Genomic DNA, 71,037 nt, shown 5'->3' with positions numbered 1-71,037 from the left:
ACCGGTTCCAAATAGTGATATGCAGCTTTTGGTTTGAAAGTACCCGACAGAACCGGTTCCTGTCAGTACCCGGAATACCCGGTTCCAAATTGTACCCGAACCCGGTTCGAAAATATCCGTAACCGGTTACATCGGTTTCGTTTTTTTATACTTCTACCCGGGTTCAACTCGGACCCGGTTCCTTAGTGTACCCGGTTCCGCTAAGTAATGTCAGTACCCGGGTACGGGTAGTACCCGGTTCCGGGTATTCAGAATACCCGATTATGCCCATCTCTAGGTTGGGTATCTTTGCAAAAAATAAAGGTAAATAATTACACATGTTTGGTACTTGACGCAAGCTTTTCACGGCTTGTGACATACTGACATCTACACGACAAGCTAGTATCGGGTCTTTACACCTTTTGACTTCGACTACTATTCTACAGATGGGGTCCTAGAACGTTGGAAGTCTATCCGATTTTGGAAACGCAAAAATAGGTCTTCTCTACCCTACAGTAAACAAAAATCGAGTCAGGTAAGCCAGTTGTTGGTTAACCATGGGTGAGGTTAACAAATATATATTGTGTTATATCTATAGCATGAACACAAATTCCAAATCTTTAACGATGCAAACTGAAATTACATTAACAACTAATTCAACGACATAAAGAGAAAAAAACGGTTGGTAACCGTTACTTATTTCCAGAGCTTGCGAAGTGACATGTTTTTCTCGGTTTCCTTTTTCATGACTTTGGCCACAGCCATCTCGAAATCCTCTTGTGTCACGTGCACTCTCCTTTCTCTCAATGCAAACATCCCCGCCTCTGTGCAAACCGCCTATAAAAAGCAAGTCAAATATTTTATGAGGTCGATTGACTCGATTCAGGTTATGTTTAACGGTCAAATAAATTGGCTTAGCATGAAACAAATCAAATGAGTCGTATTCCTAATGCATAAGGGGTCCTAAAAAGTACACAGATGGTCCCTGGTTTACCAAAATTTAGGACTTGATCCCTAGCTTTCTAAAAGTACACGGATGGTCCTTGTGGTTTGCACTTTACAACACATTTAGTCCCCAGCTTTTTCCAAAAGTACATGGATGGTCCATGTGCTTTGCACTTTGTAACACATTTAGTCCCTAACTTGGACCCGCTAAAACGTTTAGATCTGTTGGTTGGGGGCTAAATACGTTACAAAGTGCAAACCATAGGGACCATCCGTATACTTTTGGAAAGCGAGGAACCAAATCCAAAATCTTGGTAAACCACAGGGACCATCCGTGTACTTTACTCCAAATGTTATTTAGTAAATTGAATTATTAAACCATTTTGTAATCATATTATCCAGCTTCTATGAAGCACGGGGACGGCTATGAGCCTCTAGTACCCGTCCCGGGGACAGTTTAGGGACGTTTCCAAAATGTATCTTGAAATCGGGGGACGGAAACCAAACGTATCCATTGTTGCCGGATTATCTCGCCGGAGAAACCGCAGCTCTGGTCATTCTGCGACTAAAGAATCTTGCCGGAAGGCCCGGAACAGTAGCTCTATATTGGTAAAGCAGCCACAAATGTTGGAAGTTGAGAAAGAAAGGGTCGGCGCTCTCATTTTTGTAGGGTTTTTAATAAATTTGTCTTTTTGTCACTTTACACCCTCTGGTTTTCTTTTGTTACACTCTTAGCACTAACTTTTAAGGAAGAGTTTAGTAAAAAGTTTGCTTTTTTTCCATTTAACCCCTCTATCTTGACTAGTTTACATTTGGTCCTTAAACTTTTAAGTTTATAAAAACAGTACAAAGTTTAAGATCGTACCACATTATATGGAATTTGTTTAATATATTTTGGACTTTGTTTAATATATTTTTATTTTTTTATATTTTTTTTGCCGTACCCGTATCTTGGATTTTTCAGTTTTGCCGTTCCCCGTAGCCGTATCGTCCTCGTACCCCAGTCCCGTACCCGTTCCCGTGCTACATAGCCCAGCTTGATTACAGAAACAAGGAGTTATTATCGAGAATGGAGTCGGTAACTAACCTTAAGTTCTGCACCCGAAGCACCGTTCATCTTCTCAGCAATTTTTTTCAGATCAATGCCACGCATTAAGTTCATCTTTCTTGAATGAATTTTCAAGATATCGAACCTCGACTGTTAAGTAGATTAAAAAAACAAAAAGCGAACAATTTATTTAGATAAAATTTTACTACCGACATCAAATAAGATTATTACTAGTGCTTACATCTTCATTTGGATTCGGAAACTCGATTTTCCTGTCAATTCTTCCTGGCCTGAGAAGGGCCTGATCGAGTATATCAATACGATTTGTAGCCATCAAAACCTGGAAACATTAAAGAGAGATGAGTAAAGATAATACCTTTTTAAGGGTTAAACGCTTAGCAAAATATGCAGATTGGGTAACAGGTCAAATCGATAATATTTTGGTAATGCTTTAAACGGACATTTTTTGTCCAAAGTTCAAATAGTTTAGAGCATAGAGCTAGCCTATGCAATTATTTCGGTGATATTTTGGTTAATCGGTTCCCATGTAAAATATCGGTGTCAAATATCGGTACCAATATTATTGGCGATATTGACCGATGTATCACCAATATTTGACCGATTTCCCCGATATCAGTACCTTTGTTCTTAGTTCCACCACTCGTCTTTCGTCTTATTGCTGCTATTAGTGTTTCAAGTCTTAATTGTTAATTGTCAGTGTTTTGCAAGTTGCAAAAGGTTAATTTGTTAATGGTAAGAAAATATACTGAATTGTTATAAATTGCTATATATATAAACTCTACATGATAGTAAAATTACTGAGATCCCACAGCAATATCCGATTTTTTTACCGCGTTAACTGCTTAGGAGCTAGCTAGTGTGTTAAAGGAGATTTTATTCAATTGACCCGTTTCCTTTTATATAACTTCTTTTAAATTTACCCCATGTTATAAAACATAACCCAAATACCTTGATCTTGTTTGATGCTTCGAATCCATCGAGTTGATTAAGAAGCTCCAGCATTGTTCTTTGGACTTCACTATCACCATTCCCACTTCCAGATTCCATTCGAGCAGATCCAATACTGTCAATTTCATCCATAAAGATGATCGACGGGGCATGTTCTCTGCACAAATTAACAGAAAACAAAATTGGTAAAAAATACATTACAATGTTACGTGAACAAATGATCTTCAAAAGAATATATCCACCCCAGTTACCACGAATCAATACGTTTTGATTTCAGTTACAGACTACATTATAAAAAATATATTGTTAAGTTCAATACTTTGTCAATATTTTTTCTGTAAATTATAAACTTTTGATGTTTGTAGTTCACTACAAGTAGAAGCAAAGTTAAATGAGTAAAAAGTTGCCCAGTACAACTTTTAATGCTTGATTGCATCTAAATCATTTTAACAAAAGATAAATTATTATCAGAATAATATTTTTGTCATAATACTTGGCAAACTAATTAAATATAATAAAAAGTAAATGCCATTTTCGTCCCTGAGGTTTGACCACTTTTGCGACTCTCATCCAAAGGTTTGTTTTCCCACATCTGGATCCAAAAGGTTTGAAATCTTGCCATTTTCATCCGACCCGTTAACTCAATCCATTTTTCTGTATTTTATGAGGGGCATTTCCGTCTTTTTAGATATTTTTTACTAAAATAAAAAACACTGTAAGAAATAAAGATCCACCTCGATTGACTTTCTCCCCACCCAAACCCTTCAATCATCGCAAAAAAAATGTCTAAAAAGACGAAAATACCCATGACTTAACGTTAAAAAATGGAAAGAGTTAACGAGTCGGATGAAAATGACAAGATTTCAAACCTTTTGGATCCAGATGCGGAAAAACAAACCTTTGGACAAAAGTCACAAAACTGGCCAAACCTCAGAGACGGAAAAGGCATTTTACCCTAATAAATTAGAAACTTTATACAAAAAGCGTTTCAGGTCAATTCAACCCTACCCTGTAGAATTACCAAATTGTAACACCATTTACCGCTTACCCAACCTGCCCATTTTGCCATCATAGAATTATGTAAAAGCATAAAATTGGAAGTACGAACCTGGCCATAACAAAAAGTTCTCTAACCATTCTGGAACCTTCTCCAATATATTTCTGTACTAATTCAGAACCAGAAACCCTAATGAAAGTACAGTCCGTATGATGAGCCACTGCTCTCGCCAACAGCGTCTTCCCAGTACCTGGTGGCCCGTATAACAGAACACCCTTTGGTTGAGCAATACCAAGACTCTCAAATAACTCTGGATGCTTGATTGGAAGTTCAATAACCTAAAACATTGTTTTAGAATGAATTATGATTTATAATAACACCAAAATGATACTTTTTAAGTTTAAATGGAAAAAGGGAACGAATGGGAACCAACCTCCTTAATCTCTTTGATTTGCTGGTCAAGCCCACCGATCATGTCATATGTAGAATCGGGAACCTTTTCGACTTTCATAAGGTTGACCAGAGGATCTACTTTGCTTGGTAAAACTAAATGAAGAACGTAGCTATCGTTTTTAAGAGCAACTCTGGTTGATGGTGTAATCTTAGTGATGTCGATGCTTTTATCAATATCAACCACATATTTACCCTCCGGGTGCACCTGGTTCAATTTTTTCAAATACGATTATCATCAGTCCGCAAAGTAACATTTGCATGACTATACATGTAATCATCATGAAAAGATATATATATATATATATATATATATATATATATATATATAGCCCCACTAACCTTGACTAGAACTTTTGATTTTCCCATTACTTTGACAACTTCACCAACATAGGATCCTGGCTCTTGAAGCAGCTGCAACTCTTCCTTAAGCATCCTTACTGTATGTTTGTCATTAAAATGTAACATTACTGACCAGTGCAATATCGAAATATAAGAAGTGTAACGTGTCATACAAAGACATACTAAGCCTTAAGTAATATAACTTCTAACAAATTTGCCGAACTGGCCGAAATACATCTTTATGCCCTTCAACCAAAACTGGTAATGGGTTTTAGTTTTCATTATACTACAGCTACATAGAGCAGTTCTAACATTAGATATTGTACACACACGTTTCAGATTTTGGGGATACACACATAGTCACATACAACTAAGTAACTGACTGGTTGACTAGAATATAAACAATGATAATCACCGTAACCTGAAATTAACAGAAAGTCTGAAACTATAGGTGAAATGCAAATTCCAATATTTTAATCAGTTGCTCTATTTTCATATTGAGAGCATTAATATAATCTAATAATATTACCATGAGTATTAATTACTTAACCCATGATGGTTTTTGGTTTCTTAATATAATGGGAAAAGTAGATACAACACTGGTAATGACGTGCAAGGTGCAAAAGCTTCCTATTAATAAGAAAGAAGATGTAACAAATTGGTAAATGACTGTAAGAGTGAACAGCATATAAAGAAGTATAAACAAGCCAAAACAAAAATTAAAAAAAAAAAAAAAACTGAAAGAATCCAGTGGTACAAGTCATAACAATATATCGACCTATACACAACTATACAAGATACGGGGTACAGAAAAAGGAGGGGAGAGATAATATAATGATAGTATGATACATACAAGTTGATAAAAATGGGGAAAAACATGGATCCATAGTACATCACATGTAGCAAGAAACAGAACCAATCTACGCAAATATGACAAGGCTAGATAATGCCTATGTTGTCAAAGACGCAAGGAGCAGGCGAGGCGCATCAGCCTCGCCCGGAGCCTAGGCGCAAGGCGCAAAAAAAGCGTGGGCTTTTTTAAGAAAAGCACACATAGAGAAAAAAAAATATAAAAAACATGTTATGCTTTGAAAATAAATAAGATTCCACATATAAAATTAAAAAAACTATTATATATGCCATTTAAGATGCAGCTCCGAAAACCCGGGTCCGCGTGAGGCGGTTTTTGCACGCACTCGGTTTCATTTTTTTGAGTTTTCCTGCTTATCCACTGCACCTCAGCACCGGTTTTGCGCCTAGGCGCGTGCCTTTTTGCGCCTCAGCAGCATTTTTTTCAAAAAAAACCCATTTTTGCGCCTAGGCTACCACCAGGCGCTATAGGTGCGCCTCGCTGCGCCCGGGCACCTAGGCGCGCGCTTTTTGCGCTTTTGACAACATAGGATAATGCCATTGTTTTAACTTTTAACAAGTTTCCAAGTGTGAACAGCAAGGAATTCGTAACGAAACTGGATTAGTGTTGAATTCAAAAGAAAACTTTTGCATAGTGAGCGCTAAAAGTGAATGAAGCACCGGAAAAAACATAAACCTAGTCAATACTCTAGATGTTCAGAGATCCATGGGAAGGTAACCATGACCATAAGTTTACAGAACATTGTGCTTAAGATAAATACCAAGACATCTTGACTGCAGGAAACTATAAACTGACCTACTCTAAAATAACAATCTCAAATTGTAAGGTTATTAAGTGATATATAGCTTATAATTGCACCAAACGCCTAAAAGATGAGAAACTAGTACTTCTCGTAAAAGATTCCAAGGTTGAGATTAGCGGAGACATTAGAGACTATGCGAAAATCTTTTTTTACAGTGCCAATAGATGTTAGTATGTGTATAACTATAACACCTGAGGTCAAAGGAGTACCGCGAAAGACGATATTGTGACTAGCAAGTTGCAACCCTAATAGCATATCTATGTCGGTTTGTCTAACCCATAACCCTTGCCCCTAAGACCGGACGGTATCGGGCTCGTCCCTAGGCCCATCCCCTTGCCGCCGCCCCATCCTTGCCACCCCCTTGCTCCGTCTCCGTCCAGGTGGCGTCCTCTTCGTCCGCCCACAGCCGCCCAAGCCGGGCCTCACTCCCTCACACGCGCACGCACACACACACACGCGCGCACACACACACATACATACATACATACACACACATATATAAAGGGGTTCATCCCTCGCCCCATAGGTCCATCCCCTGTAGGCCCATCCTCACACCCGCTTATGTGGCGGTCTACGTGGCGGCCCATCCTTGGAGGACTACCCTCGTCCATACCTTCCCGTCTAACTTAACCATAACACAACTTCATGAGTTATTCAGTGACATTAATCAAATCTACAATAGCAAATCCATTAACCACAAATCACATAAACAACAACGCATCAGCATCAAAATCACAGATAAACAGCTAAAAATCAAGTGTAAAATCAATCAGGTGTTTATATTTCTCATATATAACAATACTTCACAACATAAACACAATAATATCAAAACAAAACAACCGTACACATTCTAGGGTTTCACAAATCTTCAATTTAGGGATTTTAAATAACTACCTCGCGAATTAAGCTCGTTACGCTGCGCCTCAAGGCGATTGAGATTATGAGTCTTCTGACGAACCAGAAGCTGAGAATCATGAATATGTTGCAGATAATACTGCTTCAGACCTTCACCTTGTTTCGCAGACGAAATAATCGAAGAACATGTCTCGTTTTTCTCTCCTGAATCCGCCGGTTTCATCGATATGTCCGCTGTCGCCATTAGTTTTGATAAGATGTGTAATTTGAAGTTGCAGGTTTTTTTATTTGATGAAGATGAAGAAGAAGAAGATTGTTGATCAAGAAAAGGATTTTTTTTTTTATTTTTTATTTTTATTTTTTGCTTTTTATAGGGTTCGTGTTGTATCATGATTAAAGATGAATACAATTTATTTAACTACTGTATATCTCATGTTTATGCTTCGTTTACGGTGTAATGCATATATGTGTGGCGCTCGGGGGCAAAAGTGAAATGGTATTAATTTTACGTTATTTTACTAAATTTGTGAAAATAACGTTAAAAGCGGCGGATGGTTAATCAAGCATCATGTGGTGACGTTGATAGCTGAAAGACACGGGGTACATGTACCAATCAGTCTCTGTCCCGATTGTTTGAGTGTTATGTGTCTTAGGTTCAAGGCTTAATACAAAATTACAATTGAGCTGGGGGTCTCACTGGAAGCAGCCTCTCTATTCCTACCGGGTAGAGGTAAGACGTCCACATCTACTCTCCTTAGACTCTACCTTAACTTTGCTATTGATGGGATTTACTAAGTATGATGATGATGTCTCATGTTTATACCACAGTTGTATGTTTTATGTACTGAGAATAAGAAATGATGAAGCCTAGAATGATTTGAGCCATGTCGTTATAACTAAAACATCTTTTTAAACTGAAAGTTATTATTATTATTATTGTTATTATTATTATTATTTTGACATAGTTTTATGTGAACTATGAATAAGACTAGAATGGGAAAGACTATAAGTGTAAACATAAATGGGTAATCAAGCTTTTTGAATCGTTTCCAATTGTTACATCTTAAACCCACACCACACACACCCCTTATCATTTATGGCTTGGTATCTATTTTAAATGGTTGATTGCATAACATAAGATTAGTTTTGTCAAATAAAAACATGCTTATAACGTGTTTGCATATTGCTATCATTGTGTAATAGTGTCCAAATACATTAATGTTCATCTTTACTATGGTTAGAAATCCGACTTTTGTACAAAGGTAAATGCACTTCTCGTTTGTTTACTTATGGATATTAATGAAGTAGGAGACTTTTTAATCTATTTTTTCTTGCATATGAAACCTTGAATCCACACTATTTCGGTTGGCTTACAGTTTAAGAAAATTTTTTATTGCTAGTTAAAATTTAAAAAATACCTTAGATAACCCTTAACAAACTTACAAATTTTTAACTCAATTCTACAAATGCAACTCTAGGTTTTATGCCCTGGTAATCTACAAAACGTAGCTATGAATTTGTGTACCATTTCATTGTTGGATATTTTAGTGTAATTGAGATTGTTGGTGACTAAAATAAATTGTAGTAAACATCAAGCAAGTTAGGAGGTGTAGGATGGATGCTTGTTTGAGTTATTATAACTCTAAGTGTTCGGGGGAAGCCCCTAACCAATGGAGGTTCCAACGGGGTAGCCAAGCTTTTCGAATCGTTTCAATTGTTACATTACAATTGAGATGGGACATTTTTATATCGATTAACGTGCTTCATTAAAAATGCATTAGAAATTTAATTTTTCAATAATTGCCTTTAATTTCGAGATGGAAAATTAGGACATTTTGGAAGCAAAATTTATTTAAAAATAGTACAATAGTTTCCTTCATCCCCAATTTCGAAATCAATTTGGTTTGAGGCTCTCTAGTTTGAAAATACACACCGAAAACATATACTAGGTTTTTTTTTTTTTTTTTTTAATAAACCATCCAGATAATTTGATCTGAAAGTGAATACATGCATCTCAGATCATCCGTTGCAATTTAAATTTCCCCAACATCATGCCTTTCTTAATAGTGAGGTGCACATTATATTATACTATAACTTAAAGTAGAAAGTCAGTGGACTTTCCACCATCTTCCCCTAAGAGCATCCAGAATAAGGATGTTTTTGGTGGATGTTTTTATTTGTCACATGTCACTTGCCCCACCAATAAATTTGTTTCCCTCTCTTGCCCTACACATAATACATAAAAACATCAATTTCTTTTTCATCTATTCTCTCTCCTAATCATACTCACATGTATGTTTTTTCATGTTTTTGTGGAAGAACAAAATACCTACCTCCCTCCTCCACCTCAACACTCTCTCTCATCCATGTCACCAAAAACATCTAAAAACATCCTTATTGTGGATGCTCTAAGGTTTCTTGCATTTCCGGTTTAGGCCCTGCTCCGTTGGTGTCCTTTTCCTACTTTTGCCACGTCTTCCTCCCTTTATCAAATACACGTCTTTTGCTTCCCTTTACAAATGCTTAACTGGAGAGAAACATTTGACATTTTGATATCATCTAACGAGAGAGAACAAAAGAGAGAAAAATATGTAAAGAGAAAGGTCGGCGATCCATGTCGTTTCTGGTGTTTCTTGGCCTCGGCGATGTCCCTTCGGTTTCAACGCCGGCGATGTTGTTTTCGTGTTTCTCAACGCTATCGGGCTGTAGATCCATGTCGTTTCCGGTGTTCATCTCTTTGTTTGGTTTTTATTTTTGTTTTACCATTTGGTGTTTGGTCATCTGAAATTTGAAATTGATGTCCTTTGTTTTTCTCGGTAGGTCGATGATGATTCGTCTGAGATCTAAGTCCGGTGTTTATGCTATTTGTTTGCTTGATGATGGTGGTTCCGTGCTCTAAACAAACGGACATTTCTTTCTATTGTTTATGTTACAGAGTTAAATTTATACTCGATGATAGTGACCATAGGTTCATATGAGAGGTTTTTGTCGATCTTTTATCTGAGGGTTACATTTGTAAACCGTAATTTTTTTATGTCAGGGAAGAAAGTTGATTAGAAACTCAATGATGATGACTTTAGCCACGACACTCTAGCCAGATTTGTTATTAATCTGATAAAAATGGTTGTGATGAAGTCATAAAAATGTATCTAATCCGTTCTTATGGCGTGGCAACCGGGATGTTAAACATTTACGATTTGCAATGTTTGCCAACTCTAAGCCTTAAAAGTAAAAAAAAAAGATTTCTTAATCAAGTCAAATGTAAAGAGGTTATGGTTCCTTTGGTCTGTGATTTACGGGAATACAGTGTTATTTGTTTTGATCTGTGATATGTGTTTTGATGAATTTGCAAGATTTTAAGTTTGTTTTTGAAAAAAAAAGAAAAGAAAAGAGAGTAGTGTTGCGTAAAACCAAGCAAGATTTGTCTATGGTTTTGAAGAGTTAAAAATATTGGAAACTTTTAAAAGTTTGATCGATGAAACTTTTTGGCTAAATAAGATGAAGTGTTATTGCTTCATTAATACGTGTATTGAAGGGTCATGAACTAAGATCAATACAAGAATAATAAACATCTACACTATGAGAAATCATCAAGAGATGTGGGGATTTTATGTTGGACAACCCGAGTTAGTCCACAATCACACTTTATCAAGCTTGAAGCTTGAACACCACTTGTGGGTCAAAAACCCTAAACAAAACATAAAGCATTTGAGGATTAACCTCTGATTTTGTATGTCTCAGCCCCGTTTTTAAGTTTAACTAACCATGGAAGAGGTTGTAAGCATAAGGACGTGGGTTTGAGTGAGTTAAACTCAAGTTTGCACAAGCATAAACAATGTTTAGTAAAGATAAATGAAAACAGTGAACCTTGGAGCCTATTTGCCGGAGTTCTTGGGACTTATTCTTTGTGAAATACCCATGGAATCGAAGCTAAGGTCAAGCCAAGCATTCTGGAAAAAGAATGAGCTAAAACGGATGAGAAATGAAGAAGTTATGCTCACTTTAGTGGAGCTTGATGTTTCTGCTCGAACCTGCACTTTCAGCTACGAACTTGGGTGTTTTAGAGAGTGTTGAGAGTGTTTCTAAAGTGTAAAAGACTTGGGAGGCCTTGGGTATTTATAAGGAGGTGATTAGGGTTGGTTTTGGGGGGATAATTAATGCTAAAACTCGGTTTAAACTCAAGAAAACACTCAAATCCCGCTCAAAATCGCGAAGGAAATGAGCAGACTGATCTGGGAGTTTTCAAGCGGCCAACGTAGCCCCAAGCATAAGCTTACGCGGCCGGTATGAGGGTGTGGCCTGAAGTTTGATAAAATTGCAACTAGTCCCTTCTAGTTTGTCATTTTAGCGTTTTTAGGTGATTTAATGGCCATTTTCGCCATTTAAGCATAGTTTAAAGCCAAATAAAGTATGAGGAACATAATCAAAGTATAATTAAGTGTATGAAGGTCGTATTTAAGTTTCGTTTACGATCAAAACACGTTTCATGCATAAGTTTCACATAATTGCAAGTGTAGCACATAGTTTCCAAGAATTACGAATAAGCATCAATTGTTTCACAAAATTGAAAGTATGAGTATGTATAAAGTATGTACAACATGAATTTAAAAAAATACAAGTTTTATTTATGATCCAAGTCTCGGATTTTACAACGGTTACAAAGAAAGGACGATTACAAGAACACAAGATTTCCAAAAATAGATTTACAAGCGATGGTTTCTAAATATAGGAAGTATGAAAACGCATGGGGTTACATGCTTTAACATAAAGTGAAAAAAAGGACCAATTACTTGCCTTATATATTTGACTTTGTAGTTTGACCATTATTGACTTTTCTAATAGTATACATAGCTATCTGAAGTAAATATAACTAAAGAACATATTATCCGGTTCTAATTAATTACCTTCATAAATTTCCTAATTCATTTTCATGAATCCCAGAAAGAACCACATAATTGTTAAAGCAACGATTAAAATATATCCTCAAGCTTTTTTAAAAAATGAAAACTTTATTATAATATTTTGAACAAAATTATTTTTTGCCTTTTTATATATCCTTTGTTGGATCCTTCATTGCTAACTTCTCGCATTTCTTCATATTTAAGAGATTCACTTTCTTACTCCTTTCTCAATATTCTGGTTCTTACAGAATAGCTTTCAACATCATTTTCCCCTTGATATTCAATATGTCACCGACGATATCTTTCGAGATTTTTTTTTCGATTTATAGAATTGAGGAGAATAAAGGCCTTCCTTTAATGCACATGAAAGGTTGGATGGTTTTAGAACTTCAACCAATGGTATCTACGCATCCTCTGTGATCACTCCTACCATATATGTTATTTTTCAATAGGCTCATATAACGTCGGTCTCCCCAAAATCTACCATAGGAGTTTTCTAAAAGCCAATACTCATTGTTTTGTATGTCCACCTAAGCACTAGTGTAGTCTATACCATCATATATTAATCTCCTCATTAATTTCTTCAAATAAAATATGCCCTAAAAATAAAAATAAAAAGATTATATTGTCATTAAATATAAAAATAAATTACTTAATAAAGAATATATTGACACTTACCCGGGTGTATTCGTCAAAGGTTTTATCCGCGTCAATTGAAACTACTGCAGTTTGGTTCACAAGCATTGTATTGTATGAAGAGCTAGCTCACTAGTAAGAATTTGAATGAAGCCGCGAAATTTAATATCCACAAGCTTTTGCTTGTTTAATGGCTTGCAAAACCCAAATCTTCATGTATATGGGTAATCTTCAAACAATAAGACTACTTAAATTTCTCATATTTTCAAAAGCTAATTCGGTCATCCTTTCATGCATTTGAAACTAGTCAACAACTTGCTATTCTGAAAGTTTAGTTAGTTTTCCGGATATGAGTTTGTATGCTCCTTCGAGGGAAGCTATCGCCCCAAAGACAATACATGTAGGACTTCTTACTTGATTTTGAACAACAAGTTGTGGACTGGTTTTGCCTTTGGGGCATTGCATATGTAAATCATTCCAAGATTAGTTTGATGTATATTCAACATGATATGCATGATGCGCACAATTGACATACAGTTGCATAATTTACAATTTGTTCTATCTTGTGGTGAATAAGCACTTTTCCATGTGATTTTTCTAACAAGTTAATTATTGACTGCGAACTATATGGTTAGCCCACATGCATATATACATATTTGATCACAACATAGCCCGTCCTGGTTGAATCAAATTTCATGAGTGAGTTGTTTGAGAATCCTCTATGCACTTATGCGTTACCTTGTTTTTCCCGTTGTGTTTGAGCTCTTTTAGAGAATAACAATTATTTAGTATGTGTTAGAAAGACTTATTGGTTATCCTTTCACATCTTGATAGGTAAGTGTTGTCAAATGTATTGAACTAATGATATATTACCCGTGCGCTGTAGCGGGGGTGTTAAAATTTATAAGGCTCAGTTTCAATGACTTGTACACTAGTATGAGTTTGAAAGACTTGGTTAGCCCATGTGATTTCCACCACAAAGTCATTGCTCACCCCTAGGGTCGCCAAGACGTGCAAGACCTCGACCAACTATATTCGATTATGGCCGACTTCCGAGTTGACCAACTAGCTTCGATTCTGACCGAGGTTGACCGCCTTTAACAGATTCCCGAGTAATATGAACAAATTAAAAAATCCGTCTTGACACCCTACCAAGTAGTGATTACTCGTCGAGTATCCATTGACAAATTTCGGGTTCTTATTTGATTAGCCTTATTACTCAAATTTGTTAACATTAGCATATGTCGTTATATCACAGGTGCTTACAAGTAATTTTTGAGGTATATTTGAAGGTCCTTGGCCAAATAAGGTAGTCTACTATTTATACAACTATTTGGATGAATTTTCTAATCATCACTGTCTAGAGTTTTATATAGTTTTCTATACATGAACCATTTAGATTATTTTAGAGCCTTTGATGGTTGTTGAAGAAGCACAAGATTCTCGAGATGGATTTCAAATGTCTTCAATAAGAGATTAAAAGCCATACCTCGTCTTTGTCGTCTTGATCCAGATCTGTAAAATCGTGAAGAACTCATTAGAAAGGGTAAGAGACTGAGGTCTCTGGACCACCTTTTGACACAATATAGGATTAACCATTGATAAATGTGAGTATTCATGTATAAATAGCAAGCTATATGTGTGTGAATTAGATTACGAAAGAAAAGATCACTACCTTGAAGGTGAAGTATTATTTATATAGGGAAACCCTAGGGTTGGGTTTTGATGGGCCTTATGTGTTAGACCCAAACCCACTAGGCCAAGCCTAATTTAGGGCATTCACAATGGATTTCTTATATTTATGTGAGTGACTTAGTTATATATTATAAGGAATGGTTGTGAGTGAAGAAAAGAGAAAATATTACTGTTCATATGTAAATATACGGGAACATTGTTCACCGCTTATATATTTTTTAATATTTTTGAAAGTGGTTATGTGTGGAAGAAAAAGAATAGGTAATGATAAATGTATAAAGAAATATTATTTAATTGAAAATGAGAGAAAACAGTTATTATTAATGTAATTATATGAATAGAGATAAAAAATTCAATGTAAATGCTCTTAGAACCATATTCAAGATTTCTCAATACTTTTTGTTGGAGTCCACACAAAGCGTATGATGAAAAATGGATAAGGAAGATTCTAGAATAATATGAATCTTTAGAGATTTTAGCTTTTATACATGAACTATTTCATTATTCAAAGGTGATTTACAAATTAATCATTGAAATTTGATTTTGATAGGTATGTTTACCTTACAAAAAATAAATGTTGCTTGAATAATCGTTATGGATGGTCTAATATGTTTCAAATATAGTTCATTTGGAATAACTAGAATTGATTGCTCATGAAATTATTGATCGATATATAAATTAGTAGTAGACTCTACTAATATGATTAAGTTTCGGTTGACTTTCTAGATATTTAACTAACTTTATTATAACAAGTTGCAAATTAGGAGAATAACTTTTTCAAAAAGCTTATCGAGTACGCTCTTAGTTTCAAAACAATTCATACATAGAGTAGTATTAAATGATACAATGGCTAATATAAAATTGCTATCAGTATAGTCATCCCTCAATAACATATTATAATAGACATATTTAAAAAAACTTTTGTAACATAACATATACCAATTCAAATCCAACGGACGGGCAGCGTGTCGACTACACAACCAACTCCTGTATTATATGTACTCGTTTCACCTCTTCACAATTTCAAGTTCGCCAAAATATCAAATCAAATTAGATTTTAGCAGTATAGAATGGAGTCGGGAAAGACAACCAAGGGCTCCAGAGGAAGGAAAGGAGGCGACAAGAGGAAGAAGTCAGTGACCAAGTCTGCCAAATCCGGCCTCCAGTTTCCTGTCGGCAGGATCGCTAGATTTTTGAAGAAAGGCCGTTATGCTAAGCGTATTGGCGCCAGTGCCCCTGTCTACCTAGCTGCCGTCCTTGAATACCTAGCAGCCGAGGTATACGTATTTCTTTCCCATTTGTTCAATTTTTGATGCATAGAAGAAGACATATCACAGAAGATGGAATAATTATATTCCAATCAACACGCTAACTTCTCATTACGTGTAATGACTTTTAATTACCAATTACAATTTTCTCTATTTTAATTTACTTCCCGATTGCGCCATTGCGGTATGTGCATATAATGTATACATGTGTGGGCGCTCGGGGGACAAAAGTGAAAGTACACCAATTTAACGTTATTTTACTAATTTCGTGAAAATAAAGTTAAAAGCGGGGGATGGTTACTCATGGATCATGTGGTGGCGTTGATAGCCGAAACATAAGGGGGTACATGCACTAATCGGCAGTTGTCTCAATTGCGGAGTGTTATGTGCCTTATGTCCAAGGCTTGATGCAAAAACTACTATCGAGCCGGGGGTCTCACTGGAAGCAGCCTCTCTATTCCTACGGGGTAGAGATAAGGCTATCTACATCTTACCTTCTTCAGACCCTACCTTAGCTTTGCTATTGGTGAAATTTACTGAGTATGATGATGATGATCATGGTAATCTAAATTTTGTTTTCCAAAATTAATTTTTTAGGTTTTGGAACTAGCCGGAAATGCTGCTCGAGACCACTTGAAGAGGAGGATTAACCCTAGAAATGTTCAAGTGGCCGTGAGGAACGATCGAGAACTAGGGGAATTGTTTGCTGGTGTGACAATTCCGAGTGGAGGTGTTATGCCGAACATCCACTCAGCCATGGTGCGGTTATGGCCAAGAAAACTACAAAAGTCTCCCAAGTCTCCTAAGAAGGCCTAGTTTCATATTGATTTTTACTTCTCTCGAGTCTTGTTTGAATGTAGATAATCTGCCAAATAACGAGATCATACATGTATAGGATATATGGTCGTGTGTGGTGTGTTGTATGACTTGTATCTATCTAATCATGAATTAGTTTTATTCTTAAAACATAAAATAGCAAGGCTGGAGTTTGTTTACGGATAAAGTTGGTTACACTATTCATTAGAACATTCTAATTGTCTCAAGATGATGGATCCAATTAAAAGAATGTGTGTGGGTGACTTAAGTTTTGCAACTGCCTCTATTGTGCGAGTACATAGAGGGTTTATCATTCAAAGATAATAATAATAATAATAATAATAATAATAATAATAATAATAATAATAATAATAATAATAATAATAATAATAATAACAATAATAATAATGATAATAATATTTTAACAATAATAATAACAATAATAATAATTTTAACATGATTTTGAAACGGATTTTCCGGGTTAGAGGGTTGATAATCATCATACAGTGGTGTGTTCGAAGGCTCATCACCGTATCCTCCGTATCCACCGTAATTCGGTTACGATTGTTGTGACGAATTTGCTACAGAAATTTCCTACACAATTTTTTTCGTCACAGATTACTACACTTTTATGACGAATTTCCTACAAAAAAAAATTTCAAGATTTTGTTACAAATTTTCGATGCATCCATGACGAAAAATAAGAAAACTCTAATTAATTGACAGTTGCGTAATAAATCTATCGGAAATAACCTACAAAACAAAAAAATAAGGGAAAATGATATCGTTTCTTACAAATTTATGACGAAAAATAAGAAAACCCTAATTAATTGACAATTGCGTCATAAATCTGTAGGAAATAATCCACAAAAGGTTAATTATTATTTTTTACAGAATAAATATTTATATAAGCCAAAAAAATAAGGGAAAATAATATCGTTTCCTACACATTTATGACGAAATAGTTATAACTTAAGCCATCCGTAGGAATTCCGTCACAACTTGTGACAAGTTTCTGACAAAAAATAAAAAAATCCTAATTAATTGACAGTTACGTCACAGATCTGTCACAAATAATCTAAAAAAGGTTAAATAATAATAAAACTAGTATATAATAATTATATAATAAACATATTTCTATACATTTATGACAAAATGCTTATTTTTAAATATAATTGTCACAAAGGCGTAGGAAACAATCCATGTACGAATACAATTTCCTACGCATTTATGACAAAATGCTTAAATCCATTGCACGTTGTGACACATTTGTTACGACATTTAAGGATTTGTCACAAATGTGTAAGAAACAACCAATATAATTATTTTTATTTTAAATATTAAATGTACGTAACTATGTGGACAAATGGATATGAGTATAATCTGAGTATGTATATATGTATTTGTGTATGTGGGTATGTATGTATGTATGTATGTGTACGTATATGCATGTTTGTATCTATATGTGTATGTGGGTATGTATGTGTACGTATATGCATGTTTGTATCTATATGTGTATGTGGATGTGATTATATTTGTTATTAAGTGTGCATTTGTATACATACATGTATGTATGTATATATGTATGTATGTATGTATGTGTGTGTGTGTGTGTATGTATGTATGTATGTATGTATGTATGTATGTATGTATGTATGTATGTATGTATGTATGTATGTATAAGTTGTTTCTATAGCAGAAGAGGTGAACCAAATGTATGCAGTCTACAAGAAGAAGACTGTTTGTTGTTTAACTTCTACAGACTTCTAAATAAACTGGTGGTGGTGTATAGAGGGTGGTGGTGGGTGGTGGTGGTGGTGGACAGTGATGGTGGTAGACGGTGGTGGTGGGTGGTGGACGGTGGTGGCGGAGATGGACGATAGTGGGTGGTGGACGGTGGTGGGTGTTGGAGGACAGTGGTGGGTGGTGGGCGTTGATGGGTGGTGGACGATGGTGATGGTGGGTGGTGGACGGTGGTGGTGATGAACGGTGGTAGTGGACAGTGGTGGGTGTTGGAGGACAGTGGTGGGTGGTGGACGTTGATGGGTGGTGGCTGGTGGTGGTGGTGATGATGGACGGTGGTGGGTGGATGGTGGACGGTGGTGGTGGTGGGTGGTGGGTGGTGGACAGTGGTAGTGGTGATGGACGGTGGTGGGTGGTGGATGGTGGATGGTGGATAATGATATACGTATGGATGTGTGTGGGTGTATTGTGCGTATATGTTTGTGTGTATGTATATGAGTATGTATCACAGTGTATATAAACCACTAAATATATATGTACTTATACAAATTGCCACTAAAGTTGTATAACTTTGTAAAACAAAAGCATATCATGTACAATAAAGTTGTACCAAAGATTGATTGAAAAAAACGATGTTAGACTTTAGAAAGACGAAATGTAAAAATTTTTCGTCAGAAATTTGTAGGAAGCTGGTAGCTATTTCCTACGCATTTATGACAAAATTTATATTCTGTCGGAAATCCGTCACAAGTTGTGACACATCTCTGACGATTTTATAGTATTTGTCACAAATATGTAGAAAACAACCCATATAATAATTCTTATTTTATTAAACATATGTACCTACCTATGTGTGGGGATGAGCGTTTGGTACTTGGTACCGGCACCACGAATTTTTCGTAACAATTTTTTAGTGGGTACCGAACCGGTACCCACTTTTTGGCGTTTTCAGTACCGATACTTTCGGTTCGGTATCGATTTGGTACGGTACACGGCACGGTATACCGAATATTACATTAAAATACCAGTATCCTCCTGGTAAAAATCGCCAAAAACCGGCATATGTTAATTAGTAACACCAAAATATCATATGACAATACCGGTACCAAAAATCGCCAAAAACTGTGCCGAACTAACGCCGTATTTTTATCTATGTTTCAATGTATTAAAAGTTATATATCGTTAAAAAAGGCTAAGTTATATGAATACTTATATATCTTAAAAGAAGGCATTATTAGTACTATAGAATACCACTAATTTTTTCGTAAAATTTTTTCGTCAGAAATCTGTAGGAAGCTGGTAGCTATTTCCTACGCATTTATGACAAAATTTATATTCTGTCGGAAATCCATCACAAGTTGTGACACATTTCTGACGATTTATAGTATTTGTCACAAATATGTAGAAAATAACCCATATAATAATTCTTATTTTATTAAACGTATTTACCTACCTATGTGTGGGGATGAGCGTTTGGTACTTGGTTCAACCCGATGTGTGGGGAACCCGAACGTGACCCGAATATTCGCAGGCTAACCCGAACCCAACCCGTTCAACCCGTTTTTTTTTTATTTTTCAGCAAATTATATATTAAAACTAACATCTACAAGAAAAAAAACACAAATTAAATAATAAAATTACATTAAAATCATAAAATCTTATGTTAATTTCTAGTTTTAAGTTATAAGTATAACATAAAATACACACCAAATTTAATTTATAACATAAAATATATTGTTAAAAAAATATTATAGAAATGGGTTAAACGGGTCAACCCGCTAACCCGACCTGGCTGACCCGAACCTGACCCGTTTAGCTAAACGGGTTGGCGGGTTCAACCTGAAACTGACCCGAACCCGTTTAGGCTAAACCCAAACCCGCAAATTTCGTGTTAGGTTCGTGTCGTGTTTTCGGATCGTGTCGGAAATTCACACCCCTAACTTAGTCATAACCTAGTCAGGAATATCACTTAAAATTTTTTTAATTTACCATTTTACTATACCAATTAAAAACTTTTCAAAACTCAATTATCAATTCCCACCTCTTCCTCTTCTCTACATTACACGATCAGTTCCCACCTTTTCATCTTCTCTACATTACACTAACCCACATAAACCCTACACCTCTCATCCTTTCAGCAAGTTCGAACTTTTGTTCACTGGTCGAAGCACGCCGCTCGTTTGCTCACCGCTAGTCGCATCGGCGGTCTCGTATCCAAGAATCTGCAGGGGCTCGTTCTAATATTGCATTTGAAGCACAAGGTTTGTATTTTTGATTTGATTTTATTTATTGAACTTTTGTTGTTTAGTTCTATGTTTGAACCCTAATTTGATATTTTGAAATGTGAAGCATTAGTTACTAGTTTATGCATTGATACAACAGTGTTTGTTACAATTTCTAAGTGTTGTGAAGCACTGTTTTTTATACATAGAGTGTTATCTGTAATGGGATTGGGATCGTTAATGATCAAAGTGTTGTGGGTAGTTATTGTGGTCTTCAGGGTTTGTTTTGGTTCGGGTCGGAACGGGTTCGGGTCAGAACGGGTATCCAGCCATTTTTTAAACATATTAATACTCATACAGAACAACAATGCACCAATGTATCCAGCCTTTTTTAATTAGTAATTATTCTTTTCGAATTAAGCATCAAGTAAACAAGTATAGGGCTAAATAATAACCAATTTCATAACTGCTACAATTGTCTGTTTGTCAAATATGTAAAAGACACATGTAGTCCTCATAGTGATATCATCAATAGAAAAATGTGTTACAATTTCTAAATTCAAAAGGTCTTCATTGTTATAGAAGTCATCTAAAAGTAGAAAAAAATGTGGGTAAGCCTCCAGTCATTTTAAAATGATAATATTGTAATGACATATATTATTAACAAAGGGATTGGAAAATAACTTGCATCTAGCGTTCACATGCTTATTGACTTATCAGAAATCCTATGGAAATTTCGTCTGTAGAAGAAGTTAAATATGTAAATTAAAAACTCATTGGGTTAGTAGCTAAGCAAGTCTTGAGTTTTACAATTTTTCTCGGTTTTGTTTGTCGTTTGCTTACTACTTAATATGGTTTTACGAACCCCGCACCCGCAACACGGGAGTTAAACACCAGTACTGTATACAATTTAGGTATCTTCCTATAAACATTATATTAATTGGACAAGCATTAGATCTTATTTACATTAATGCCAAATGACCTTTTGTTCACAGTCACCAGGAGACCACTTGTATTACTCAATCAAAGCCCATAAGCAGGAGACCACTTGTATTAATAAGTATTAATAAGAGTATGAACGACTTTCTTCAAATCAAAGCTCACCTATTTGTTTCTATTATTTTGAAATATTGCAAATTTCCACCAAATCGATACCATTTAGTTTTTTTTTCTTATAGCATTAGTTTTTGTGTTTTATTGTTTATGCCTTTTATTGAGGATGGCATAAAGATCCAGTTATATACCTGTGGTTGCCAAGTGGGGCTAGCTCACTTGGTAGAGGCTCTTGCCTCTTAGTGGGAGGTCTTGGGTTCAATCCCAAGCAAGGGTGAGTTATTTGTAAATATAGTAGTTTGGGAGAGTAACGTTAGCCATTCAAAAAAAAAAAAAAAATATATACCTGTGGTCACTTTAATGACAAAGATCTAGTTATATACATGTGGTCACTTTAATGTGTTTTTTTACCATTTAATTCACAACTTCTAAATACAGAAATATAAAAATGATACCCCCAATTCAGCAATTAAAAAGAAATATTCAATTTCTGTGGAATATGCAAACCCATATTAAGTTACACTTGTGTGGAATGCTTGTAAGTTTGCATTTTAAACATCTTTTCTTATTTTTGTAGACCCGTTGGAGGTGGGATCCAGCAAGCGAGCAACTCATACATGAAGGGTTTATTAACGTGCTAAAGACACGTTATAGTGACATAATGAGGCATTTGAGAATAACCTCCACAAGGATGGCATCAGTCGTTCGACCAGATATGGATCCAAAAAATTATATACAATTTGACATAATTCGTGATTATCCGCCTCATTCAATGTCTCTTGAAGTATGGCGTGAATTGTGTAGGGTAAGCGAGTTAGTACCCTTTTTTTTTCTTATCATTATTTCCTTTAACATATGATACACACATATACATACACACTCTTTATAGCGTTGGAACACAACTGGTTGGATTAACAAGTCCATTAGTGGGTCAAGAAACCGCAAAAGCGGTGATACGAGTGGGAGTGGGAAGTCATCGCGACACACGGGTGGATCAATGGGATATGCTGAGCGTCGTGCCCGAATGGTAAGCTAATCATACTTGTAATCTTAAGTAATTGGTTTTACTTCAACATTTAACATTAACTGCACTCTATTTTATGTAGAAAAGGAAAATGAACGAGGAACCCAATTTTAAACAAATATTTCTGGAAACCCACCTCACTAAAGAATGCAAACAAAAATTATGGGACGGGGAGATTGACATATATAACTTGAAGGAATTGAAGTTTTGTACGAAACGAGCCGAAAAAGTATATGTAAGTTATCTTTATTATTTGAGTATTATTTTGCTGTTATAGTTAACTCTTATTATTTTGGGAGTTTTACATATATTCCCTTATGTAATAAATGATCTTAGTAGGGGAAAATATGTAGATGATCGTATTATTTTTATATAATTTCCGTATCGATTGCAGTTACAATCACGTTGTTTTGATAAATTGTAGGGGGATTATTTGAGTGCGATGGAAAATGTTTACGGGCCGAACTTCAGTGAGTATCCAGATGACCCTGCGGTGTGGGCACGTGTGATTGGAGAAGGTCGCACGCGTCGTGTATATGGGATAGGATCTTCGGATCTAAATTACTTGGTGACCGGGACATCTTCTTCTGCCGGGTCTGCACCATCGCAAGCAGAGTACCAACGGTCTCAAGAAGAGGTATCTTTATTACCATTTGGCATTACTAAATGTTAAAAATAATGGTTCTTGTCACTAAGCCGACCCAACCATTTGATAGTTCAACTTTCACATACCTAAGCAGACGACCCATTGGGATGGTTGTGTTTTGCAAGATCTAACAGTTTGGTTCGCGGTTTTACCAAACCGTGAATACCCTAGTATGTATGTATATAGAATGTATGCATGCATTATTATCTTTGGAAATTAAACTAATAAACACCTTATCTTTTGCCTCAAAACATTTCTTTATATAATATATTTACTAACTATAACTATATATATTTTAACAACTTTTTAGGCTCAAGTTATGCGAACCCGAATGGTTGATTTTGAAGCTAGGGTTGAAGAAGAAAGGAATCTAATTGTATCTCGTCTTGAAGAAGAAAGGAATCTACTTGCAACTCGTCTTGATGACGAAAGGAAAGCAAGGGAAGAACTTCAAAAACAACTTCAAGAGTTTATGAAGAATTGGCGTCCTCCCTCTAATTAGTTGTAGTTTTTTTATATCTTTTTGGAATTACGCTGAATTGTATTAGCTTACGGTTTAAACATATTGGAACTTGCGTTGTAACGCATGATTTTTGAATTTATGTCATTGTAACTTCGGTGAATTTTGTAAAACAGGTTTTGGTATTGCAGATTATTTCTGAAATTTTTTGCTAGAAATATGCAGAAATATTATTTATTTTTTTGCAGTTTTTGTAATTTAATAAATTTAGTGGTTGGAAATGTGTCACAACATAAATAGCTTTTGTCGGAAAACGGTCAAAAATAATAGACCTTTTTTCTTTATTTTGTCATAAATTTGTCACAAAACATACTCAGTTTCCTCGGAAATTTGTAACAACACTTCCAATTTATTTGTAGAAAACGGGTCACAAAAAATACTCAGTTTCCTCGGAAATTTGTAACAACACTTCTAATTTATTTGTAGGAAGTGGGTCACAAAAAAACTCAGTTTCCTCGGAAATTTGTAACAACACTTCTAATTTATTTGTAGGAAGTGGGTCACAAAAAATACTCAGTTTCCTAGGAAATTTGTAACAACACTTCTAATTTATTTGTAGGAAGTGGGTCACAAAAAATACTCAGTTTCCTAAGAAATTTGTAACAACACTTCTAATCTTTTTGTAGGAAGTGGGTCATAAAAAATACTCAGTTTCCTAGGAAATTTGTAACAACACTTCTAATCTTTTTGTAGGAAGTGGGCCACAAATAATGTTGTATTAAAATTTATTAATTTTTTTGTTTTTTTATTTTGGTCGGAAATGTGTAGCAAAAAAAATAAATGCTGAAAGATAATAATTAAATATATTGTAGGAGATTCGTAGCAATTTGCGATGTACTAGTTTCGTAGAAAATGTGTAGGAATTTGCGTAGGAAATGCGTTGAAAACAGGTTTCCTACGAGCTGTTTTCCTACATCAAGTGTTTGTCACAAATGCGTAGAAAAGCCAGTTTTATGACGCATTTCCTAGGAAAACTGGTGTAAGAAATTTCAGATTTTCTAGTAGTGCTTTTCACCTCTTCAAAATTTCAAGTTCGCCAAAATATCAAATCAAATTAGATTTTAGCAGTATAGAATGGAGTCGGGAAAGACAACCAAGGGCTCCAGAGGAAGGAAAGGAGGCGACAAGAGGAAGAAGTCAGTGACCAAGTCTGCCAAATCCGGCCTCCAGTTTCCTGTCGGCAGGATCGCTAGATTTTTGAAGAAAGGCCGTTATGCTAAGCGTATTGGCGCCAGTGCCCCTGTCTACCTAGCTGCCGTCCTTGAATACCTAGCAGCCGAGGTATACGTATTTCTTTCCCATTTGTTCAATTTTTGATGCATAGAAGAAGACATATCATAGAAGATAGAATAATTCTATTCCAATCAACACGCTAACTTCTCATTACGTGTAATGACTTTTAATTACCAATTACAATTTTCTCTATTTTAATTTACGTCCCGATTGCGGTATGTGCATATAATGTATATATGTGTGGGCGCTCGGGGGACAAAAGTGAAAGTACACTAAATTAACGTTATTTTACTAATTTCGTGAAAATAAAGTTAAAAGCGGGGGATGGTTACTCATGGATCATGTGGTGGCATTGATAGCCGAAACATAAGGGGGTACATGCACTAATCGGCAGTTGTCTCAATTGCGGAGTGTTATGTGCCTTATGTCCAAGGCTTGATGCAAAAACTACTATCGAGCCCGGGGTCTCACTGAAAGCAGCCTCTCTATTCCTACGGGGTAGAGATAAGGCTATCTACATCTTACCTTCCTCAGACCCTACCTTAGCTTTGCTATTGGTGAAATTTACTGAGTATGATGATGATGATCATGGTAATCTAAATTTTGTTTTCCAAAATTAATTTTTCAGGTTTTGGAACTAGCCGGAAATGCTGCTCGAGACCACTTGAAGAGGAGGATTAACCCTAGAAATGTTCAAGTGGCCGTGAGGAACGATCGAGAACTAGGGGAATTGTTTGCTGGTGTGACAATTCCGAGTGGAGGTGTTATGCCGAACATCCACTCAGCCATGGTGCGGTTATGGCCAAGAAAACTACAAAAGTCTCCCAAGTCTCCTAAGAAGGCCTAGTTTCATATTGATTTTTACTTCTCTCGAGTCTTGTTTGAATGTAGATAATCTGCCAAATAACGAGATCATACAAGTATAGGATATATGGTCGTGTGTGGTGTGTTGTATGACTTGTATCTATCTAATCATGAATTAGTTTTATTCTTAAAACATAAAATAGCAAGGCTGGAGTTTGTTTACGGATAAAGTTGGTTACACTATTCACTAGAACATTCTAATTGTCTCAAGATGATGGATCCAATTAAAAGAATGTGTGTGGGTGACTTAAGTTTTGCAACTGCCTCTATTGTGCGAGTACATAGAGGGTTTATCATTCAAAGATAATAATAATAATAATAATAATAATAATAATAATAATAATAATAATAATAATAATAATAATAATAATAATAATAATAATAAAGATAATAATATTTTAACAATAATAATAACAATAATAATAATTTTAACATGATTTTGAAAAGGATTTTCCGGGTTAGAGGGTTGATAATCATCATACAGTGGTGTGTTCGAAGGCTCATCACCGTATCCTCCGTATCCACCGTAATTCGGATACGATTGTTGTGCCGGGTAATATGGTTCATCAACAAGCTCATCTCCGTATCCACCGTACCCACCGTAATCCGTGTTGTGCCGGGTAATATGGTTCATTAACAGGCTCATCTCCGTATCCATCCAGATTACCTTGTTGAACGTACGAAGATTTACACCCGTATCCGTAATCAGAATACACTTGATGCGCTGGGTAATATGGTTCATCAACAGGTGGAGTCGGAGCCTCGTTCAAGTCTGACAACCGAGCCTCGTTCAAGTCTGAGTTGATCAACAGGGACGCCAGACACAATCTCCTCCTCCTCCTCATCATTCACTCCCCACGAGTCGTTGGAATACCGCTTACCGAAATAATTGTTGCGCCAAAATGATGATATTTTTGCTCCACAATTGATCAAGAAATTATAACATGAACAAGAAGAATTGTTTTGTTTTGAATTCATAGGCAAGACAAATGATGTCTAAATAGGAATTTGAATTCACATTTATCAGCCACGTATAGATTTATATGCGAAGTATACCTTTATTCACGTGCCTAGACAACATTGTATCAATGTCAAATCTGTCAGACATACGTTGCGTATAGCTCTATACACATCATATAGATGCCTCGTATACTTGCTACGTATAGCTCTATATGCAGCATATGTGACGTGATGTCGTGGTCACGCAAATTTAATCCCAATAACAACTATGTAAATAGTGGCAAGTGGGTATCGAACACAGGGAGTTTGTGGAAAATGTGCTATTTGCGATGCTTCTCTAAGTTAACTAAATTAAACTAATTGCAAGAAAAATAAAATTCACGAGTTGTTTTGATTTGATTGGTTTTAAAAACTAAGATTACTTAACTAATTTGCAAAATGAAGATTTGAGGTTGTAAACAATTTGGAAATAAACGACTATCTTGTGTATCCGGTTTGCTTCAACTTTTGTGTTAATCATTTAACTAGAAAGAACTACATAGACATAGTTCATGCATAAACAATTGCAGTGATGAAAGGGGACGAAGTACTCAGATTCCGAGAACGTGAGGTTATCACCCGATGATCAATCAACCCTTACCCAAACCTAACTATACCCATGATATCCCGATTGCCAACGGCACCAAGAACGTATGGTTTCTAATTAGTTTAAAATAAGAATCAACCTGTTACTAACAATCGATTACACACCATAACAATCAATTCAAATGAAAAGGGATTGATATTCTAGAAATGCAAATAAGAACACAAAAGTCTAAACAAACCTTCACCACAAGATAGTCATCAAAGTACCTAGCCACTCATGGCTTTAACACACATCATGACAAAATAGAAAGAAAACAATGTTCACAAGTTCCACCAACTAAAACAAGACAAGAATTTAGTAAAAGATTGTTCCAAGATGAATCTAGTGAAAAGATTATGCAAAAGATGTGTTTCCTAGCTTCCCAAGTGCCTTCAAATAGTCCCCCACTCGTTTTTCTCAAGTAGTAAACGACCAAGGATGATTAGGAACCATAACTCTCCATAAAAATGCCATTTAATATGTAGGTTACAAAATAAGTGTAGTCGGCGCCGTAAGCTACGGCGCCTGCCGTAGCTTACGGTGATCAAAGCTCTCCGGGACTCAACTCAACGCCGTACGCTACGGCTCACTGCCGTAGCTTACGGCGACCAGTATACTTTTACGGTGGCCGTCTCCTGTCTTACGGCGCTCATTTCTTGCATGTTATAGGTGCCGTAAGCTACGGCCTGGTGGCGTAGCTTACGGCTCTGAGTGATCTTTTGCTCCTAATTCCTTCATTCCCCTTGGTTCCCACACATCTCGATCACGCCAGCCTCTAGCATCCTTCAAGCTTCCTTAAACCTTCATTTTGTACACTTTAGCACCTGCACCAATAGCATCTTGTGATTACCTAATTCACGCAAATAACCTGATAAAATGTAGAATGTGCGTTATGTTTAAGCCTTTTAAGGGTTGTCCTACGGACCACCCGTCACATCCCCACACTTACCCGTTGCTTGTCTGTTCGTTCGTCTTGAATATCAACATCTCCGAACCTTCCCACTCTTCGGACAACGTAAGGACCCATCCACTTGCTTTTTAGTTTCCCCGCAAACAATTTCAACCTTGAATTATACAACCACACCTTCTGACCCACTTCAAAGTTCTTTTTCTTGATCTTCGCATCATGAACTTTTTTAAGTTTGTCTTTGTATGCGGCTGCACACTCATAGGCTTGGTCCCTTATTTCCTCTATTTCATTCAATTGAAGCTTTCTCGCCCGACCCGCTTCATCGTAGTTTGCGTTTACCGTTTTAATTGCCCAATACGCCCGGTGTGCCAACTCCATAGGCAAGTGACATCCTTTCCCATAAACCATCCGATACGGAGTGGTATCAAGTGGAGTTTTGTAAGCCGTTCGGTAGGCCCACAATGCATCGTCAAGCTTGCTTGACCAATCCTTCCGATCCGTTCTCACCGTCTTCATTAAAATCTCTTTAATTTGCCGGTTGGAAACTTCGACTTGACCACTCGTTTGCGGGTGGTATGGTGTAGCAACGCGGTGGTTCACATTGTATCTCTTGAGCAACTTTCCAAAATTGAAATTCTTGAAATGCGATCCGCCATCACTTATTATCACCCTAGGCACACCAAAATGAGCAAAAATATTAGATTGCACAAACTTACATACAACGGAGTGATCATTGGTCCTCGTGGCAATAGCTTCAATCCATTTCGACACGTAATCGACCGCCACCAAAATGTATAAAAACCCATTTGAGTTTGGGAAAGGACCCATAAAGTCAATTCCCCAAACATCAAATACTTCTACTACCAAAATCGGGTTTAACGGCATTTCATCACGTTTCGAAATACTTCCCATTCTTTGACAATTGATGCAATTCCGGGCATACTCACAAGAATCCTTGAAAATCGTGGGCCAATAAAACCCACTAGCTAATACCCGGTAACCCGTCTTGTTCCCACTAAAATGCCCACCACACGCCGATGAATGAGCATGAATCAAGATCTCTAGAACTTCCGTTTCGGGAACACATCTTCGTATCACTTGATCGGCCCCGATTTTGAACAAGTCGGGTTCGTCCCATATGTATTGCTTCACTTGACTAAGAAATTGTTGTCGTCTCTTCCTAGTCCAATGATTTGGCATTGCATCCTTTTACTAGCTTTTTATCAAATCGTGGATCTTGTGGTTTGAAAATTTCCAACTTGAATATTTATTAAGGGCGTTCCCGGATCTTGTAACTTAGGAGGAAGGTCTCCTTTCAATACCGCACTTACCCGCTCCGTCAAATCTACCAATTTAGGCACTTTTTGTTGCCTCTTTTGAGTACACAATTCCTTTAGAAATTTGGCGTAAGCGGGTACCTGTTTAATAGCTTCAAGTAAAGGAAGATTAATTTTAACCTGTTTGAAGACCTCCCACATTTCCTCTTTTTGAGGACCCCGTTTTGAAATAAAATTTTTTCTACCCGGGTCTAATAAAGCCGAAGGAAACGGTACTTCACTAGACCCCTCACCCTCATTTACTTTTTCTTTTTCTTTAATAATTTCGGGTTTTTCAAAATTGGGTTTTTTAGAAGAAACAATGGGTGGTTCGTTTTCTTCCTCACTTTCTTGACCCGTTATATCCTCAACCACCCCTTCAACCAAATCCGGTGAAGGATTGGTTTTATACTCTTTCCCACTTCTCAAAACACTCACATGATGAATATTAACATTGTTACCTCTTGACGTACCGTGGGATGGATTTACCTTAGTGTCGCTTGGTAATTGACCTTTACCCTTCTTCAATTCGGACACTTCGGTTGCAAGTTGACCCATTTGAGTGGTCAAAGTTTGGATTGCTTTGTCTCGCGCCTCATCCTTTTGTATGCGTGCGTCATCCATTTGGTTCCTCTTTTGCATCTCCGCTTGCATACTCTTCAACATTTCCATCATTTCATTTCCACCCGAAGACCCCCCTTGTTCTTGACCCGCTTGGTATTGCCTTTGGTATCCTTGGTTGTTCCCACCTCTATATCCACCTTGATTATTGTAAGGTTGGCGCGAACCATAATTCCCTTGGCTACCTTGAAAGTTCGGGTTTGATTGATTCGAAGGGTTCCCATAACGAAAATTCGGATGGTTTCTCAACCCGGGGTGATAAGTGTTAGAATTCATATTGTAATTTCTACCACCCCCTCCTTGACCTTGAATGGCATGAACTTCTTCAAATTGCCCTTCCACCATTCCTTGGCAATTTTCCGCCGCATGACCTATTTCGTTACACAATGCACAAACATCATAAATTTTATTAGAAGTTTGTATGTTACCATCATCAACCGCATGCACTTGTGTTCGGGTAACGGCCGGTCGTGCTCTCCTTGAAGCTTGAGCCTTTCTCTTTGAGGTGATCGCCATTTGTTCCAAAAATTCCCAATCCTCATGCTCATAATTTGTGCCAAAAGTTCCATTTGTGATGGACATCAAATCTCGTGCATCTTCGGCACACAACCCTTCATGAAAAGCGTTCATTAACTCCCAAAGCTCAATCCCATGATGTGGACAATTTTTAATCATCATGTTCAAACGCTCGAATGCTTCATGGAACATTTCGCCTTGTTGTTGTTGAAAGCTCCTCAACCCTTTTCTCGCATCATTGGTCTTTTGGGCGGTATAGAATTCGTCTAAGAATGTTTGTTGCATCTCCGCCCAAGTATAAATAGATGCCGAAGGCAAAGTGTAGAACCACTTCTTTGCCTTGTCCTCCAAAGAAAATTGAAAAAGTACCAACTTGATATCATCGGCCGAAAAACCTTGACTCCCAAGAGTATTGCAAATTGAGTCATAGGCCTCCAAATGGAAATAAGGCTCCTCCGTTGCTAGCCCCTTATATTTTGGCAAACTTTGTAACGAATTGGTTCTTACTTCAAAAGTTCTCCCTTGGTTGTTATGAGGAATAACCACCGGTGAAGGATTGTGCGTTATCACCGGTCTAAAATGTGCTTCAATTCCCCTTGCATTTTCCCTAAGATGCCTCCTTGGTACACCAAATCGACCTCTTGGACGAACTTGACCCATTGGCCTTTGCATGGGCCCTTGTGGTACCATTGGTTGTTGAATTGGCCTTTGAATTTGCGGTTGCACCTGTTGTGGTCGAACTTGTTGCAAAGGAACCGGACGTTGCAATTGCGGCCCTTGTGGCCTTGGCCTAATATGTTGAGGTATGAGTTGTTGTTGTTGAACCCCACCAACATTTGGAATCACTTGTACTTGGCCTTGCGTATAACCGTACTCCCCTTGCTCTCCATCACCCCCATAACCGTATCCTTCTTCATCAAAACCTTCAAATTCCTCATAACCTTCATCATACCCATCTCCTTGAATTCCCGATGATTGCCCAAATGGAATAGTCGAGTATTGAAAACCCGATTGATTTGGTGGTCGATACGGTGTAGCATGGACAATAGACGAAATTGGTGCCATAGTATGGCTCGAATATGATGGACCCGCACCCGGGAAAAAATGGGATAATGGTGGTATAGTAGTGGAAGGGTTAAATGTGACGGTTGGTTCTTCTTGGGTAGTAATGGGCTGTGTGGTGTTGGTTGGTGTAACCTGTTGAAGTATGGTGGGTTCGGTAGTATTTGGTGGAATAGTAGTATTAGGTGAAGGTTGAGTGGATGTTGGTATGAATGATGAGGTAAATTCACCCGTAGTGGGTGGTGGTGGTGGTGGATCCATGTATCGAATTGGTGTAACTGGTGTTGTTGGTGAACTATTGATTGTATTTTCCCTTAGCAAAATTCTGTTTGCTCGCAAAGTTCGCTCGATTTCCGGATCAAACGCCAATGGTGATAGCTTGTGAGAGCTCCTAGTACGCATGCACCTGTAAATACCTGCACACTAACACACCACGCGTAAACCAGAAAAATAACAACTTAAAGCAAAAACAAAAATAACACACGTTGCGCACTACTCCCCGGCAACGGCGCCAAAATTTGACGTGATGTCGTGGTCACGCAAATTTAATCCCAATAACAACTATGTAAATAGTGGCAAGTGGGTATCGAACACAGGGAGTTTGTGGAAAATGTGCTATTTGCGATGCTTCTCTAAGTTAACTAAATTAAACTAATTGCAAGAAAAATAAAATTCACGAGTTGTTTTGATTTGATTGGTTTTAAAAACTAAGATTACTTAACTAATTTGCAAAATGAAGATTTGAGGTTGTAAACAATTTGGAAATAAACGACTATCTTGTGTATCCGGTTTGCTTCAACTTTTGTGTTAATCATTTAACTAGAAAGAACTACATAGACATAGTTCATGCATAAACAATTGCAGTGATGAAAGGGGACGAAGTACTCAGATTCCGAGAACGTGAGGTTATCACCCGATGATCAATCAACCCTTACCCAAACCTAACTATACCCATGATATCCCGATTGCCAACGGCACCAAGAACGTATGGTTTCTAATTAGTTTAAAATAAGAATCAACCTGTTACTAACAATCGATTACACACCATAACAATCAATTCAAATGAAAAGGGATTGATATTCTAGAAATGCAAATAAGAACACAAAAGTCTAAACAAACCTTCACCACAAGATAGTCATCAAAGTACCTAGCCACTCATGGCTTTAACACACATCATGACAAAATAGAAAGAAAACAATGTTCACAAGTTCCACCAACTAAAACAAGACAAGAATTTAGTAAAAGATTGTTCCAAGATGAATCTAGTGAAAAGATTATGCAAAAGATGTGTTTCCTAGCTTCCCAAGTGCCTTCAAATAGTCCCCCACTCGTTTTTCTCAAGTAGTAACCGACCAAGGATGATTAGGAACCATAACTCTCCATAAAAATGCCATTTAATATGTAGGTTACAAAATAAGTGTAGTCGGCGCCGTAAGCTACGGCGCCTGCCGTAGCTTACGGTGATCAAAGCTCTCCGGGACTCAACTCAACGCCGTACGCTACGGCTCACTGCCGTAGCTTACGGCGACCAGTATACTTTTACGGTGGCCGTCTCCTGTCTTACGGCGCTCATTTCTTGCATGTTATAGGTGCCGTAAGCTACGGCCTGGTGGCGTAGCTTACGGCTCTGAGTGATCTTTTGCTCCTAATTCCTTCATTCCCCTTGGTTCCCACACATCTCGATCACGCCAGCCTCTAGCATCCTTCAAGCTTCCGTAAACCTTCATTTTGTACACTTTAGCACCTGCATCAATAGCATCTTGTGATTACCTAATTCACGCAAATAACCGGATAAAATGTAGAATGTGCGTTATGTTTAAGCCTTTTAAGGGTTGTCCTACGGACCACCCGTCAATATGTCAGACAGATTTGACAATGTAATAGGTTGTCATGTACCTGCCCAGTACATAGGCTGCGTATAAGACCTATACGCAGCGTATATGGTTACTTCTATACACTGCGTATAGAGCTATACGTAGCGTAGATATACATAATTTGACAATGTACGAGGTTTGACTGAATAGTCGTGTATGGACCCTGTACCTACGTATAGACCGTATACCCTTTTTTTTTTATTTTGTCTCTTCAACACAATCCAACCTTTAATTATTCTCTCGGTCTTTTTTTCAATACACACAAACCAAACCATAGATCAAAATTCAGACGCCACCCATGTAGGGTATATAAAATTACCCGGTGTATATATACTCGGTTAAAAGGACCATGAACACACCCTGTTACGCAAATCGACTCGTGCACTGGATTTCTCACCCACGGACGAAAACCCTAAAACCGCCGATTTGCACACACAGGTATCTCCATCTAAATTATCATCATCCTGTATGAGTTTCTTCCATGCATATCGAAACCAGTCAAGCTTCTGTTCACGTTAAGGTGTTAGATTATCGTATAATTGTATTGCTTGCATCTATTCCAAAATATAAGTTTGTACGGATCCTGTTTAAAGTACAACGAACTCACTAAGGTGACCCGGGGTGGGTACGTGATACTTTGGTATTACGCGTGGAATAATTCCACACACCGCCGCCACTCACATCCACCACGCGAAGAGTTAACGCGTTGTGGTGGTCACACGTTGAAGTTTGGAACTTTGTGTATGGTGGGTTGTACTCTAGTGCTGAGGAGTTGTACACTGATGGAATAAATAAAAAAGGTTGTGATACCATCACTAGTGATACCACCCCCTACATTTCTATCACTAGTGATAGAATATTGATTGTACACATGGCATAACTTGATTGGATAATGGGAGTGATAGTTTCTATCACTGGTGAACCACCCCTCCTCCCCTAAAGAATCCTTAGTTATTATTATTATTATTATTATTAGCATATACCACCGCTTTAATATTCTCTACATAATATTCTCTGCATGACAAATCAATAGGATACCCTATTGGTTTTCTTAATTCTTATTTAAGGACTGTTATGTATTATTCTTCAGCTGACTTTAATCTGCGAGATGGCGTCGAAATTTTGGAGTAATCAGGTTTGTCCGGCTTTCAATGATAAATACATATTGATGAAACAATGGTTAACCGGGCAGGGTTAACACACTGGTCTCGTCAAGAAGGGTTAATCCCTTCCTCTCGAGGATCGCTGGCTGGATCACCGGTGGTTGATCTCATGCACAAGGAAACAAGCCGTGACTCGTAACAAGGAGGATGGGGTGGGGGGTGCTCCTTGTTACCACTCTCCGGCGTGAGAATCAGTAGTTTGCTTGGGAAGCAAAGTAAGATAGTAGTAGTAGTGAGAGAGTTGTGAAGAGATACCTCAAACCTGGTTTGGGGTTGGTATTTATAGCCGAGGAGTGAAGGAGGATGATGATGGATGGACTGACGACGTGCTGCACCTTTGCAGGTGTGTCAGGCTTGTCGGTTGTGGAGGTTACGCCACGTCAGTCCATTGCTTACGTAGCTCTGACAGGTAACTGCCATTGGTGCCACTTGCACTGTGGTGTCAGTCCCACTTGTTGAGTGCATAGGACGCGGTGCAAGCCGCATCGCTGCATGCGGTAACGTCTGAAGTTACCGCGTCTCCTACTTGTGATCAAGGAATACGCGAGATGCGGTGCTAGCCGCATCGTCGTCCGCGGAGACTATTTGCCTGCATCCCTTGTCGTGACGAAAATGCCCATATGGTGCGGTGCCAGCCGCACCGTTATGTTCATCTTCTTCTATGCCTAAGGTAAGGCTTTCTTGTATTGATAGAAGTGTTCACTGGATGCGGTGCGAGGCCGCATCGCTGTGAATACTTCCGTTTTCATACACCAGATGTGATGCTATGTCGCATCACTCTACCGTTCTCATGTTCCATGTAAGTCCTCCTTCGTTACTAGATAGATTGGATTCAACCCTTGTGCCGACGCGTTCTCGCATGGGCACAAGTAGGTTGTTAGCTAGTGGGGGTTTTGATAAGGGTAATGGTCACTCGCGGTCGATGCTGACGCGAGATCTGGGACCATACCCCTTCAAGTCCCCCCAGTCTAGTGTTGCTGCCACATACAAGTTGTATGTGGGAGGAGTACTGGACTATGGTGTTTGGAAGGTAGTTTGGAGTCTGGAGAAGATCCTAGACCATGTGTGGTCTTTTCTGTATGTAAATCAAGCTGGAGGTCTGGAAGGGTCATCTGACGCCTCTTCCGTATCGGTGAAGGAATTTCGTCTGATGCGAAATTCTCAGCCGATTTATGTCACCAGGTGGCTTGCCACCTGTTGTTGTGCCGAAGGTCTCTTGGAGACTTTGTTAGTAATGCTGCACAAACTTCGAACCAACCTCTGAGATGGTGGTTTGAAGGTATGCACAGGTTTTCAACCTCTGAGAGGTGGTCTTGTCTTCAAACCAATTGTTGAATTGGTGCATGAAGAAGAAAAGAAACTTTTGGATCAATCTCTGAGATCGGGATCAAAAGTAGTTGATGCTTGTAGTGCTTTGCTCAAGCTCTATGTTCAGCATCTAGTCATGAGATGACGATCCCTTTTTTGTTGGGTTTTCGTGTTCGTCGTCATAGCTCTCTAGTAACCGCACGTCCTTTGCGGTTACCTCGTTGCGTCATTGTTGGCCATGTTTGGTCGAACAATGTAGATTTGTACTATGGGTAAATAAACATGGTCATAGGCAAGGGTATGCCCACCATTGTTTATTCTATGCGGCCCATAGGCGGGCAAACAAAGTCATAAGCAGACTTGTTACCGCTGTTCGGACGCTTGCTGTTCGACAAGGGCTCGTTTAGAGCGCTTATCTGCGTTCGTTTTGGAGCCACTTACCTTCCCGCTCCAATACCGAGTTTGCCTTGAAGTAGCTTCGCTCGGTGATGTGGAGTTAGCTTGGCTCTTCCGTAGCAACCAGTCTGCGGAAGCTATGGTTATGTCCGTAGCTCCTCGTGAGTGTCTGCGGTTTTGCATTACCATATTCGCTCGAAGCGGGTGTGTTGCTCGGATGTAGCTCTTGAAGGTTCAGGAGCAGGGTTGCTGATGTGCGCGCGCGTACATTCCCTTCCTTCCTTATGTTAAAGAAGGTGTTCATGTACCCTCTGCGGTTGTGAACCGGACAGGAGGGATTTGAAGCTTGAAGAGAATGAAGGCGATGCGGTTTACCTGTGTCTGAGATGCGGTTCAGTCCAAAGAACAATGCTGGTTCTGAGCATCTGACACACCTGAACGGGCTCGTGTGTGTCATGTCCGCATATTCCACGTGTGCTCGTGGGTAGTGCGGATAGGTATTATACCCCCTTATAGTGTAGAGATATATATTTTTACCTATTTTTAGGGGTATGTTAAAAAACGACATGCGGTATGGGTTATGGTGCGGTATACCAGAGAAACCGCATGCCGCTTATAATTGGATAATGTAGTCGCTTTTTGTTGCATACGTGGCTGATCTCACGTGTGAGTTGGTGGAAGTTGGTGAGATCTTCCTGGCATGTGCTGAAATGAAAGGACGTTTGCACTGCCCGAGGCATTAAATGCACTGTAGCAAAGAGTGTAAACGTCTCCTATGTCAGGCGCGTGGGCGGCCACGCGCGCGTGATAACCGTCAGCGAAAACGGCGCTTGACACGTGGTGTCGCGCGATTCGTTCTTTTTGAACGTGATGATTCGTTTTCTCCCTCCGCATTAATTGCGATGGGTATATAAGGGGAAACCGTTCGTGGTTTCCCCTCACTTGTTCGAAATTTCAAAAATTTGCCGGTGAGAGAAAACTTGTTCTTTGTCTTCTCCGACGATATTTCTTGAAGTTCCGGTGAGGTTTTTAGTTTTTCCACTCACGTTCTTTTATTTCCTCGATATACCTGATGGCTGAACCGTCAAGTCCACACAACGTGGAGGGTGAAAACCCTGAACAGCCGGTAGTGGTGGAGGAAGAAGAAGAGGGAGCCGCCGGTGGTGGTTTACCGGCGTTAAAGTGGACCAGGAAGAGCTTTGATCGTCTAATGCTTGACGTTCAAATGCCCTCTGAATATGGGGCAGTCTACCCATCGGAAGGTGACACCGGTGCCGACGCTCCGGCCGGTTACGTGACCATGTGGGCAGACTTTTTTGGTGACTGCAATCTCCGGTTACCTTTGACCGTTTTTGTTGTCGAGGTTTTGGAGTGGTACAAGGTCCACATTTCTCAAATGAGTCCGTTTGGTATGATCCGGATTCGAAATTTCGAATTTACATTTCGTGCTCTTGGTATAGAGCCTACCGTTGGAGATTTCCGACGGTTTTATCAACTGACGGTGTCCTTGGGGTTCTTTTCTTTCCGTCAGCGAGAGGGTAGTCCCAAGCTGATGACTCCTCCCAAGGGGTTGACGATGTGGAAGAAGAAGTTCTTTTACATCAAGGCTGCTGCCATTGTTGCAAAGATGACGTTTCGGAACGTGACCGAGACGATCATAGCAGAGACCATTGGGGTCCCTAGTGTGAAGACGGTGGAGTGGTTTCCGCAGTTGCAAACCATTGAGTCTGTGAAGTTGACCAACACCCAGTTGTGGGTGTTGCGCATGATGTTGACAAGGAGGAACAAGAAGTCGAAGCCCGTGGTGCGGGAGAAAAGTGGTGGTACGTACTTTTCATTTGTTTAACTTTCTTATCCTTGTATGCGTTACTGACTTGTGCGTTTGTTATCAGAGGACGCTCCCGTATGGAGGATGTTTGCCCCGGATTTCCAGGGTCAGGTGGAAAAAGTTGTTTGTGCGGATGGCGAGGAGGAGTTTAATGTTATCATTCGAGATAACTTCCGGGTGCCTACTGAAGCCGCATTAGCAGTTGAGTTGCCGCGGGGCAAAGGTATGTTTAGGAATCCTTTATTTTTGTGATAACAATAATGGTTGCACTGACTCACCTCTTGCATGGTTTTCATGCAGGTGATCTTGGGGCCTTAGGGGATCCTGATGCGAAGGGTGTGCCTAAGAGGCAGACGGTGAAAGGCGTGCGCTTTCGCCAAAAGAAAATATCGGAGGTCCCTGTTGTGCCTCATTTGGTACCGCAGGCTGCAGGTATCTCTTACTCTTCTTTTCGTAGATACTTGGATTATGTGATAGTATCTGATACCCTTGAGGGTTTGGGTACAGCTGCGGGCTCGCAGTCTGGTGCGGGGAAAAGGCAAGTAGAAGAGACGGCTGCTGGTGCCGGTGGACCGAAACGTCGGAGGCTGCAGTCTAAGAGGACTGTTCCGACATCGAAGAAACCTGCGGTTACTGTTGGTAAGTGTTGCATAGCTTGTCTGAAATGTTATGTATAACTTGTTTTGACAGCTATTTGACTTTGTTTTTGTAGAGCCTCAAGATGAAGATTTTTCTATCTTTGATGCTCCGGAGTCACCCCCTCGTGCCACGGGTGCGGGTGCGACTGAGGTACCCTCGACACCTCCTGCCAAGGTGGTGTCTGAGTCTACCGTGCGGAAGGAAGATACTGTAGAGAATGTTGCGACCCAGATATTCGATACCGTTGACTCGTCCAACAATATGATCTCTCCCAATGAGGGAGATAATTTGAGTGTGCGGTTTGCTGATACTGGGAAGCAACATTCTGATGCCGAACCGCAAAAAACTGGTGCTGAAGCGCGGCAGCATGATGCTGAGCCGCGGAGGTCTCCTGCTGGTGAGAAAGGTACCGGTTCGTCTGCCGGTGGTGCGGGTTATGATGGGCCTCCAATTCAGCCTGGGGAGTCTGAATTGGAGTATTACTACCGCACCTATACCTAGGGTCGAAGTACTGTGTATCACCGACCCCCCTGGACTGTTATGCAGGGGGATGATATTTCCAATGACCCTTCTGCATGCAAGGAGATTTTGGGTGGTCTGGGCACCCCTTTTGAAGTGGAACGTGCCCGTGCTGCACCCCGTGAGCTGCGCATAAACCAGCTCTCAACAATGTTAATAGGATCTTCCATTGTGGCGAATGCCATTTTGGAAGATTACAAGGTGTTGGGCCGCCGCGAGGAAGAAGCTGCTCGCATGCGGGCTGAAGCGGAAAAGTTGGTCGAGGCTGCTCGTGCGGGTGCGGAGCAGCTTGAGAAAGATAGAGCTGCTTTTGAGAAGCAGAAGCAGACCGCGGAGTGGGCTGCCGCTGCTCAGCTGAAACAGGTGCGTACTCTTGCCAAACTCCTTTCTGATGAACGCAAGAGTTGGAACGAAAAGTTGTCCAATGAGCGTAAGAAGTGGAATGAATCTTGGGCTAAGCAGAATGACACTCTGTTTCGTGCTCGGCAGGAGTTAACGAATGCCAAGGCAGCGAACGTTGCCTTGGGCAAGGAAAAAGCTGCAGCTGAGGCCATTGCGGTTAAAGCGCAGCAGGCGAAGGCCGAGGCCCTAAAGGCGCTTGAAGAGGCCAAGGAAGCCGGGGCGCGTGCTGCAAAGGCCCTTGAAGAGGCCGAAGAGAAGGAGAGCCGTTCTTCTATGGCTCTTGAAGAGGCGAATGCGGAGCGCATTCGTTTGGATAAAGTTGTTGCCAGCCTTCAGGTATGTTTCGTTACCTCTGTTGTATATTTCCTTCATTGTTTTGAAAATGTTTATCGAGTAAACTGTTTTCTGTTTTTTGACAGGCTGAGGTTCAGGCCCGGGAGGTCGCGGTTACAGACCTTACTGCCCGCGTGTCTGTTGCGGAGGAGCGGGCTGATGCCGCTGTTGAGGCCAAGGATGCCTTGGTGTCCTCTTTTGACCAGCTGAAGGCTGACCGTGAGTGGTTGCGGACTCACGGTATCGCGCGTGTAAGTATCCGTTGCCTTTATATTTGCTTGGATTATCATCCGAGACTTATGATCTTTTTATTGCAGATTGTTGAGGCTATCATGGATGCCCCTGAGACCGCAGCTGGCTTGGACTTGGTCAAGCAGCGTGCTCGTGACGCTGGTTTTAAAGCTGGTTATAACCGCTGTATTTCCCATATGAACGTCATGTCTATAGGCGGTGATATCGAAGAGCGATCCGGCTTTCGGGATGTGGATACCGAGTCGCTTCTTAAAGCGGCCGAAGTCTCCTTTTATGATACGTCCCTTGCCTGTGTAGAGGAACTGGACAATTGTTTGGAGGCTGCAGACTATGTTGATCGCCTGCGGATGAGGAAGATCCCGCTGGTGGTGCCGGAGGAGATGCGGGAACCAGCGGTACAAAATAGGGTTGAGGTTGGCTAGTGTGCCTCCTTTTTGTTTTCCTCTTGTATAGAATAGGAACTTTATGTAAATCCGTTAAGCATCACGTGGGTGCTTGAATTTTTTGAATATAAAGTTTTTTGTTCAGTTTGTACAAGTGTTTTTAATTCTTGCATGTCTGAACGTATGTATGCGTAACTTCACCCATTTGTGAATGGGGTCAAGTATACTCCATACTTTTGTCGTATGAGTACGCGTCAATTCTGTTATTTACCGCGTTAGGGTTTTAGAATTGTGTAAGCTTTGGAAAAGCTTATATATCCGGAACTCTACCCATTTGTGAATGGGGTCAAGTGTACTCCATACTTTGTCGTATGAGTACGCGTCAATTCCATTGTTTGCCTTTTTGGGCTCAGGAATTGTGTTAAGTGTTAACAAAAACTTGTTTATCCGGCCGGATAAATATGCAAGTCTTTTTGCCTTCTGCTGGCCTATTACAATATTTGTGTGTGGTTACCACTTTGTATGGGTATCGCGAATGAAGATTTTGCCAATCTGTTTTTGGGATACCGCAAAGTGGAACACGCATTTGTAATAGTAGTAACAAACAATAATGTATAAAATTGCTTATTTATTTATTTGCAAATGGCCTGCGGCCCGATAGGTTACATAGAGAAATGTAAGGACATGGCTTACATATAACAGCGTCGAAGCTGTTGTGCATTCCATGTTCGTGCGATAGGTTCGCCTTCTAGCGTTTGCAATTTGTACGCGCCTTTCCCTAAGACCTCTTTGATGAGGTAGGGTCCTTCCCACTTGGGGGCAAGTTTGCCTGGGCGCTCGGCATTAGATGCCTCATTGTCGCGTAGGACGTAGTCTCCTGGGTTGAAAGTACAAACGCGGACGCGCGTGTTGTAGTACTTTTCAAGTTTGGATTTATATTTGGCCTCGTTGATGGCAGCGTTTTCGCGCCTTTCTTCCAAGAGGTCCAAATCGATCCTGCGTTCCGTGTTGTTGTCTAGTTTTTCAATAGCCAACATTCTAGGAGAGGGGAGACCTACTTCTGCGGGGATCACCGCTTCTGAACCGTAGACTAGGCTGAAGGGTGTTTCCCCATTGCTTGTTTTTGGGCTTGTACGGTGAGCCCATAAGATACTTGGGAGTTCATCGACCCAGCCACGCCTGGCCGTTCCCAACCGTGCCTTGATCCCTTCGACTAGGCTTTTATTGATACTCTCAACTTGGCCGTTCCCTTGCGGGTGTGCGACTGATGAGAATATGTGCTCAATATGTAGTTCTTCTAGCCATTTCTGAAATTCGTCGGCAGCGAAGTTGGTGCCGTTATCGGTGACAATGCACATTGGTAAACCGAAACGGCAGATGATGTGTTCCCAAATGAACTTTCTTGTTATCATAGCGGTGGTTGAGGCGAGCGGTTTTGCTTCTACCCATTTTGTGAAGTAATCAACCGCTACTATGATAAATTTGACCGCACCCGGAGCGTCAGGGAATGGTCCCACAACGTCAATTGCCCATTTCTGAAAGGGCCATGCGGTTGTGACGGGGACTAAGTTGTTCTTTGGCCGCAAGGTTTTTGGAGCATGACGTTGACAGTCGATGCACTTGCGCAACTCTTTGACGGCGTCCAGGTGCATGCCGGGCCAGTAATACCCGGCATTCATGATTTTGGCCACTACCATGCGTGGTCCAGCATGTATGCCACATATGCCCTCGTGTATCTCTCGGATGAGGTATGTGGCATCCTGGGGGTTGACGCATCGTAGTAGTGGCCCTAGGTATGATTTGCGGTACAAGATACCGTCTCCCATTTGATAATGGCACGCTTTGTATTGTAGCTTGCGTGCCTCTGACTTGCTTTCGGGGGTCACACCTGATTGCAGATATGCGATAATAGGTGTCATCCATGATGTTGAACCGTATTGAATGACGTTGACTTGGCGCAGGGGTACCGAAGGATTTTGCAGAATTTCGATGCGTATCTCCTTTGCCAAGTGTTGGAAGCTGGTAGATGCAAGTTTCGATAGTGCATCTGCGGACTTGTTTTCGCTTCGATTAATATGTTGGATATTAAACGAAGCGAATTTGGATATTAGTTGCAGGGCTTGCTCGAGGTACAGGATCATGATATCCCCTTTTGCGGCATAGTCGCCGCGTATTTGGCCTGCAACTAACAAAGAGTCGACGTGTGCTTCCAGATGTTGCACGCCGATTTTGACTGCTAAACGTAGCCCCGCTAACAGTGCCTCATATTCTGCCTCGTTGTTTGTGCTTTTGAAATCGAGGCGGATTGCATATGTAAGCTCTTGGCCGTCAGGGCTGACGAGTCGCAGACCTGCACCCGCACCTTCCTCGTTGGAGGCACCATCGGTGAATAGTGCCCATGTTTCTGAGGAGGATGGCGTTGGTGCAGGAGTTTGTGCTTCTTCGCATTCTTGGATGCGATTAACCGGTACTTCGGCGGCGAAATCAGCTAAGATCTGGCCTTTAATCGCGGGGCGCGGTTTATAGTGTATCGTGTGCGCTCCCAGTTCGATTGCCCATTTTGCTAATCTCCCAGAGATGTCGGGTTTGGATAGGATCGGGCCGATCCTGTAATTGGTTAGCACTGTGATGACGTGGTTTACGAAGTAGCGTCGTAACCGTCTTGAAGCGTGCACTAATGCTAGCACCAATTTTTCCATTATTGAGTATCTCGTCTCTGGGTCGTTGAGCATCTTGCTGATGTAATAGATGGGTGTTTGAACCCCCTTTCGCTCCACTATCAATACCGCACCCACCGCGTTATCCGCGACGGATAGGTATAATATGAGTGGCTCATCCTTGCGTGGTGCGGTTAGAGTTGGGAGTTGTATCAAACACTCCTTCATTTCCCGGAAGGCCTGTTCAGCCTCTGCGGTCCACTGGAATTGTTCTTTCTTGGAACAGCTCCGCAGGGTCTTGATGAACGGATAAGACTTAGCTGCATGGTTGCCTAAGAATCTGTTGAGTGCCGCTAGCCTGCCGGCTAGCCGTTTCATATCTTTCATCGATGAAGGCGATGGCATGCGCTCGATCGCCTGGACTTTCTCCGGGTTTACCTTGAATCCATCTTTAGTCACGATGAACCCAAGGAATTTGCCTTCTTCCATTCCAAACGAGCATTTCCCTGGATTGAGCTTTATGTTAACGCTTCGCAGAGTTTGGAATGTTCTTTCAATATCCGTGAGCATGGTATCCTCTTCCATGCTCATGACGACCAGGTCGTCCATGTAGATTTCGACACTTTTGCTTATTTGCCCGCGGAAAGTGTCGTTCATCAACTTTTGATAGGTTGAGCCCGCGTTGCGCAACCTAAACGACATCTTTGTATAACAGTAATTTCCGGTGGGAGTCCGGAATGCCGTTTTATCTTCATCCTCGATTGCCATTTGTACTTGATGGTACCCTTTGTAGCAATCGAGGAAACACTTCCACCTGAATGGTGCGAGATTATCGACTTTTTCGTCGATTTCTGGAAGCGCGTAACAATCCTTGGGGCAGGCTTTGTTAAGATCTTTGTAATCGACGCACATGCGCCAGCCCTCGGACGGTTTTTCTACCATGACTGGGTTGGATAACCAAGTCTGGTATTTAACTTCCCGCAGGATGCCTGCGGAGAGCAGTTCTTCGATCTGCTCTTGCATCGCCTGATTTTTAGCGGACCCAAGGTGGCGTTGGCCTTGGATCACTGGCTTAATACCTGGCAAGGTATTCAAGTGATGTTGCGCGATATCACGTGGGACCCCGGTCATGTCCGCGGGTGTCCACGCGAAGATGTCTTGGTTCCTGAAGAGAAGCTGCTTCAGGTGCGCTTTGGTGGTTGGGGATAAGGCGTGACCCAATGTGACCTTTTGTTCTGGGTATCTCGCGTTGAGAACCCATTTTTCTGGTTGGTCGTTGGAAGTGGGCCTTGCGACCTTGGTCGGACGTACTTCGTCCGACATCATGACGTCCCTGCGGGCATAGATTATCGCGACCCCCGATTCGGTTGGGAAACCAACCGCGGAGTGGGGGACGAATGTAATCATATTGAAATCTCCTTGGGATTCTCTCCCGAGGAGTACGTCATATCTGGAGGTGTGAGGTAAAACCATGAAGTTTACCTCTTCTGTCCTTGTGCGATTTCCGCTGGAAAGACGCACAGGGAAAGTAATTTGGCCCAGGGGAAAGACAGTTTCCCCTGCGAACCCGGTTAACGGGTAATCTACTGCTTGCAACCGATCTTTGTCCTCCTGGTCGAACTGGTTGAAGCATTGTTCGTAGATTATATCAGATGTACTGCCCGGGTCGATGAATAGACGCTCGGTGCAGTAGTGTGCCAGTTGGCCTGAAATAACGACGGCGCGCCTATCGCGCGGTCCGCCTCGGACTTTTGGAAAGACGACTTGCTCGTCTTTCCAGTCACATTCCGGCCTTCTCGCCGCTTTGCGCAGCCTGCCTTTGCCTCCGTGGATCATGTGGGTGGAAGCCACGTACATGGTTCTCTTCCCGGAGGAGGTACCTTCGCCATGAGGGGTGATGCGCTTGGTGGGTTTTTGCCCACCTGGCAAAAGGTGTTGCAGTTTCCCCTCCTTTAAAGCCCGCTCAATCTCCAGCCGGAGACTGATGCAGTTGTTGGTGGTGTGGCCCGAGTCCTTGTGGTACTCACAGTAGAGTGTGAGGTCCTGATTTTTCTTGGACTTCATTGGTTGGGCCGGTCGCAAGAACTGTGGGTCCGCAAGGAGGACCTCACTTGGCGACATGGTGATCTCGGTCCAGTTGCGGTCCCGAGAATCTTTTTTTGATGCCCGACTGTCTCGGGCGGGGTTGTAGTTCCTTGGGTCGAACGTGTTGGTTCGCGGGAAATACGGTTTGGAAATATCACGATTTCCCACGTCCCGGTTGCGTTTATTGTTACGCTTGGACCCTTGGTGGGACGTTTCGGCTTGGGGCTTTGCCTTTGCCACGTGCGGTTCAAGTGACCACTGTGTCTGGGCGTATGTCTTGACCGCGGTCATAACATCCTCCCATTTTTTGGGCAGGCCCTCCTTGCCAGAGATGGTCATGATCATCTCTCTGTCTTTGACGGCCCGGATGAAGTGGTTTCGTGCCATCTGGTCTGCGACGTCACCTATCTCCAGGCACTCTTTATTGTAACGGACGACGAATGCCTCGAGGGATTCGTCGTCCCTTCGCCAGATGTTCATGACGTCCAACGAATCACGTTCGTGGCGTCGCTGCTGGCTAAAATGGGCGAGGAACTTGGTACGCAAGTCCTCGAATGAATCCAGTGATCCCACTGGCAAAGAATCGAACCATGCCCTGGCCAGGCCCGTAAGGGTCTGGGGGAAAAAATTACACCAAGTGGGTTCATCCCACTGGCCGTTGATGCCCGCGCCCATGAAGATGTTCATGTGGTCATCCGGGTCGGTCGAACCACTGTATTTCCCAACGTTGAATGGGAACTTTGTCGTGGTGACATGGGCGTTGGCGATCCGCGTACCGAACTTGGAATTTTCGGCCGCTGCCTTTGGTCTGTATGGTTCATTCGCAGGGCGCTTAGCCGCCCTGAGGTATGTGTTGCGGGGGTGACTGGGAGGAACGTAGTTGCGTCCTCCCGGTCTGCTGCTGGTGTCATGTGAATCCCCGCGGTAGGTACAGTCGTCAGGGTCGGTATGACCGTACCCTTTGGTGTATGGTTGTGGGCCCAATCGGCTCTGAATGCCTGGGCCGCGTCGGGAGGTTGATCGCCTCCTGTCCTCGCCGTGGGGGCCAAGGCGGGTATGCACTGGTCCTCTGGTGTGGGACCCGTATGAGGAATCGTCCTCGTTGAGGGTGTGGACCGAACAGTAAGACGATCCGCGGCCTTCACGTCGGCTTCTTGAAGCCGGACGTGAATGTACCCTGCCGTCGTATTGTAAAATACGATCAGTAGGGGTGTGCGGTGCTGGGGTAGGACCAGCTCGTATATTCGCTTCCGTACAAGCGCGGTTGTATGCTGCTGTCAGCAGGGCTGCCTGCTGCTCGTACCAGGTATGAACGGTCATGCCTGGTGGGATCACAGATGCGAACTGTGATAAGTCATGTCCAAACATAAAGGAGGGACTCCTTTGTGTGGACGTGCCGATGTGTCCGGGTTGGGAGGTCGAGGCATTGACCCCTACCGGAAGTGGGATTGGGGGATTTGTGTTATCCGCAGTGTTGTTTTGGTGATCAGTCATGATCTTGAGAGAGGGAAAAGGATAGATGAGAAAATGCTAAGAGTAGCGGTGGGCGCCAATGATGAAACAATGGTTAACCGGGCAGGGTTAACACACTGGTCTCGTCAAGAAGGGTTAATCCCTTCCTCTCGAGGATCGCTGGCTGGATCACCGGTGGTTGATCTCCTGCACAAGGAAACAAGCCGTGACTCGTAACAAGGAGGATGGGGTGGGGGGTGCTCCTTGTTACCACTCTCCGGCGTGAGAATCAGTAGTTTGCTTGGGAAGCAAAGTAAGATAGTAGTAGTAGTGAGAGAGTTGTGAAGAGATACCTCAAACCTGGTTTGGGGTTGGTATTTATAGCCGAGGAGTGAAGGAGGATGATGATGGATGGACTGACGACGTGCTGCACCTTTGCAGGTGTGTCAGGCTTGTCGGTTGTGGAGGTTACGCCACGTCAGTCCATTGCTTACGTAGCTCTGACAGGTAACTGCCATTGGTGCCACTTGCACTGTGGTGTCAGTCCCACTTGTTGGGTGCATAGGACGCGGTGCAAGCCGCATCGCTGCATGCGGTAACGTCCGAAGTTACCGCGTCTCCTACTTGTGATCAAGGAATACGCGAGATGCGGTGCTAGCCGCATCGTCGTCCGTGGAGACTATTTGCCTGCATCCCTTGTCGTGACGAAAATGCCCATATAGTGCGGTGCCAGCCGCACCGTTATGTTCATCTTCTTCTATGCCTAAGGTAAGGCTTTCTTGTATTGATAGAAGTGTTCACTGGATGCGGTGCGAGGCCGCATCGCTGTGAATACTTCCGTTTTCATACACCAGATGTGATGCTATGTCGCATCACTCTACCGTTCTCATGTTCCATGTAAGTCCTCCTTCGTTACTAGATAGATTGGATTCAACCCTTGTGCCGACGCGTTCTTGCATGGGCACAAGTAGGTTGTTAGCTAGTGGGGGTTTTGATAAGGGTAATGGTCACTCGCGGTCGATGGTGACGCGAGATCTGGGACCATACCCCTTCACATATCAACTTAAACGGATATCAACATGCTAATGTGATTTTATTTTGTAATTTTTTTGTATATGTCAATAGGTTGACAGCGATACCGAATCTGAAGTGAGTGATATTGATCAAGATGATGTGAATGAGAGGCAAGATGATGCAACTGATGGTAACATATATCTTGATACTAGTGATCAGGCGGCAAAGGAAAAAACGAGCAGTAGCAAGTTGACAAGGGCAATGAAACGGGAACTGAAGAAGAAGAAGAATCGTAAAGAAAATCCTGAAAGTGTTGAGGATCAAGAATTGTCCACAACCGTTGATCATATGAATAATGCAATGAGGATCAACGAGCGGGCCAGCCAGATGACTTGGGATACAGTCAGGGGCGGACCTAATGTAGGTTGGGGCGTAGCACGGGCTACGGCTCAACTTTTTTCCGGTAGTGTAAAGTTTTATTATTTTTTTTCGATTTTTATACTAAGGACACCCCTTAACAAGTACTAGGACACCCATGAAAAAAAATTTACAAACTGAAATCAAGCCCAAATAATACTCATTATATTAGCCCAAAAAAACAAATGATAGCCCAATAGTAATTAGCCCAAATAACCAAATAATAACCCAATAGTGTATTAGATTGTTGTGCTAATTGTGATTGTGAGTATTCTTTATTTCTTTTCTTCTTGAGTTCTTGAATTGTTTAATTTCGATCTAAAAATTAAAAATAAACCTAGCCCAATCTAATATCTAAAAACTTATTGCCAATATTAATTCATAAAGCCTAGCCCAAATGTGATATGCTCAATATTGATTCGTTAACCTAAATACTAATAACTTAAAAAAAATTAGTTTATAAAATTTAATTCGGTAAGGCCTAAGGGCCTTTTTATGGCTCACCCAGGGCACTTGAATTTTCAGGATCGGCCCCGCCCCGTAATGCAGGTAAAAAAAAATTTGTTCTATAAATGTATCGTAAAAAAATTTGGGATACCCCTGAATATTTCTTCTAGTTCCGCCACTGGATACAGTCAACAATAAGTTTAAGGAGCTTGTTGCTGCTCGTGGTAGAAAGGGGACCGAAAGACTTGAGCTTGTTGAAGAACTAACGTTCTTAACCAAGGCGGCTATAACTCCTGCTCAGAAACTTGAGATCTTGCTTAGTGTGGTCTATGCGCAGTTTGATGTTAATCATGGTAACATGCCTATACACGTGTGGAAGAAGTGTGTGCATAAGATGCTTGTCATTCTTGATATTCTTGAGCAGTATCCAAACATTGTGGTTGATGAAACTGTGGAGCCTGAAGAGAATGAAACCGAAAAAGGAACGGATTACAATGGTATTATACACATTAAGGGAGACTTGGCAGCCTTTCTAGAGAAGATAGATGTTGAATTCTTCAAGAGTTTTCAGTTTATTGATCCGTATACTCGTGAGTATGTAGAAAGGCTTCAAGACGAACGGTTGTTGTTTGTTCTTGCTCAGAATGTTCAATCATATCTACAACGTCGTGGGGACCACAAGGCTGCGGCCAGAGGCGATGCTTTGAAGGGGCCGGGAGGGGCGCCCGACCCCCCGAACTTTTCGACAAGTAGTGTTATATATGTAGTTTTCGTATAGAAATTTTTTGGTATATATGTTTTCGACCCCCCGGTTCTATAGAAATTTTTGGGTATATACGTTTTCGACCCCCCGGTTCTATAGAAATTTTTGGGTATATACGTTTTCGACCCCCCGGTAAAAAATTTCAAGCTTCGCCACTGGCTGCAGCGATGGCAGTGTTAAAGCTAGTCGAACTTGTGTATTACAGACCACAAGAAGTATATGATGCTATAAGGAATTTGGCTGACCGATCAGAAGTTAAAGAAAACGAAGAAGAAACGGAATCACCTGCTTTTGTGAATACACCTGAAGTTGTGCCTCGAATACCTAATTTTCCGACAAGTAGTAGAAATCTGATGGATATGCTGGTTTCTTATATATACAAGCATGGTGATGAACGGACCAAGGCCCGTGCAATGCTTTGTGACATTTACCACCGTGCAATTTTGGATGATTTTTTTACGGCTCGTGATTTGTTGCTTAAGAGTCAGTTGAAGGATAGTGTTCAGCATATGGATATTACGAATCGGATACTCTTTAATAGGTCAATGGCTCAGCTTGGCTTGGGTGCTTTTAGGGCTGGGCTTGTTTCCGAAGGGCATGGCTTTCTTTCGGAGTTGTATTCAGGTGGCAGGGTGAAAGAGCTTCTTGCGCAAGGTGTTTGTCAAAGCCGTTATCATGAGAAGACTCCAGAACAGGTATTATGATTTCCTTTATCTTTTTTATTAGATTGTCCGGTTGCAACTATTCGCAAATATATATATTAATCATGAATGTGATTCAACCGTTCATTTTGACCCATTTGTATACAAATGGGCCGATTTGGGTTAAGTTTTGTTTGTAACGGGTCAATGGGCTAAGCTAAAGTGTCAAATTGTTGGAGTCATTCGAATGGCGAATACATAAAATCTTCTAAATTCAGTTCAAATGCAAAAAACCTTCTAAATTGTTTATTGGAAGAAGCTTGATTGTTATAGGGTTGTTATCAACTAATTTCTGCAGGAACGCGTGGAACGTAGAAGCCAGATGCCATACCATACGCACATCAACCTCGAACTTCTAGAATCTATACACTTAATATGCGCCATGTTACTAGAGGTTCCCAACATGGCAGCAAACCGCTATGATGCAAGGCGCAAAGTCATAAGCAAGACACTAAGACGATTACTTGAAACAAGTGAGAAACAAACATTCACCGGGGCTGGGATCCATGAAACCATCATGGTAGCCACTCGAGCCCTTAGGAAAGGTGATTTCCAAACATCTTTTAATGTTATCAACTCACTCGATGTTTGGAAGCTTCTTAAAAACCACGAATCGGTTCTAGAAATGCTGAAAAACAAGATAAAGGAAGCAGCCTTACAAACTCGCCTGCTCACCTATTCATCATCATACAAGACTCTAAAATTGGAGCAACTTTCAAAGATGTTTGACCTTCCGGAAAGTCAAACCCATGGTATTGTCAGCAAGATGATGCTCAATGATGAGATTCATGCCGGCTGGGACCAGTGTACACGTTGCATTGTTTTCCATGAAGTTGAGCATAGCCGGTCGCAGGCTCTGGCTTATCAGTTAACCGACAAGCTATTGGCTCTTGCTGAGAGTAACGAGCGGGCCACAAAGGCGAGGTTATGTGACGGTTCTAACCGCATGGTGAGTCTGAACAGGGTGACTAGTTTTTAGTGGAATATGTTTGGTTGTTTGGATGAAAAATGTGATGGGAGTAAAACAATTTTTAGACACCTTTTGATTTGAAGTTCATTAGATGGACAGTTAACTGATTTAAGTATCATATAAGTTTGAGATGATAACTGAATGTGGTTTTGTTTCACCAATCATTTCCATTAGGTTGGGTGTTTTCTAACAACTAATAATTATTTTATTAAGATATATTGTATTTTATTATGTTCTTTGCCTTGACCGGACCCAAACGACGACCAGCTCGAAAATTTGAACGTTTGTTTGTCAAAATCTTAACATCGAAAAATGGACCCCATTGGAAAAAAAACATGGGTCCACCACTAAATCCACATAAACAAATTCACAGGACTCGAAGAGTCTACGGTTCTGGTTAGCCCCCACCGCGAGTCCTAAATAATGGAAAGAATAGTTTACCGGGCTTTGCCCTTTATCCAAAAAAAGGGGAATGAACCACTAGCACAACCTTGGAACCAAGTCGTATCTTCACCTTGTTTTGAACTCGTAAAAATTAAATCAGAGAAATCGAAGAAACTAGCCGAGGATTGTCAAATCTTATTAAATCAAATAGAGAAATACATGAACATGAATTACAAATCTGAAATTGAAGAAGAATTGTATAACGCTCCTCTACTAATACACATATAACAGAATGTTAACAACCTAATCTTTCAAGTTTACAGGAATAGTCCCTGTACTTTAGTAAACTCTTCAAATACAAACTACTAAGTTGTCACATTTAGCCCAAAGTTAATTGTCCCAAATTGACCTTCCATTTGACTGAGATGCTAACTGAAATAACGACCACCAGCATTTGCCATAAACTATATGTAACACTTATCGTATATTAATTAATATTAATAATTAAATAAATAGTAAATTAATATCAAATCTTATCCTACCTTCAAATATTATCCTCAAATTTAAATTGTTAATTTAAGATATTTTTAAATAAAACAAATTATTTATCACGAAAACCAAACTTTGTATTGATATATTAGTTATTTTTATTTTTATTATTAAAAATATAAACGAGGTTCTAACCTAGTACACAGACACATTACACGAGGTTCTAACACCAAATATACACAATTGAGAGTTTACATACTTGACCCTTCAACTAATATAAAATACATATATAATATAAACTACGGCCTCCTAAGTCCAGGGACGTAGCTTTTAAGGGACGGGGGTGCACCCGCCCCCCGAATGTTTCGGTTATAAGTGTAAAATTTTTTTCGTTTTTTGTTCGAAAAAATTTAAATTATTTAGGTCAGCCCCAACCAATTATTTTGCCTAAAAATCCCCTGCCCCTACCAAGTTTATTGTCCAAAATATTTATACATATTTTTGTATTGAGTTAAAAAAAATGTGAAGAACGAGCTATTAGTAAGTTTTTATAATTGTTTAGAGAAAAATGCCCGGATAGTCCCTGTGGTTTCACCTTTTTTCACCTATAGTCCCCAACTTTCTAAAACTACCTGAATAGTCCCCAAGTTTTCATTTTTTGTTCTCGGATAGTCCCTGGGTCTAACTTCAGTTTGTTTTCTCTGTTAAAAGGGTGTGAAATGACAAAAATACCCTTTCCTTAAAAGGCCAAACCATAGGGACTATCCGGGCATCTTCTTCATTTTTATTTATAAAACCCCACCACCACACTTAAGTGGGGTTTTATAAAAGGCCAAACCATAGGGACTCTCGGATACCCTTTCCTTAAAAGGCCAAACCACGCTTCATCTTCAACCTCCACCCACCATCACCCTCCTCCACCCTCCACCACCACCACCACCGTTTCTGCCTAAAAATTCATTGATTTGTCTGTGTTCTTGTCAAATGTTGCCTTCAATCGGTGGAAATCATCCACCTCCCTTACTCCTGAACCAAATATTTTTGAATCCCCTGAGGTCTTAATTTCGAGTCACATCTCCACAAGATCTGTAAATGCCGCCAGAAACCCTAAAGAGCAAGCCGGTGCCCTAAACTCGTCTGTATCATCTCTTGGAAGCACTAAGGGTGTGTATAAGCCATCCAAAGGTGAAAAGGGGTGCCTTCCCCTTGCTAACCTCAGCGTGAATGACTTAGTCCATGACAAATCGAGTATCAATCTTCAGCAGAGGGGAGTGACATCTTTTGGGTCTCATTCATATTGTTGCGATGCTTCAAGTCCCTGCTGCTATGGAGGTTGAAGAAGCTATTTCGGATGCCACACCTGCAAGTAAAGCCGACAACCAAGGTAATTTCTCCTCTGAACCATGTACAACCCTTTCTAAGTCGCCGTGCACAACCAATTCAATGCCTACTTATGTGCCGACGCCTATAAAGCCCTTAAATTTTGATATGGAAGAGAACTCAGAGGTGGGAGGATGGGTTACTGAAGAAGAAAATGAAATAACAGAGCAGGAATCTCTCCTGCTAATCGAAAAATCTGTTGCCCTGGATACTCAACCTCTTTCTCTCCCAAAGACGTCGCACACTGCTGCTGATCCTGGTACAACAGCTCATGTGGGTGGTGGTACCCAAACTGCAGTAAACAACTCTGATGTGCTTAAGAGTGGGTATGTTGTTCGAAATGCAGGGGAGGGGAGTGTTGGAGGGAATTTGTAAAGTCCTGAGAGGGTGAGAGGGGAATCAGAGAGAAAAATGGGGGAGAGAAGAGTGGTGGTGGTGGTGGTGGAGGGTGGAGGAGGGTGATGGTGGGTGGAGGTTGAAGATGAAGTGTGGTGGTGGGATTTTATAAATAAAAATGAAGAAGATGCACGGATAGTCCCTATGGTTTGGCCTTTTAAGGAAAGGGTATTTTTGTCATTTCACACTGTTGGTGCACTTGTGTCTGTACTTTGTCTGTATTCGGTCATGATGTAAAACGATGTCCTTGTTAGTCCTGTAAGTTTGACCAAGTCAACCATCCTCCTGGTTTGACTTGGACAAATAGTTAGAATATGGTTGTATACTGTCTTGTGTCGAAGGATAAGGCATCGAAGGATCATGTATATCCTTCGATAAGTTCGAAGGATATCATTCGATGGATACAGATGGACTTCGAAGGATATGCCATCCTTCGGAGTATATGTGGATCCTTCGATGGCTTTATGATCGACAGATGATCTATCGATCGTTCTGTTTGATCCTTCGACCATACAACCTGTGTTGGGTATATATACCCATGCAGTGTGTTCACTTGACTTAAGAGAGAGAGTAACTTCGACAGACACATAGACAGAAAGATAGAGAGAGTATTCTGTCAAGAATACACACCCACTTAGAGAGTTTGCAAAACAGATTTGTAGACCTTGAGCTTGTAATTGAACCTTTCATACGCATTAATACAAGTGGTGTTAATCGGTGAACTTTGTGTGTATTGTGTTTGTGCTTGTTTCATCTCGGTTTGCACTCTAGCTTGGATTCCGCACTTGCTAGTGTGTTTATCATAACAAGATTAAGGTTTGACCTCATCCTCCGAGGGGACCTACAAGTGGTATCAGAGCCATGGCTCTTTTCCTTGTTAAAACCGAGTTTGTACAAGTTCTTTGGAGTGTTTGGATAAAACTCTCTTGGTTTAGTACCCGTTTTTGGTGTTTTTCTCACATTTCTTGATATAAAAACGTGTTCTAAACTAACCGGGTGTGTTAAAGAACGGGTTGGGTAACTTAAAACTTGTTTTTAAGAAATTTGGTGATTTCCGGCCAAATTCCGGTCATAATTCCGGTGACCGGTTTCTGGATAAGGACCTTCCATTTTAAGCATATTTTATTGGTCAAATCGGGTTTGGTACAAAAAGTATGGTCTGACCATACCTTTCTGCCGAAAGATCTCTACCAACCCATCACCTTTTCACCAACCTGTCAACGTTGTGTCAGTTGTGTCAGAAGCGATCGAAGGATATCCTTCGAAATCGAAAGATCATCTTTCGATCAAGGGAGTCTCGATAGATAATCATCTTTCGAACAGTCCTTCGAAGTCTGAGACTTATCCTTCGATCCAGGGAATCTATTCGAAGGATATATATATTCGAAAGATAAGGATCTTTAAATTGTGAATCTTTCGAAATCATTGTTCGAAATTCAACAGTGATCTTTCGAACACTGTTGATCCTTCGAACAAGTGTTGATCCTTCGATTGTGGTCTTTTTAGATTTAACAAGTTTGTGTTTTTCAGATCTTTCAAGCTTGGATCATTCGGCTGGCTGTTATCTTTCAGGATATTCATATAGAATTCATTTTTCTTATCAAACATGAATCCGAGTTGGTGGGGAACTCCGGCTCCAGACAGTGGAAAATATACAAGTACAGGTTCCACTCCCTCATGGTGGGGTACATCGGCTCCAGATAGTGGAAAGTATACAAATACAAGCCTATCTCCTTCATGGGCCGAGTCTCCGGTGTCGACATCTTCGCAAGCAAATGCCATATCTTCAGGTCAATGGGCATTAGTATCGAATCAAACTCCGAGCATTCAAAGTATCTTATTGAGCGAAAGCGAAACCGGAAGTTTGAATCGACCTCCAAAGTTGCTGCACTTAAATGAGTATCCGGGTTGGGCTGATAGATTCCGTACATATGTTCTTGGTCAAAATACAGAGCTGTGGATACGTTTCACCACAGATTTCGATCAAGCTATAGAGGTTGCTGCTTCGTCGACTGCTACGTTTGGCGATCTTCCAGAAGATCAAAAGAAAACGTATGATCTGGAAAAGAAAGCATACGCCATTCTCACTCAGGCGTTAAGCAAAGATATCTATCACCAGTTTGTCAGTTTCAAGACAACAAAGAAGCTGTGGGACGGGTTGAAAACCAGAGGAGTAGGAAATGAAGCAACACGCCAATTGCGTCATGATCTTCTCAAGAAAGAATTTGACGGTTTCACGTGCATAGATAAGGAGTCTTTGGGAGACATGACAAGCCGATTTTATCATTTGCTTACAGAGTTGAACAACTTTGGAGTAGCAACAACTACAGCAGAGGTGGTGAAGAAGTTTGCTGATGCATTGCCTCCCCAATGGAACAGTTTCTTGGAGATTTTGAAATATAACGGGGTTTTGGCTACTACAAACATCAACGACTTCGTGCAACTTTTGGAGAACAAGGATCAGGAGGAAACCTTGAAAGCAAAAAGAGTTCCAGTGCCACAGAATCCGGGAATGTATTACGGAACTTCAAGTACTTCTTCTGCAAGATCCATTGTGCCAAGCAACCCTGGTTCACATGCTCCTCTTCAGACGGCTTTTGTCACAAGCACGGATATGTATGGCAATCCAGTACAAGTTCCTGTTAAGCCAGCTCCCACCACAGACATGTATGGAAATCCAATACAACCACCTCCTCCTGCTCAAGCATGTTATGGAGGTACATCATCTGCTGGTCAGCAATCAAAGCCAGATATAGTACGGCTCAACACTTCAAGCTTTTCAAAGGTCAGTGTGGAAGTAGCAAAGGAACACATGGAGCTGCTTAACACTTTAGTGAGTGCGTACTGCGGGCTAGTGGAAGGTCAGATTGGCAACATTAATCTGATACAAGAAGACTATCAGCAGATCGATAAGGAGGAAATGGAGTTGATGGACATCAAGTGGGCCTTTGCTAGTGCTGTAAGAAGGGCAAAGGATTTCATGGAAAGAACTGGCAGAACCAGCTTGGAGAGCAAGAAAGACACCAAGTATGGGTTCGATAAACATGCAGTAAAGTGTTTCAATTGTGGTGAACGGGGTCACTTTAAAAGGGAATGCACAAGGCCAGCACAACATGGGAACCAGAATCCCTTCAGAGGTCAAGGGAACAGGGCAAATCAGAACCAAGTAAGGAACAATGAGCGCACATTGGTACCTGTTAACAACCAGAGCCAAGCGGGACCATCAAATGCCAACCAGGCACTTGTGGTTCAAGTTGATGAAGGTTGTGACTGGTCTATTCAGTTGAGTAGTGATGCTCCAGATGGAACAACATGTTTTGCTGAGGTTGTGAAGGATTTAGTTCACACCAGTGGTGGAGAATCTTCCGCCAATGGTGGTGAATCTTCTGAGGATGAAGACTCCTCCGGTTATAGCAGGAGCTCAGATGAAGAATCCTCAAGTTCAAGCGATGAAAATGTGGGTGAGACATCAAGTGCGTCAATCGATGCAGATATTGATGAGCTTTTGGAGGAAGCTGCAGCAAGAACTGATAGAAGATCTATTTTGGTGGATCAAGCTGCTTATACTTCGTCTTCTCTCCATTCAGCCTTTATGGCTAATGTCGACAGTTTATCAAGTCAGGTATGTGTCGATGAACCCAGTGCTACGAATTGTGATAACTGTGATAGTTTGCGTACTAAATGTGATGATTTAGAAGCAAACATGTCTGAGTTGCAAGGCAAACATGATGCTTTACAAGCTAGTTTGTTTGACTTGCAAGACAAACATGTTTCTTTGAAAGATAAGTGGTGTGACTTGCAAAGCAAAAATGAGGCTTTGCAAGAAAAGTATGATGTGACATTCATCCACAACCAGAAGTTGACTGTGGATCTTTCGAAGTGCACTGAAGCCAACATGTTTTATGAAAACCATGAAAAGGAATTTAAGTCGGTCATTGAAACTTTAAAGAAAGATAAAACCGAACTGACAAAAATGGTTTCTAGAAAACAAACTGACATTAATTTGTATATATCTCGTCTTGAGATTATGCAAAAAGAGATGGCTTGTGTGAAAACCGAAAGTGAAGCGATCCAACTTAAGCTAGACAGTTATTTGAGCTCTAGCTATGTGTTGGATCACATCATTGACGTTCAGAAAGAGAAAAGGGATGTCACATGCATAGGCTACAAGAAATGTCCACCACCAGTGAGACACAATTATGATGCCATGCCTGATGAGGAGTATAGAACTCATTTTGAACCATCTGTTCCTTTAGATGTTAAGGAATTTGCTACAGGGCTCGGATACAAGAAAGAAGTATCACCAGATTCAGATACTTCAGCAGATACATGTGTGTCTTCTGCTGAACTGAATCAGGATCCTCCTGTTATTATTGAGGATGCTGATTCTTCTGATGATGAATCTGATGATGCTATCACAGCAAAGTCTGATGCGGTAGTCAAAGATGAGGACATACCTCTTGAGAATTACATTCTATGTGATCCTCCTGCAAAACCCGCTAAGACTGTTGCAATCGAGTCCTCATCTGAAAAAGAGTCGGAGAGTGTGAACTTGCTGTACACTCTTGTTGGTGATGATAAAATTTACTCAGGCAAAGATTTTCCTATTAAGAATGTTAATTAATCCTTAATCAGTAAAGTCTTTGAAAATTCGACAAGTAAGTTTTTGGGAAAGACAGGATCACGTGTTACACTAACACAATGTCCTCCTATTCCAAAGGCAGAAGTTCGAAAACAATTTGGCAATAAAAAATTACCAACAGTGCCAAAACAGCAAAATCACACCAAGCAAAAAGGAAAATCACCGGCTCAAGCACAAAAGAAGCCGAATAAAAAAAAAGAACAAAAATGTGAACTTTGTGAAATCAAAGGGAACGGACAAGATTGAAACGTTTGAAAACCAATCTAATTTGGATTTTGTTAAGAAAGCAATTGTACAGAAAAGAAATGAATCAAACAGTTCAAAACCTAGTACCTCGGGATCACAAAGTTCATCATCATCGGCAAGACGATCACATGATACTTCGGGGTTTGTTGAACGAAGATCATGTTTTGAGTGTGGAACAATTGGACATATAATTCGAAATTGTCCATATCTTCATAAACAAAAAGAAAAGGTTGATGTTCCCCGTGACCAAACTGACCGTAAGCGATCTGTTTCTGTAAAACAAGATCCCCGCCTTGTAAAAGAAAGGGAAAAGAAACAGAAACGCCAACAGGTCAAGAAAATTGAAAAGGCGATTAAAACCGATGTGGTTATCAAAACAGCTGTTTCTGTAAAACCAGACAACTCAAAAACTTTAGACAACCATGAAGTTAAAATTTTAAAGAACAACATTGGTAAAACAAAACAGACCTGGAAACCAAAAACGGTTACTGAATCAGGGGGACCATCACAAGTCACAAATCATCAAAGAAAAGAGGTTATTGTTTTTGATGAAAATGGAAGACCCAAGACCACAATGGCTTGGGTCCCCATCTCCAACTAATCATTTGAGTTCATGTGCAGGGTGTTCCAGGAGGAACTATCAGTAGTCATTGGATTGTTGATAGTGGAGCATCCAGGCACATGACAGGCGACATGAAACTTCTCTACGACGTCAAATCTATTAGAGGAGGTTATGTTGCTTTTGCTGGAGATAAGGGTGGTTATATTACGGGTGAAGGAATGATATCCAATGGGATTGTCAGCTTTGACAAGATCAACTTTGTGCAACAGCTTGATCACAATCTTCTTAGTGTTTCTCAAATTTGTGACAAGCAATTCTCAGTACACTTTGATGCTAATGGATGTTATGTGCCGAAACCCGGCTTCAAGACCCCAAAAGAATGGATTCTCTTGTCAGCTCCAAGAATAAATGATTTGTATGTCCTTGATATGAGCCAAGCTATTACTACGTCTGCACAAGCAACTTGTTTCGTTTCTAAAGCCACAGAAAAAGACTCTATCTCTTGGCACAGACGTATGGGTCACATTCACTTACGCAAAATGAATCATTTGGTATCAAATGAGTTGGTGAATGGTGTTCCTCTCAAAAATTTCCATCTTCAAGACGTTTGTGTTTCGTGTCAAAAGGGTAAACAAACAAAGAAGAAGCACCCTATAAAGAAGATCAACACGGTGGCAGTTCCTCTTGAGCGTTTGCACATGGATTTATTTGGTCCAGTCAAGCACAAAAGTATTCGGAATGATCAATACTGTCTCGTGATTACTGATGATTATTCAAGTTTTTCTTGGGTGGCGTTCATGGCACACAAGAGTGAAACCTTTGGTATTATCAAAAACTTGATCGTTCAGATTGAGAATTTGTATAAGTTGAAGGTTAGGCAGATACGTAGCGACAATGGTACTGAATTTAAGAATCATGCCATGGCGGAGTTTTGCACCTCAAAAGGTATTCTTCACGAATTTAGTGCAGCTTATACTCCTCAACAGAATGGCGTCGCTGAACGTAAGAACCGCACATTGATCGAGACTGCTAGGACAATGTTGGTAGAGTCGCAGTTGCCCATTCCATTCTGGACTGAAGCTGTGGCCTCTGCATGTTATACATTGAACCGAGTTCTTACAGTCAAAAGGCACAACAAGACCTGCTTTGAGCTTCTTAACAAACGGAAACCAGATTTGTCTTATCTTGAACCGTTTGGAGCTCCATGCACAATGATCGATCCTAATGGAAAGTTTGGGGCAAAAGCAATTGAGGGATACTTTCTTGGGTATGCCACCCCTAACTTACGAGTCTGGAATCTAGAGACAAAAAGGGTCGAAGAATGGTCTGAGGTCAGGGTACAAAGGCACACTTTGCCAGTCAAATCTCCTGGTCAGCCTTGGATGTTTGAGTACGATGACTTTTTCAATTCGATCAATGTTGAAGCCGTTGAAGAAAGCGCCGCGGCAAAGATGTTTTTCGAGAGTGACAATGCAACAGTTTCACCAGTGGTTCGTCCAATCATTGTCAATCAAGAACCATCTTCGGTGAACAATAATACTCTCGACAATGAGGACTTTCATGATGCAACCGAATTGAACGAACCTTCAGAGGATGATGAATTTCTAGATGCAGATCAAGAAGCTCCAACAACAGCAGTTCATGGTACTTCAGAGGGTACTCCTCCTGTGGATGCCCCTAGAACAGCTGAAGCTACTGCATCATCCTCTTCGTCAATTCCGGGCATTGATTTGGTTGTTGATCTCAATCTCAACAATCTGGGTATAAATATTCCAGTTCGAGATAATCCTGAAACAAGGATTCATAATACCCATCCTCAACAAAACATCATTGGAAATGTACAAAGTGGCATTCAAACAAGAAACATGTTGCGGAACAACAACAATGCAGGCTTGTATGCAGCTATTCGAGAATCCGGGCAGCAAAATGATTGGTCTTTCGCGTGTTACGTTTCACAGGAAGAGCCAAGAACTTGGAAGGAAGCCATGAAAGACAACTCATGGGTGGAAGCAATGCAGGAAGAATTGCAACAATTCCAGAAACTGGGTGTCTGGAAGCTCGTAGAGAAACCTGCTGGTTACAAGAAGATTGGTACCCGTTGGGTGTTTAAATGCAAAAAGGATGACCGTGGAGTTGTTATCCGGAACAAAGCTCGTCTAGTCGTTCAAGGTTTTCGTCAGATTGAAGGAATCGACTACAACGAGGTGTATGCACCTGTTGCACGTCTGGAAGCAATTTGGATCTTTCTTGCCTATGCGTCCTTCAAAGGATTCAAGGTTTATCAGATGGACGTGAAAAGTGCATTCTTACATGGTGTGGTTGAAGAAGAGGTGTATGTCGAACAGCCTCCAGGTTTTGAAGATCCTATCCATCCCGATCGGGTTTGGTTGCTCAACAAAGCTCTATATGGTCTTCATCAAGCACCGCGAGCTTGGTACGCAACCTTATCAAATTATCTGCTGGAGAATGGTTTTCGAAGAGGTCTTATCGACTGTACTCTTTTCATCAAAGAATAAGATGGAGATCTTCTACTGGTACAGGTATACGTTGACGATATTATTTTTGGTTCTACTAATGATGTCTTGTGTAGGAATTTCGAGCGCATTATGCAGGATAAATTCGAGATGAGTGCTATGGGGGAAATGAACTTTTTCTTGGGCCTATAAGTGCAACAAACGGAATCTGGGATATTCATCCATCAGACTAAATATGTTGGTGACATCTTGAGCCGGTTCCAGATGTCCGATGCAACGCCCATTGGTACCCCACTGCCACAAAATCACGAAATTACTCCAGATCTGAAGGGTGAAGCTGTTAGTCCTTCATACTACCGCGCAATGATCGGATCTCTTATGTATCTCACAGCATCAAGACCAGACATAAGGTTCCCAACGTGCCTGCTTGCCAGATATCAAGTGAACCCGAAGGCCTCACATCTTGCAGCTGTCAAAAGGATTTTTCGTTATTTGAAGGGTTACCCTGACACCGGTCTATGGTACCCTAGGGATAATAACTTTGACTTGATTGCTTTCAGTGATTCTGATTTTGGCGGATGCAAAATCGACGGTAAATCCACAACGGCTGGATGTCAGTTTTTGGGAAATCGCCTAGTCACATGGCAGTGCAAGAAGCAGACATGCGTCGCTACATCAACATGCAAAGCTGAATACATTGCTGCCTCAAGTTGTTGCTCCCAAGTTCTTTGGATTCAACAACAATTACGCGACTACGGTTTTGAATTCCTAACTACTCCTATTTACGTTGATAATTCTGCTGCTTTACAGATCACTAGAAATCCTGTGCAGCACTCAAAGACCAAACACATCGAAATCAAATATCACTTCATACGTGATTGCTTTGATAAAAGGCTAATCGATGTTGTTAAGGTCCACACCGATGACCAACGTGCCGACCTTTTTACCAAAGCATTTGACAAATCAAGATTTGACTTTTTATTATTGGTAAATGGCATTTGGCCTTAAGGTCAAACCAGAGTAAAACCAACATCGGAAAATCATTTTTGTATATACCTTTGTGTTTTAAATTTGTCTTAGTTTATTGATTTTAGGGGGAGTAAATCCAAAATTTGAAAAATCCAAAAATATCGAAAAATTTCAAAAACTCAAAAACAATAGAAAAACAAAAATGAGTTTCTTGGCGAGCAAAAGAGAAAGTGATAGTACATCAGTGGTTTATCCAAACCTCTTTAAACCTTAAATGAAAATCGATAAGCAGCTCTATATAAGATGTATCGGTAGGCTCACAATCATTTTAAAGTGTGCAGGGTGATATAAATCTTAACCGACTGAAAACCAGGTGGGAACCATTCATTGGCATATGGTCTTAGTACCGAAATTTCGTTTGATAGATTGCCGAGGTTCTGAGATATTCGGTCTTTATGCTGCTTATCATCTGGGTATCATGGTTGTATATTTTACCGAAAAATAACGGAGACGCAAGTCTAGATCTTCCATGATACCATACATACGTGTACATATTGCATACGACCTCAATAAGTGATAAACAATCACATGTCCAAACAAATAAGTGATAAAATATCACATTTATCCGGGAGTCAAGTTCGTCTCTCTGCTGTACGAAAGTACTGACCTGTTCACGGACTTGCTCCTGTGCCCTCATGCATCTGAAAATCAAGTTCCTCATCAATAAGTGATTCTATCACATAGGGCTTGTTTTCAAATCAAAATAAGTGAGTATCTCACATCATATACGGACAAACCGATGATAATCGGTATACTCACCGGTAAGATGAACCCTCGTGCATACCTTGATACGGGAATGTGTCGTGATGTGGATGAACACCGGTCGGTAAGTATAAATCATACCTTAACGTATCTCCTAAACATGATTACATCTGATAAGTTGAGTTTAAGTGGACAACAATACCGACAATTGTTATCAGATGCTTATCTTAATGTTAACTAACTGAACAACAAGAGCGTTTTGGCATGACCGTTCACTGATATGATTCTCTTACCCTCGAAACTCACAAAAAGAATGTCTGTATATATTTATTTACTGCTTTCAGTCTTTTCTTTCCTAATATTCAAAAATACCAAAAAGATTTTAAGTTTGTTTTAATATAAACTTTATAAAAGCCAAAAAGATTTTATTTCTATTTTATTTTCGATCGTACGATGTTGGAACTCGAGTCTTCGTTGCCTAAAACCTGAACGAAAACCGAATTGACTAAATCTTCATAAACGGTCGAAATTTGCAAGTTTTGAAAGTTAGAAACTAAAACTGACAAATTTATTAAAACTTTCAAACTGTCGGACGGTGTTTGATTGGAACATGGTCATACGTGTGTCATTAGTTTATACTAACTATATTCCAAGCAGTTGTTCTCATTACGCATTTAGATTTCTTGCATGTGCAGATTCTAAAGGCGAGGAGAACATGGTCGATGACAAGCTTTGGAATGAAGACACGACATGTAGGCACTCAAATGATGAAGATGATCGAGTAGCCGCTGACCATCATCAACACCACAAGGATCTCAATTCATAAAGATCAAGACATTCACGAGCATAACTCAAGGGGGAGCTTATGTTAAGGGGGAGTTTGTCAACACACTTCCTACGTGATACGGGTAGTTTGTTGATACACTCTCTGCTTTCAAGACGTGAAGACTTTGAAGATCCTCCGACATTGAAGACTTGAAAAGACATCAGAGTCTTGAAGACACGAAGATCAAAGATGATCAAGATCGAGACAAAGCTACAGCCAAGGGGGAGTTTGTTGGTGCACTTGTGTCTATACTTTGTCTGTATTCGGTCATGATGTAAAACGATGTCCTTGTTAGTCCTGTAAGTTTGACCAAGTCAACCATCCTCCTGGTTTGACTTGGACAAACAGTTAGAATATGGTTGTATACTGTCTTGTGTCGAAGGATAAGTCACCGAAGGATCATGTATATCCTTCGATAAGTTCGAAGGATATCATTCGATGGATACAGATGGACTTCGAAGGATATGCCATCCTTCGGAGTATATGTGGATCCTTCGATGGCTTTATGATCGACAGATGATCTATCGATCGTTCTGTTTGATCCTTCGACCATACAACCTGTGTTGGGTATATATACCCATGCAGTGTGTTCACTTGACTTAAGAGAGAGAGAGTAACTTCGACAGACACATAGACAGAAAGATAGAGAGAGTATTCTGTCAAGAACACACACCCACTTAGAGAGTTTGCAAAACAGATTTGTAGACCTTGAGCTTGTAACTGAACCTTTCATACGCATTAATAAAAGTGGTGTTAATCGGTGAACTTTGTATGTATTGTGTTTGTGCTTGTTTCATCTCGGTTTGCACTCTAGCTTGGATTCCGCACTTGCTAGTGTGTTTATCATAACAAGGTTAAGGTTTGACCTCATCCTCCGAGGGGACCTACACACACCCTCTTAACAGAGAAAACAAACTGAAGTTAGACTCAGGGACTATCCGGGAACAAAAAATGAAAACTTGGGGACTATTCAGGTAGTTTTAGAAAGTTGGGGACTATAGGTGAAAAAAGGTGAAACCACAGGGACTATCCGGGCATTTTTCTCAATTGTTTATAAACTTTAAGTAAATTTGTTGCTACTTTATATATAAATCAAAGTTGAGGGGTTCTATTTTATCTTAAAGATCTTAAAAGTCATAAAAGTACTTACCATTTATCTTAAAGGTCGTTGGCTAAGTAGTAATTCTTCGTTTAGGTACTTACCATTTATCTTGCATCATTATAAATATTTTGGTTTTCATTTTTGTTAAACAATATTTAGCTTTTTTAGTTTTATTTGTAAGAACGTGTCATTTGAATAAATGAAGATGACGTAGTTTTATTTGTAGTTAATATTGTCTGACCCGGCCCGAATCAAATATCTCCCGAACATACAACCCGAAATCTTCCGAACATACAACCTGAAACATAGCGATAGGAAAATTTTTTGTCCCATGACTTTCCGCCTGTTCCGGAACTTCTGGTCAAGCTCCGCCACTCCTAACTATTTACACGTTGACCCGTTTAACTTTCTTTCAAACTTAGTAACAATTAAATTCTAACAACTTATACCTACGAAGGTGTGTTGTGAAGAATTGGGTACGTTAATCTCCTTTACTCGTCATAAATAAGGCTTCTGGTTAACTGGTTTTTATCAATTTATACATAAGAGTTGAGATCCTATACAAACAGTACTAGCTGTAAAATCTGTAAAAACTGATCTAACCCATTGATAGTTTAAATCAATGGTTGGTATCGATTACAAATAAAACCCCTATAATTAATAATTAATACTTTTAAGTTAGAGGTATTTTAGTCATTAATCCATTTCCCATTAAAAACTAATTCAAGCAAGTTTTTTAAACTAAAATAAATTTTATATACTTTATTATTTTTGAAAAAATTATACCATAAAATCAAGTATTTTTTATTTTTAATATGAGTAACATATTGCTATACTTTTTTTATTTATAAAAGTGATTTTTTAAAAAGTTATAAAAATTGTTTTATAATTGTGCTTGTTATGTAGTTGGAATGTGCTAGTATGAAAAATGTAGTGTGTTGATTTTAAATCTATACGTAAGTTCTTATTTTGTTGTATAATTCTTATGTGTTGCTATTTTTTTTTCTTTTTGTGTTGTTATTGGGTGCCTATTTGGAAATAAACTTGTTTTCTACTAGTTATGTAATAGTATGTGCTATTTACAAAATTAAAACAAAAACATCAAATTGTGCTAGTATGTAACAGTATGTGTTGTTTATAAAATTAAAAAAAATGAATTTGTGCTACTTATGTAATAGTATATGTTGTTTACAAAATAAAAAAAAAACATGAAATTGTGCTGATTATGGGCTGAATAATGTGTTGATTATAGTGTTATGCTGATTCCGGGATGTGCTGAAGGTGGTGTTACCATGCTGATTAAGGTGTTGATGTTGACGATGTGCTGATTACGGTATTGACGATGATGCTGATTACGGTGTTGACGATGATGCTGATTACGGTGCTGATGATGCGGATTATGGTGTTGATTTGATGATGAGATTAGGATTTGAATTAATCATGCATGAATTTATGGATAATTTAATTAGATATAAGAGTAAAATACACGAATAGTCCCTGTGGTTTTGCAAAATAACGCCTATAGTCCCTAACTTTTGAAAATTACACCGGTGCTCCCTGTGGTTTGACAGTTTGTTACTCGGATAGTCCCTGAAGTGGATGTCCGTTAGTTTTCTCCGTTAAGTGGATGTAAAATGACAAAATTACCCTTCATCTTCTCCACTCTAACAAAACAAAACAACCCATCCCATCCCAACCCCACCCACCCCCACCTCTCTCTGTCCGCCCCCTCTCCCCCCTCCCCCCCCCACACACACCCATCTTAGTTAGGGATGGCAATGGGTCGGGTTTGGGACGGGTTTAGGTAATCCCAAACCCAAACCCGGTTAGATAAGCTTGTCCCAAACCCGTCCCAAAACCCGTCGGGTTTCTAGCGGGTAAATACCCATCGGGTATCGGGTATACCCACGGGTTTCGGGTAAACCCGTTAATTTAAAAAGATTACTCATTTGGTATATACATCTCAAAACCCATTGGGTATCTATCGGGTAACTACTAACCGGTTACATTTTGTATTGTCATTATAAAAATATATATCAAATAACTACAATGTATATGGAATAGAATACCTATATGTGTTAAAAATGGATGTAGCATATATATAAATATTTAATAATATAAAAGAAATTATATCGGGTATACAATCGGGTAAACGGGTACACTTTATCGGGTAATTGGGTCGGGTAAACGGGTATATCACTAAATCACAAACCCGTCCCAAACCCACGAAAAAAATTAAAACTATTCCCAAACCCGTCCCAAACCCAATTAACCGACCCCAAACTCGTCCCAAATGTGTCGGGTTTCGGGTTTACCCAGCGGGTTCGGGTTTGATTGCCATCCCTAATCTTAGTGGTATAAGTTTATTTTAGTAAGTACATATGAATTTGTCCTAATATCACCTTCCCCAATTTGAGTTTCTTTAGTTTATGAAATCGATCATTTCACCCACTACTCAATCTTTTATAATCAATCAGGTTTTGCAAATTGAGTTCAATTAACCATCAATCAAAATTTGTTTGATAGAAGACTCGGTCATATTTCATTTCCATTTTCTTTAGACCGGTGGGTATGGGGAGGATAGTCTCTTTGGAGACTACCCGCCACGTAATCACGGGAGGAGAAGCATCCTTTTGGGGACTACCCACTTTAATTAAAAAATAATATATAATCAAGGAGAGAGAGGGAAACAATGAAAGGGGCCCACCACTTTAATAAACAAATAATAAAAAAACCCACATGTGCCTCGTCTCCTCTGTCTGAATTCCGACGCAAGTGACGCGACGCCCCTAAGGGGGCCGGTGTGCGACGGGGCTAGGGGGGGGGGACGGACCCTTGCCGAACCCCATACCCAATGGTCTTAGCTTCTTGCTGTTGCTCGGATCTAATTAAAGCCAGCTTTTGTCTTCAGTCTAGTTGCTAAATTTGAGATTTTCAGTTTTTCTACTTACATTAATTTCCTCCATTTTTGGATTTCTTGTCAAATGCTATTGTAATATAGTTTCAAAACTCTCGGTCTTTCTACGTATTTGATTTACAGATCGTTGCGGTTTGTTGTTAGAATGTAGATCTTAATATATATGAAGAGTTCTTGTGTGAAACAAAGAGAAAGGTGGGGGTTGGTGGGGTTGGGGTGAGCTTGTTTTGTTTTTATAAGTGAAGAAAATGAAGGGTAAATTTGTCATTTCACATCCATTTAACGGAGAAAAATAACCATCATCTACTCCATTGACTATTCGAGTAACAAACTGTCAAACCACAGGGAGCACCGGTGTAATTTCCAAAAGTTAGGGACTATAGATGTTATTTTGTAAAACCACAAGGACTATCCGTGCATTTTACTCTAGATATAAATAAAAGAGTATAAAAAGTTTAAAATACCTTTAGATCAATTTTTTAGTTGAGGACACATGTCATTAAACTGTTGGCCTGTTTATATATGATCCTATACCTTATAAACAAAACAACAATTGTAAGTGTTATCATAATTACGGGTATGTTTGGCATGGAGCTTTTAGGAGCTTTTAGCAGCTTCTAGATTTAAGCTTTTAAGAAAAAGCTCATACTCAATAAAAAACCTTGTTTGGTGGAAGGATCTTAAAGCTTTTAGGTTAGTAGTTTGAAGCTTTTGGTTGAACGCTCCTACTAGTAGCGTTTAGGAGGAGCTACAAGCTTTTAAGGAAAAAAATAACTTTTTTAACCTCTAAAGATAATGAACTTTTTAATGCACAAACTTTTTAAATTTTTAGTTATGTCCATTTTGATCATTTTATACATTTTCTTAAAAACTCTAGCTACTACGCCAAACAACAAATGTATCTAAAAAGCTATAGCTACTAGTTACCAGCTACCAGCTTCTAGCCACCAGCTACTTTTGCCAAACATACCCATGATCCTATACCTTATACACAAAACAACAATTGTAAGTGTCATCATAATCCCACACCAACAAACGGCTCATGAGGTAAGTAAGACAATTGGACCATGGTGGTGTAAGAGTTATGAGAGGGGATTTAAATTAGTCAAGGATTACCGAATTAATATATTTGATGTTATCCCTTATAATTTGATTGTTATTTTCTAATAAGAATTGGCTAAGCTTATTTTAGTGACTTATTTACTTTTTGAAAAGTTAAAAGGTGTTTGGGTTAACTTATTATATAAGAGGAATAAGTAAATAAGTCATTCCATTATGACTTATTTGCTTTTCAAATAAGCAAATAAGTAAATAAGTAAAAAAAAAATAAGCTTAGCCAAACAGCCCCTAAAATCAACAGAACCAATTAGAATCGGTTTAGTTACCCTAATACAATAAACTTATAGTAAATTATTAGAAAAAAAAAACCTATATCCTAAACCGAAAATTCTGTAAGATCAAAATCAAAATTAAAGTATCGGATAAACTTAATTTAAAACCAAATCTTGATTTGGGAAGCCTATTAAATATCTTCCATAACATCGTTCATAAAATAAAACACATAAAGCCATGGCGGCAAAAAAAACACATCATTCTCATAGAAGACGTAAAGCCATGGCGGCAAAAAAAACACATCATTCTCATAGAAGACGTAAAGCCATGGCGGCTGAGCTTTCACCAGACATAGTATTGTTCCACATACTAGCAAGGCTTCCGGCCAAATCTGTAGTCCGTTTCAAGTGTGTTTCCAAAGGATGGCACTCCTTCCTAACCACTCCGATGTTTACCAACATGCACCTGCACCATCAAAATCGCCACAAACTACTCTTCATACCCAAAACATCATCATCATGCACCTTCCGCACTATCGACTGTGAATCGCCGAAAGATGGTTTAACTGCCCCTCGCTCTCTGCCTTTTAAAGTAGATAGTCCTCGAAACGTGTCAATCATAACATCTTTCAACGGATTGGTGTGCGTAGGAATAATCGAACAAGATAATGTGGAGGAGGAATACTACTCTGATCTGGTCTTATGGAATCCATTGACATGTGAGTATAGAATCTTGTCAAAAACCAATGCTCATAAAGAATGCTATGAGACCACAACGAGAGCGTCTGTGTTGTATTATACCTCTTCTGAAGATGACTACAAGCTTCTACGTGTAACCAATTCTTGTGATGCTTATATATACTCGTTGAAATCTGACTTGTGGAGAAAGATTGAGTCAACCGAGAACTTCCATCGCTGGATTTCTAACCATTGTGCGTTGTTGAATGGAAAACTCTATTTCCTAAAATATGATGAGGCTATAAATAAGTCACATTTAGTTATAAGTCTCGATTTGAAGACCGAAAAGTTCACAGAGGTAACAACTCCCTTCTTTAGAGATTCAAC

At 40.1% G+C, this 71,037-nt stretch overlaps 7 protein-coding genes and 1 non-coding gene across 9 annotated transcripts in view; 7 read left to right on the top strand and 1 right to left on the bottom strand.

Annotated features, from left to right (window-relative positions):
- Positions 1–510: 510 nt before the first annotated feature.
- LOC110893865 (26S proteasome regulatory subunit 8 homolog A) lies at positions 511–7,646 on the bottom strand. Its single transcript, XM_022141013.2, has 8 exons — positions 7,298–7,646; positions 4,731–4,828; positions 4,372–4,596; positions 4,050–4,276; positions 2,942–3,098; positions 2,214–2,312; positions 2,012–2,122; positions 511–816 (listed from the first exon to the last, which is right to left on the bottom strand). Exons 1-8 carry the CDS (start codon positions 7,500–7,502, stop codon positions 676–678), a joined length of 1,263 nt encoding a protein of 420 aa, XP_021996705.1. The 5' UTR covers positions 7,503–7,646; the 3' UTR covers positions 511–675.
- Positions 7,647–15,514: 7,868 nt separating this feature from the next.
- On the top strand, positions 15,515–16,761 carry LOC110893866 (histone H2A-beta, sperm). Its single transcript, XM_022141014.2, has 2 exons — positions 15,515–15,767; positions 16,356–16,761. Exons 1-2 carry the CDS (start codon positions 15,561–15,563, stop codon positions 16,572–16,574), a joined length of 426 nt encoding a protein of 141 aa, XP_021996706.1. The 5' UTR covers positions 15,515–15,560; the 3' UTR covers positions 16,575–16,761.
- Positions 16,762–20,362: 3,601 nt separating this feature from the next.
- Positions 20,363–23,925, top strand: LOC110896308. 2 transcript variants are annotated; one of them, XM_022143736.2, is made up of 6 exons: positions 20,363–20,578; positions 22,170–22,397; positions 22,482–22,619; positions 22,699–22,851; positions 23,041–23,253; positions 23,573–23,925. In XM_022143736.2, the coding sequence occupies exons 2-6, from the start codon at positions 22,254–22,256 to the stop codon at positions 23,762–23,764; spliced, it is 840 nt and encodes a 279-aa protein (XP_021999428.1). In that variant the 5' UTR covers positions 20,363–20,578; positions 22,170–22,253; the 3' UTR covers positions 23,765–23,925. The 2 variants fall into 2 exon arrangements, with proteins under 2 accessions (XP_021999428.1, XP_035836628.1); XM_035980735.1 differs by lacking the exon at positions 20,363–20,578 and having other exon boundaries at positions 21,728–22,397.
- Positions 23,926–24,811: 886 nt separating this feature from the next.
- On the top strand, positions 24,812–25,927 carry LOC110893867 (histone H2A-beta, sperm). The gene is made up of 2 exons (XM_022141015.2): positions 24,812–25,063; positions 25,644–25,927. Exons 1-2 carry the CDS (start codon positions 24,857–24,859, stop codon positions 25,860–25,862), a joined length of 426 nt encoding a protein of 141 aa, XP_021996707.1. The 5' UTR covers positions 24,812–24,856; the 3' UTR covers positions 25,863–25,927.
- A 5,030-nt stretch (positions 25,928–30,957) lies between these two features.
- LOC118485202 lies at positions 30,958–31,063 on the top strand. The gene has a single exon (XR_004875507.1). It is a non-coding gene; the product is annotated as a small nucleolar RNA R71 (small nucleolar RNA).
- A 6,639-nt stretch (positions 31,064–37,702) lies between these two features.
- LOC118484933 lies at positions 37,703–38,779 on the top strand. Its single transcript, XM_035981061.1, has 2 exons — positions 37,703–38,681; positions 38,759–38,779. Exon 1 carries the CDS (start codon positions 37,703–37,705, stop codon positions 38,474–38,476), a length of 774 nt encoding a protein of 257 aa, XP_035836954.1. The 3' UTR covers positions 38,477–38,681; positions 38,759–38,779.
- A 7,702-nt stretch (positions 38,780–46,481) lies between these two features.
- LOC110896247 (eukaryotic translation initiation factor 3 subunit C) lies at positions 46,482–51,645 on the top strand. Its single transcript, XM_035981060.1, has 5 exons — positions 46,482–46,574; positions 48,306–48,657; positions 49,229–49,753; positions 49,996–50,516; positions 50,821–51,645. Exons 1-5 carry the CDS (start codon positions 46,482–46,484, stop codon positions 51,499–51,501), a joined length of 2,172 nt encoding a protein of 723 aa, XP_035836953.1. The 3' UTR covers positions 51,502–51,645.
- Positions 51,646–70,210: 18,565 nt separating this feature from the next.
- LOC110896289 (putative F-box protein At1g60370) overlaps positions 70,211–71,037 on the top strand; it is a 1,176-nt gene continuing 349 nt past the window's right edge. Inside the window, exon 1 of the mRNA XM_022143730.2 lies at positions 70,211–71,037. This exon is cut by the window's right edge and continues 349 nt beyond it. Coding sequence (XP_021999422.2) covers positions 70,211–71,037 — 827 coding nt within the window.

This window comes from Helianthus annuus, chromosome 12 (assembly GCF_002127325.2).
Source record: "Helianthus annuus cultivar XRQ/B chromosome 12, HanXRQr2.0-SUNRISE, whole genome shotgun sequence".
Classification (NCBI taxonomy): Eukaryota; Viridiplantae; Streptophyta; class Magnoliopsida; order Asterales; family Asteraceae; genus Helianthus; species Helianthus annuus.
The sequence above is the reverse complement of the archived record's forward strand: the minus strand, read 5'-3'. Positions and strand labels throughout refer to the sequence as shown.

Coding starts and splice junctions, on each gene's coding strand:
- LOC110896247 (XM_035981060.1), top strand. CDS start 46,482: ATGGGCGTTGGCGATCCGCGTACCGAACTTGGAATTTTCGGCCGCTGC. Junction 49,754..49,995: donor CCACAAGGCTGCGGCCAGAG/GCGATGCTTTGA, acceptor CAGCGATGGCAG/TGTTAAAGCTAGTCGAACTT. Junction 50,517..50,820: donor ATGAGAAGACTCCAGAACAG/GTATTATGATTT, acceptor TAATTTCTGCAG/GAACGCGTGGAACGTAGAAG.
- LOC118484933 (XM_035981061.1), top strand. CDS start 37,703: ATGGCTGAACCGTCAAGTCCACACAACGTGGAGGGTGAAAACCCTGAA.
- LOC110893867 (XM_022141015.2), top strand. CDS start 24,857: ATGGAGTCGGGAAAGACAACCAAGGGCTCCAGAGGAAGGAAAGGAGGC. Junction 25,064..25,643: donor TTGAATACCTAGCAGCCGAG/GTATACGTATTT, acceptor TTAATTTTTCAG/GTTTTGGAACTAGCCGGAAA.
- LOC110893866 (XM_022141014.2), top strand. CDS start 15,561: ATGGAGTCGGGAAAGACAACCAAGGGCTCCAGAGGAAGGAAAGGAGGC. Junction 15,768..16,355: donor TTGAATACCTAGCAGCCGAG/GTATACGTATTT, acceptor TTAATTTTTTAG/GTTTTGGAACTAGCCGGAAA.
- LOC110893865 (XM_022141013.2), bottom strand. CDS start 7,502: ATGGCGACAGCGGACATATCGATGAAACCGGCGGATTCAGGAGAGAAA. Junction 4,829..7,297: donor TAACGAGCTTAATTCGCGAG/GTAGTTATTTAA, acceptor ACAAACATACAG/TAAGGATGCTTAAGGAAGAG. Junction 2,123..2,213: donor TTCCGAATCCAAATGAAGAT/GTAAGCACTAGT, acceptor TCTACTTAACAG/TCGAGGTTCGATATCTTGAA.
- LOC110896308 (XM_022143736.2), top strand. CDS start 22,254: ATGAGGCATTTGAGAATAACCTCCACAAGGATGGCATCAGTCGTTCGA. Junction 22,620..22,698: donor CTGAGCGTCGTGCCCGAATG/GTAAGCTAATCA, acceptor TATTTTATGTAG/AAAAGGAAAATGAACGAGGA. Junction 23,254..23,572: donor ACCAACGGTCTCAAGAAGAG/GTATCTTTATTA, acceptor ACAACTTTTTAG/GCTCAAGTTATGCGAACCCG.